Here is a 71,262-nt window from a genome sequence, read left to right as displayed (position 1 = left end):
GTTGATAGGCCAAAGACTGTGAGTGGCGGCTGGGACCCGCCATATGCTAGCGTGACACTTTCGTGGTGGCACTGGAAGTCCAGGCCCAAGATTACATTAACACAGAGTTCTGGCATCACGAGGAGTTTAAAATCCTTGTAGTCCGTGCCTTTTACAGTCAGTGTTACCACACAGTAGCCCAAAATGTCAGAAGTGTGGGGCTTAGCAGCCATAGCAATTCTGCTACGTGTAGGGGTTACCGTTAATGAGTGCCGCCGTACCAGGCTAGGGTGGATAAAACTCTCGGTACTCCCACAGTCAATTGAAGTACAAAGGGACCTGGGGGTCCTGGTGCACGAAACTCAAAAGGTTAGTATGCAGGTGCAGCAAGTGATTAAGAAGGCCAATGGAATGTTGGCTTTCATTGCTAGGGGGATAGAATATAAAAATAGAGAGGTATTGCTTCAGTTGTACAAGGTATTGGTGAGACCGCACCTGGAATACTGCGTACAGTTTTGGTGTCCATACTTAAGAAAGGACATACTTGCTCTTGAGTCAGTACAAAGAAGGTTCACTCGGTTAATCCCGGGGATGAGGGGATGGACATATGAGGAGAGGTTGAGTAGATTGGGACTCTACTCATTGGAGTTCAGAAGAATGAGAGGCGATCTTATTGAAACATATAAGATTGTGAAGGGGTTGGATCGGGTGGATGCGGGGAAGATGTTCCCGATGATGGGTGAAACTAGAGCTAGGGGGCATAGTCTTAGAATAAGGGGCTGCTCTTTCAAAACTGAGATGAGGAGGAATTACTTCACTCAGAGGGTGGTAGGTCCATGGAATATGCTGCCCCAAAAGGCTGTAGAAGCTACATCATTACATAAATTTAAAACAGAAATAGACAGTTTCCTAGAAGTAAAGGGAATTAAGGGTTATGGGGAGCAGGCAGGAATTTGGACATGAGTCTAGGTTCGGATCGGTCATGGCCCTGTGGATAGCGGAGCGGGCCCAGGGGCCGTGTAGCCTGATCCTGCTCCTATTTCATGTGTCTAATTCTGTTAGATTCAGGAGATGGTTCTGTGATAGTGGATTGGCGGTTAGGATCAGATCAGCCATGATCTTATTGAATGGCGGAGCAGGCTCGAGGGGCCGATTGGCCTACTCCTGCTCCTATTTCTTATGTTCTTAAATTCCCGTTTACCTGTATGTCCATCATGGATTTTGTCAACGGGTGTGGCCTGGATTGATCCACCATGATCGAAGCCACTGTTGGGCCCTGGGCGGCCGTTGAGTCGGGAAAAGATGACGGATCCCAAGATGGCGGCCCGCACAGCATGCACGAGGCGGTGACGGAGTTGGAAATCGGATTCCCCCTGCAGACTTTGCTAAAATGCCCCTTTTTCTTACATTTGAAGCATGTAGCGTCCTTCGCTGGGCATCATTGTCTGGGGTGCTTGGTCTGGCCGCAGAAGTAGCATTTCGGGCCTCGAGACATTGCCGCTGTAGTAGGACTCCTGGGTGAACTTCTTTGTGGGGACTCCGGCGGCGTAGAGCTGGTCTGAGACCTGGATGGGGAAGATGGCTGATTCCAAGATGGTGGCCACCTCGGCGCGCACGAGGCGGTGAGGGCCGCATGGTCGGAAGAATAAGAGTCAGAGTTTCACTGGGCCACGTCCAGCGATCGCGCAGTGGCCACTGCCTTTTTTAAGTCCAGGACCTCCTTCTCCAGCAGTCTCTGCCGGATATAATTCGATTTGAGGCCCGTGATGAAGGAATCGCGGACCAATTCATCAGAGTACGCGTTGGCCATCATGGCCTTGCAGTTACAGTCCCGGACCAGGTCCTTTAGGCCCTGTAAGAAATCGTCCATTGATCCCTCTGGTCGCTGCCTGCGTGTAGCCAGCATATGTCTGGCGTACACTTCGTTTACCGACCTCTGGTATTGGGCCTTCAGGATAGTGATGGCCTCCGTGTAAGAGGTGGCGTCCCGGATGAACGAATAAATCCGATGACTTATGCGAGTAGTCAGTAGACTCAGTTTATCTACCTCGCTAGCGGATGAGGCCCCCGCGAAGAGTTCGAAGCATTTGAGCCAGTGCCCAAATTGATTTGATGCTTCAGCAGAATGTGGATCCAAGTCCAGACGCTCTGGTTTTAGGAGTCAATCCATCCTAGTATTCTTTAGTGATTAAAATTGATGGGCCTTCAATAACCACAAAACTAGAAGTTATAGACTTAAACAAGTTGGCTTTTAATCACTAAGATCAGAGCTAACATCGCAACACGCCGGCTGGTTCACAGGAATGAGTCATACAGATCCTGGGATCTTTATGTAAGAGAAGTCAGGGGCGGAGCCAAGAGCCAAAACCTGGAACCTCCCAGGTTAGTCGGGAAAGAGGAAGTGAAACTATACACAGTGGGGGAGGGTAATATACATGAGTGCAAAACGAATACAGGATCAAGACAAACAGATTTCATTACAACAATAAAATAGCCTGGGTTGGAGAGGGGTCATAACAATGAAACCCCTCGTTATATATACTTGATACTGTAACCTATCCTCATGTGCAGTTCTCCTATCTTTTGGAAAGCCGATTAATTTCCCCTCCCACACCATCAACAGCATGGGGTGGGAGGGTCACCATTGAGCAGAAGCTTTACTGGACCAGCCATATGAACAATGTGGTTGCAAGACAAGGACAGAGACTGCATATTCTGTGATGATTAGCTCACGTCTTGACTCCTCAAAGCTCCTCCGCCATCTATCTGCAAGGCTCATGTCAGGAGAGTAATGGAATACTTGTCACTAGCCTGGATGGGCGCAGCTGCAACAACACCAAGGAACTCAAAACTGTATGGAAAAGGACAATTCTGCTTGATCAGTGCCCCTGTCACTGATTCAGTATCTGCACCAGGGCACTTTGGCTGTGATTTGTACTATCGACAGGATGCAAATCATCAACGCACCAAGCTTATTTCAACAGCAACTCCCATCCCCGTGACCTATCAGAGGATAAAGCAGTAATATTATGGGAACATCATCACCTCCCTCTTCACTTTGAAGTCACACAACATCCTGACTCGGACATATACCATCGTTACTTCATCATCACTGGTCCAAAGTCATGGAATTCCATAACCAATACCATCAAGGGAACAACATCACCACAAGGACTGCTGTAGTTCAAGGAGAAGGTTCATCGCCACAACTTCGGGGTAACTAGGGATGGGCAATAAAATGTGGCTTTGCTGGCATCACCCTCATTCTGAGAAAATAAAAAATAATGTTGTGGAAGCCAAACCTGGAAGTAACAAGAAAGAAAGAACTTGCATTTATATAGCCTCTTTCAGAACATTCCACAGCCAATTAATTGAAGTGTAGTCACTGCCATTTCGCAGGCAAGTACGACAGCCAATCTGCACACAGTAGGGTCCTACAAACAATAATATGATAAACTGATTTACTGATGTTAGCTGAGGGAGAAATGTTGGCCAGGGCACCAGGAGAACTCCTCTGCTCTTCTTCAGATAGTGCCGTGGGATCTTTTGCATTCACCTGAACAATTAATTTTATTCTCAGGATGCAGGCGTCATCGGCAAGGCCAGCATTTATTGCCCATCCCTAATTGCCCTCGAGAAGGTGGTGGTGAGCCGCCTTCTTGAATACAATGGAGTGGCTTGCTAGGCCATTTCAGAGGGCAGTTAAGAGTCAACCACATTGCTGTGCGTCTGGAGTCACATGTAGGCCAGACCGGGTAATGATGGTAGATTTCCTTCCCTGAAGGACATTAGTGAATCAGATGGGTTTTTACAACAATCTGGTAGTTTCATGGTCACCGTTACTGATACTAGCTTTTTATTCCAGATTTTTATTTAATTTTACTGTATTTAAATTTCCCAGCTGCCGTGGTGGGATTTCAACTCATGTCTCCAGATTATTAGTCCTCAGTTAAACATCTCACCTGTAATACAGCACCTCCAACAGTGCAGCGCTCCCTCAGTACTACACAGAAGCCTTGGTCTAGATTGTATGCTTATGTCCCGGGAGTGTAGCTTGAACCTTTTGATTCAGAGGTGAGGGTGCGACCAATGAGCCAAGTTGGTCAAAGTGTGGATGAGAGTTTCAACAGCAGTAGTGCAAAGGAAGAAACTGAAACAGATGATGTTGTGGAGGTGGAATTAGATACTCCGGGTGATGCATATAAAATGGGGTTTGAAGTACAGCTCAGGGTCAAACATAGCATCATATTTAGGCTGGATAAACAACCCAGGGTGGGGATGGTATGGGCGCTAAGGAACAGTTCTTAATGGGAGCCAAACAGAATTGGATTTGGTGCTAAGCTGTAGAAAGTTCTACTTTATTCATGACTTAATGTCGAGCAAGCAGTCAAAACAGCACAGTGGTGGTTGAAGAGCTAAAGGTGGTACAGCTTACTGTCACGAACATACACATGGAAGTTGACCCACACGTCGAAGGATGATGACACTGAGAAGAAGCATGCGGTCACGAACCTTGAGTTAGCCACGCCGGCCAGAAGATATCTGGCTATGTGCTGGGACAGATTGGACTGCAGTGGAACCAAGTGAGGGTGGACCAGACAGGAGATGGTAAAGGAGGAGGGAGTGATTAATCGTGTGGTGCCTTGCAAGAGGTCAAGGAGGGGTTGCGCGCCACAGTCACAGTTAGAAGGAACGTCATTGGTAACCTTGTCCAGGGACATCACTGCTGTGAGGACTGAAAGCACTTAAGTAAGAAATAACCATGGAGTTGGGCAGTGACAATACATTTGAAGACCTTGGAGATGAAAAGAAAGGTAGCGAAGAATCAGATCTTCAAAGTTTTAACCGTTATAGACAACCTCAGGATATGGAGCAAAAGGACTAATACTAAATATATTTATTTATACTACATTTTCAAGGGAGAAGACAATCCCGCCAAAAGTCTAATAATATAAAGGTGCATTGTTGAAAAATGGTTTTTCAGAAATTACATATTACATAGGATATCCACTTTGCAGACGACACAAAGCTGGGTGGGCGTGTGTGCTGTGAGGAGGGTGCTGAGAAACTCCAGTATGATTTGAACAGGTTGGGTGATTGGGCAGATGCATGGCAGATGCAGTATAATGTGGATAAATGCGAGGTTATCCACTTTGGTGGCAAAAACAGGAATGCAGATTGTTACCTGAACGGCAATAGATTGGGAGAAGGGGAAGTGCAACGAGACCTGGGTGTCCTTGTGCACCAGTCGCTGAAGGTAAGCATGCAGGTGCAGCAGGCGGTTAAGAAGGCAAATGGTATGATGGCCTTCATAACGAGAGGGTTCGAGTACAGGAACAAGGATGTCTTGCTGCAGTTGTACAGGGCCTGGGTGAGACCACATCTTGAGTGTTGTGTGCAGTTTTGGTCGCCTTATCTGAGGAAGGATGTTCTTGCCATGGAGGGAGTGCAGCGAAGATTCACCAGACTGATACCTGATGGCAGGAATGATGTATGAGGAGAGATTGGGTCGATTGGGCTTATACTCGCTGGAATTTAGAAGAATGAGAAGAGATCTCATTGAAACTTATAAAATTCTAACAGGACTAGACAGACTAGATGCAGGAAGGATGTTCCCGATGGCGGGGGAGTCCAGAACCAGGAGTCACAGTCTAAGGATAAGGGGTAAGCCATTTATGACAGAGATGAGGAGGAATTTCTTCACCCAGTGAGTGGTGAACCTGTGGAATTCTCTACCACAGAAGGCAGTTGAGACCAATTCATTAAATATATTCAAGAAAGAGATAGATATATTTCTTAAGGCTAAAGGGATCGAGGGGTATGGGGAGAAAGCAGGGACAGGGTACTGAATTTGGATGATCAGCCATGATCTCATTGAATGGCGGAGCAGGCTCGAGGGGCCGAATAGCCTACTCCTGTTCCTATCTTCTATGTTTCTATATACAGCACAGAAACAGGCCATAATAAACAGGTTTGGGGGAATAATATGAGCATAATTTGAGGCCATTGTGATTAATGAGCACTTTTGACGGTTGAACTCGTTCCCGCGGCCAGTTTTTGAAAATTCAAATCTCCCAACGGCAAACCGTTTGTGATGCAACAGGGAACCTCATTTGCATAAGCGGATTGAAAATATCGCCAAAAAACTGCCCGGCCACATCCAATCAGAAATCAGCATAAGGGTGACCGCCTTTTAACCAATGGCGTCAAAGCACGCCTGACTGAGGCATGTGTCGTAGTTTCAACCGGGCCAGCGATTTCACAAACTTGAGTCACATTAAAGAAATCAGCGGGGAAATCACTGGGAGATAGGCCAGGATATCGCAAAAAACACGGAGGAATAAACAATAGAACGAAACATGTTTTTTTTTTCAATTCTCCTGATCACATTTGAATTTATTGCCAGGCGCCTTTCTTGCCCTTGTAACGTGCGGTCCCGTTAGCGTGGCATTCCTTTTTTTGAAATTACGAAACTCGATGCCAACATTGCAGTCCACGTTTCCCAAACGGTTTTATTGTGTCACTGCTGGATTTATTAAAATAAACATCCCAGATGGAGTAGCAGTGCCCGTAGTGCGATTTCAGTTTAAAAGGTCTTTATTTTCTGATCACCAATTTCCGAACAGCCTAAAGTGCCCTTCGGGGAATGAATTCCGCGATGTTGCAGAAAAATCTGTCGGATCCTACAGGATTGGTCTGGGGAAAACCTTTCACTGGGGAGCTTAGCTTTATTGATCGTTTCAAAGACCAAAAACGTTGGCAACTCCGAGGAATTCTTATTCCACGCTCAGTAAAGGAAACCTACTCGTCCCGTGGCGAGGTTAATCTAATTTCGCCAGACACTGACTAAACTATCCCGAAACTGTTGGGAGAATTTGAGACCATGGTCTCGAATCACAGCAACATCCACTGTTATAATGCTGCCCTGGCGGTCTTTTTCTTTTGCAATGAGGAGAAACTGAACATCAACTTTAAGGTCAGGCACTTGGCACTTCCATTCTTAACCAAATAAGCATTGTACTAAAACACTTTGGATGCATTAAATTAAGTTCAGGTACATGGACTAATATTTCCTTTCCAATCTCAGTCAAATAACAGTTGGTTTAAATGTGTCCGCGTTCTCATTTATTTGTTGGAGGCATCTAGTGACAACAGTGTTGTTAATAGCTGTTTCTAACCCAAACCCTAATCCCAACCATTAACCCCTATCCTTAACTCTAATCCTAACACCCTATAACCCCAAGCACTAACACTTACCCTAACACCTAAGCCTTAGCACCCTAGCCCCAATTCCTAACCTTAAGCACTAACCTCTAACACTTACCCTAACCCCTAATCATTCACCCTAACACTAATTCCTAAATCCCACTGCGTCAATAGTGCAATGCAGGACCAGCTGTGGTAACACTTACACTTGTATTTTGTCTTTTCTTTCACAGCTATGTATATGTCAAATCGAGCATCTTTATCTTTTAAGCATACAAGTGCGCACATTTAAAACTTTCTTGCCGATTCCTTGATGTTTCTAACTGACCTAAGATCCACGTCCATAGGTCCCTGGATGTTCGCTTTATGTGTAATCTGGGCAAAGAGCCAAGTCCCAGAGCAGCACGGTTGAAGAGATGAGGTGACACCAAGTTGGAGATTTAAGAGTCTGTAGAATATAAGAGGAAAGAAAGGCTGCAGAGTACGAAATTCCACAAAGTCTAGGTCCTGCATAAGAACTCGAGGAACAGCACCTCATCTTCCGATTAGGCACTTTGCAGCCTTCCAGACTCAATATCGAGTTCAACAATTTCAGATCATAACCTCGGCCCCTATTAATTTTTTACCTGTAATTTTTCCACTCCTTCCCCCCCCCCCCACTTTCCTTTTGTTTCACTCTCCCACCTGGCAGCTATCTCTTGCCCTGCCAGTACACTTCACACCTAATCTCAGCCTATTACCATTTCGTCTGGCTTCAAACACCTTTTATTGTCTCTTCTACTTCTTTTGTCTCTTTCACTTCTTTTGTCCGATCGCAGCCCTGCCTTCGATCTATTTTCTTTTCTTTCCAGTTTTGAAGAAGGGTTCGACCCGAAATGTCAACTCAAATTTCTCTCCATGGATGTTGCCTGACCTGCTGAGTTTTTCCACCATTTTCTGTTGTTATTTATGTGTAAGACTGTGATGGTTCATGTGGCTAATAATGTTTTTATTGTCTCAGGAATGTAGATGCAGTTGGACCCAGTTAAATGTAGTTCTGCTCCCAAGTTTCCAATTCAGCTGTGACTAGGTGAGTTTCAAAGTTCATCCAAGGTTACTTACCAATGGTGTCAGATTCACTGTTAAATCAATGCTACATTTACATTGGAGTTATTGATCTGAGAATGGTAGCTGTGGTTCGGCTTCCAGCCAAGCATTGCTCAGCTCTGGCTTGGATGCAAGTATGGCTGATTTAGAAAGAAAAAAGAAAGGACTTGCATTTATATAGTGCCTTTCACCACCACCGGATGTCTCAAAGCACTTTACAGTCAATGAAGCACTTTTTTGAAGTGGAGTCACTGTTGTAATGTGGGAAATTTGCGCACAGCAAGGTCCCACGAACAGCAATGTGATAATGACCAGATAATCTGTTTTTTGTTATGTTCATTGAGAGCTAAATATTGGCCTGGACACCGGGAATAACTGCCGTAATCTTCTTCGAAATAGTGCCATGGGATCTTTTACGTCCACCTGAGAGAGCAGTCGGGGCCTCGGTTTACCATCTCATCCAAAAGATGGCACCTCCGACAATGCGGCACTCCCTCAGTACCACACTGGAGTGTCAGCCTAGCTTTAGGACAGAGATCTGTGCATGTCTAGACACAGATGGGCAGAACAGTATCCCAAAAATTAGAAATGTAAAAAATTGGGAGAGGACAAAATCTCTGCTCTCCAAATATCTAAATTGAGCCAGATATGTTTAGAAAAGTACTTGAAATAACTTGATAGTTCAACAGAAACGATTTTTTGTTTTAATTAATTCATAAATTAATTGCAGAAACAACATATAAGCACAAAGGAACATGTTTCCCTTTTTCGAACCCAGTTTTGCCTTACATTTTAATTAACATTCGGATGGGTTGGTTTGAAATAGATGGTGGAAATGAAGTCACGTGATGAACGCCGGCGACGCCCCTTCCGTCGTTCTTCACCCAGGTCCGCTCACACTGTATATAAATGGGCAGCGGGCGGGTATCTTTGGTTATTTGAGCAGTGATTCTCAACCATGTCAGGCAGAGGAAAGGGTGGTAAAGGACTGGGCAAAGGCGGAGCCAAGCGGCACCGTAAAGTGCTCCGCGATAACATCCAAGGTATAACTAAACCAGCTATTCGTCGTCTAGCTCGTCGTGGGGGTGTCAAACGAATCTCGGGTTTGATCTATGAGGAGGTCCGCGGAGTTTTGAAGGTCTTTCTCGAGAATGTTATCAGGGACTCGGTCACCTACACGGAACACGCCAAGCGCAAGACGGTGACGGCCATGGACGTGGTGTACGCGCTGAAACGCCAGGGTCGCACCCTCTATGGGTTCGGTGGTTGAAGATAGTTGAGAAATAACCGTGATTTACAAACCAAAGGTTCTTTTAAGAGCCACCAAAATATTTGAAAGGTGTATAACTGGTTATTTACGAGTAGGGGGTGCGATACATAATGTATAATATCGTAACATTTGGAATAGCCCATTGTGGGTGGCTTTGAGAAGTTTGATTTCTTTAGATTTACCTTCAATGAGTTTTCGCCCATTAACGTTAATGGGCAGAAGAACCCCAGCTGGCCTGAAGCAGGTTTTAACTGGTTCTCTTCCTGCAGTATCAGCACCACATCGTCTCCAGCAACATCAAGGGGGGCAGGGTTACACTTGAGTGTAATCTGATAAAATAGTACCAAAGCTTTTGACACTAGAGTCATGATCGGAGATGTTTGTCTTCTGCAGGTCTTTAATTAATTAGATTATTTGAACGTTTTTTTTTAATAAGGACCTTCTGTCTCGTGTGAACGCAGAAGGTCCCATGGCCCTGTTCGAAAAAGAGCAGGAGTTTTCTGGTGTCCTGGCAAACTCGATTCTTCAAACAGCAGTTTCAAAACCCGATTAACTACTCCATTATCTCATTGTTGTCTGTGAGACCTTTGATGTGACGTTGGCTGCTGTGTTTACACGACTGCATTTCAAAATAGGCACTTTGGGACATCCTGAGAAAGTGAAAGGTGTGTGTATAACAACTCGCATTTACATAAACAAAAGCAAAATATGAAATAAAAACAGAAAATGCTGGAAATAATCAGTAGATCAGGCAGCATCTGTAGAGAAAAACAGTTAACATTTCAGATCGGTGACCCTTCATAAGAACTGGAAAAGTTAGAGATGTAACAGGATTTTAAGCAAGTGGGGCAGGGAAGGAGGGGAGGAAAGAAAAAAAGGGAATGTTTGTGATAGGCTGTAAGGCAAGAGAGATTAAAAGACAAAAGTGGATGGTAATGGGACAAGTTAAGAAACAAAAGATGAGTCTAGTTGAGGTGTAAATGGCAATGGCAGAATCATCAACAGCTGTCTTGTGAGAGAATTATTTTAGACACTTTACAGCCATCTGGACTCTACATTGAGTTGAACAATTTCTGACCATAACCTCTACCCCTATTTTTTCACATGGCAACTGTCGATCATTCTGCCATTGCCATTCTCACCTCATCTAGAGTCATCTTTGGTTCCTTTACTTGTCCCATTACCATCTCCTTTTGTCTTGCACCATCATATCTTTTGCCATTTAATCTCTACAACTTTCCATCCTATCACAGACCTTCCCTTTTGTTATTTCCTCCCCTCCTCCCTTTCCCCTCTTAAAAATCTGTTTTAGTGATGTTGATTGAGGGATAAATATTGGCCCAGGACACTGGGGAGAACACCCCCTGCTCTTCTTGGAAATAGTGCCATGTGATCGCTTACATCCACCTGAGAGAGCAGACGGGGCCTCACTTTAATGTCTCATCTGAAAGACAACACCTCTGACAGTGCAGCACTCCCTCAGTACTGCACTGCAGCATCAGCCTAGATTTATGTGTTCAAGTTTCATGGAATGGGACTTGAATCACTACCTTCATGACTCAGAGGCAAGTGTGCTACCCACTGAGCTACAGCTGACATAAGAACAGCTTGCATTTATATAAGGACATAAGATGTAAGAGCAGGAGTAGGGCATATGGCCCCTCGAGCCTGCTCTGCCATTCAATATTACCATGGCTGATCATCGACCTCCAGTGCCTTTAACTTAGAGAAACATCCCAGGCCCTTCAGATGCCAGATTATTGCTACTTTGAAAAAGAAAGTGACTGTTTAACCCTGTTTTCTCTCAGGCACTAGCAGAACCGCTGAATAAGCCCAGTATTTTCTACCTAAGGTGTTTTCCTCTCCCTGTTACACATAATGTCCCTTCAACCTTCTTGAATAAACCTTGTTATTCTTCACCAAAGGTCACCGAACCACTGCCCCTTGATCTACCTCACCCTTGTGTGTGTCAGCTGTGGCTCAGTAGGTAGCACTTTTGCCTCAGAGTCAGAAGGTTGTGGGTTCAAGTCCCACTCCACGAGACTTGAGAACAAAAATCCAGGCTGACACCCTAGTGCAGTACTGAGGGAGCACGGCACTGTCAGAGATGCCATCTTTAGGATGAGATGTTAAACCGAGGCCCTGTCTGCTCTCTCGGGCGGGTGTTAAAGATCACATGGCCACTATTTTGAAGAAGAGCAGGTGAGTCCTGGCCAATATTGAGCCTTCAATCAACATCGCTAAAACAGATTATCTGGTCATTATCACATTGCTGTTTGCGGGAGCTTGCTGTGCGCAAATTGGTTGCCGCGTTTCCTACATTTCAACAGTGACTCCACTTCAAAAGTACTTCATTGGCTGTAAAGTGCTTTGGGATGTCCTGAGAATGTGAAAGGTGCTATATAAATGCAAGTCACCTTAACATTTGGCTAGTGAACAAATGTTGAGACATTAGTCTACCTACTCTCGGTTTTCAGGAATCTTGAAATTTCAAACAAGCGATTCAGAAAAATGACGAAGAAAAACAATGCAGCATAACTGTAGGTTCCAGTTATACTTTCATGAACTAAACATATGATGGAGAAAATTATCTCAATGGGTTGATTTAATAAGAACATAAGAACATAAGAAATAGGAGCAGGAGTAGGCCAATCGGCCCCTCGAGCCTGCTCCGCCATTCAATAAGATCATGGCTGATCTGATCCTAACCGCCAATCTACTATCACAGAACCATCTCCTGAATCTAACAGAATTAGACACACGAAATATGAGCAGGATCAGGCAACACGGCCCCTGGGCCCGCTCCGCTACACATAGGGCCATGACCGATCCGAACCTAGACTCATGTCCAAATTCCTGCCCGCTCCCCATAACCCTTTATTCCCTTTACTTCTAGGAAACTGTCTATTTCTGTTTTAAATGTATGTAATGATGTAGCTTCTACAGCTTTTTGGGGCAGCATATTCCATGGACCTACCACCCTCTGAGTGAAGTAGTTCCTCATCTCAGTTTTGAAAGAGCAGCCACTTATTCTAAGACTATGCCCCCTAGTTCTAGTTTCACCCATCATCGGGAACATCCTCCCCGCATCCACCCGATCCAACCCCTTCACAATCTTATATGTTTCAATAAGATCGCCTCTCATTCTTCTGAACTCCAATGAGTAGAGTCCCAATCTACTCAACCTCTCCTCATATGTCCATCCCCTCATCCCCGGGATTAACCGAGCGAACCTTCTTTGTACTGACTCGAGAGCAAGTATGTCTTTTCTTAAGTATGGACACCAAAACTGTATGCAGTATTCCAGGTGCGGTCTCACCAATACCTTGTACAACTGAAGCAATACCTCCCTATTTTTATATTCTATCCCCCTAGCAATGAAAGCCAACATTCCATTGGCCTTCTTAATCACTTGCTGCACCTGCATACTAACCTTTTGAGTTTCGTGCACCAGGACCCCCAGATCCCTTTGTACTTCAGTACTTTCCAGTTTCTTGCCATTAAGATAATAACTTGCTCTACGATTTTTCCTGCCAAAGTGCATAACCTCACACTTTCCAGTATTTTATTCCATCTGCCAAATCTCTGCCCACTTACTTAGCCTGTCTATGTCCCCTTGTAGGTTTTTTATGTCCTCCTCACTCACTACTTTCCCTCCCATCTTAGTATCATCTGCAAACTTTGATATGTTACACACGGTCCCCTCCTCCAAATCGTTAATATAGATTGGAAAGAGTTGGGGACCCAGCACTGACCCCTGTGGAACACCACTAGTTACTGATTGCCAGTCCGAGAATGAACCATTTATCCCAACTCTCTGCCTTCTGTTAGATAGCCAACCCTCTATCCATGCCAGAATATTACCCCCAATCCCGTGATTTTTTATCTTAAGCAATAATCTTTTGTGTGGCACCTTGTCAAATGCCTTTTGGAAGTATAAATACACTACGTCCACTGGTTCCCCTTTATCCACCCTATATGTTACTTCCTCAAAGAACTCCAGCAAATTTGTCAAACATGACTTCCCCTTTATAAAACCATGCCGACTTTGTCCTATTAAATTATGATGATCCAAATGTCCTGTTACTGTCTCCTTAATAATGGACTCCAATATTTTACCTACCACAGATGTTAGGCTAACCGGTCTATAGTTTCCAGCCTTCTGTCTACTGCCCTTTTTAAATAAGGGTGTTATATTAGCAGTTTTCCAGTCTGCTGGGACCTTTGCTGAGTCCAGGGAGTTTTGGAAAATTATTACCAATGCATCCACAATCTCTACCGCCACTTCCCTCAAGACCCTAGGATGTAAGCCATCAGGTCCAGGTGACTTATCTGCCTTGAGTCCCATTATTTTACCGAGTACCACTTCCTTCGTGATTTTGATCGTGTTTAGCTCCTCCCCCCCTACAGCCCCCTGTTTGTCCAGTGTTGGGATATTCTTAGTGTCTTCTACTGTAAAGACTGATACAAAATATTCATTCAGTGTTTTTGCCATCTCCATATTTCCCACCATTAATTTCCCGGTCTCATCCTCTAAGGGACCAACATTTACTTTAGCCACCCTTTTTCTTTTTATATAACTATAAAAACTCTTACTATCTGTTTTTATATTTTTTGCTAATTTACTTTCATAATCTATCTTCCCTTTCTTAATCAATCTTTTTGTTATTTTTTGCTGTCTTTTAAAGTTTTCCCAATCCTCTATCCTCCCACTAGATTTGGCGACCTTATACGCCCTTGTTTTTAGTCGAATACTATCCTTAATTTCTTTACTTAGCCACGGATGGCTGTCTTTTCTTTTACACCCTTTCTTCTCAGTGGAATATTTTTTTTTTGGAAGTTGTAAAATAACTCCTTAAATGTACACCACTGATCATGTATCATCTTACCCTTTAATCTATTTTCCCAATCCACTCTACTCAATTCCGCTCTCATACCTTCATAGTCTCCTTTATTCAAGCTTAGCATGCTTGTTTGAGATCCAACCTTCTCACCCTCTAATTGAATATGGAATTCAACCATATTATGGTCACTCATTCCAAGGGGATCCTTTACTAGGACATTTTTAATTAATCCTGTCTCATTACACAGGACCAGATCTAAGGTTCACAGAATCACAGAAACCTCACAGTGCAGATAGAGGCCATTTCAGCCCATCGAGCCTGCACCGACACATAGCCCACCCGATCCCTGTAACCCCTACACCAACACATATCCCACCCGAACCCCGTAACCCCACGTGTTTAATCCCCCTAACACTAAGGATCAATTTTATCATAGCCAATTAACCTAACCCACACAGGTTGCTTGCCCCCTGGTCGGTTCAGTTACATACTGCTCAAGAAACCCATCCCTAATACACTCAATGAACTCATCCTCAAGGCAGCCCTGCCCAATTTGATTTCTCCAATTAATATGATAGTTAAAATCCCTCATAATTATAGATGCTCCCTTATTACAAGCCTCAACTATTTCCTGATTGATACTCCGTCCAACAGAGTTGCCACTGTTCGAAGGCCTATAGACTACGCCCACTAGTGTTTTTTTCCCCCTTATTATTCATTACCTCCACCCAAACTGTTTCATTATCCTGATCTTTTGACCCAATATCATTTCTCTGTATTACAGTGATTCCTTCCTTTATTAACATAGCCACCCCACCTCCCCTTCCTTCCTGCCTGTCCTTCCTGATCGTTAAATAACCTGGCATGTTTAATTCCCAGGCATTGTCACCCTGCAGCCATGTTTCTGTAATGGCCAAAAGATCATACCCATATGTACTTATTTGTGCCATTAACTCATCTATTTTGTTACGAATGCTACGTGCATTCAGATAGAGAACTTTCAAATATGTTTTGTGACACTTAGTTCCTGCTTTTGCACTTTTAATTACTTTACCTTTTACTCCATACCTTCTGCCCCTTCCTGACATGCTCTGGTTTTTAATTTCCCCACTGCTACCTAAGTCTATGACCTTCTCTGTTGTCATTTTTATTTTTTGCTCTCTAGGAACCTCCCCCCCGACTAGTTAGTTTAAAGCCCTCTCTACAGCCCTAGTTATATGATCCGCCAGGACTCTAGTCCCAGCACTGGCCAAGTGAAGCACGTCCCAACGGAACAGCTCTCTCCTGCCCCTATACTGGTGCCAGTGTCCCAGGAAGCAAAACCCATTCCCCCCACACCAGTCTTTGAGCCACGCATTTAACTCTCTAATTTTATTTGTCCTAGCCAAATTAGCTTGTGGCTCAGGTAATAATCCAGAGATTATTACTCTTGAGGTTCTGTTTTTTAATTTGACCCCTAGCTGCTCATACTCCTTTAGCAGAACCGGCTTCCTAGTCCTATCTACGTCATTTGTACCAACATGGACCACGACAACTGGATCCACCGCCTCCCACTGCAAGTTTCTTTCCAGCCCAGAGGAGATGTCCTTAACCCTGGCACCGGGTAGGCAACACAGCCTTCGGGACTCTCGCTCTTGGCTGCAGAGAACTCTATCTATCCCCCTAATAATACTACCCCCTACCACTACAACATTTCTATTTATTCCCCCTCTTGAATGGCCCCCTGTTCCATAGTGCTGTGGCCAGGTTGCTCATCCTCCCTGCAGTCCCTGCTCCTATCCCCACAGGGAGTAAGAACCTCGAACCTGTTGGTCAAGCGCAAGGGCTGCGGCTCCTCCAGCTCTACCTCCTGGATCCCCGTACCTGCCTCACTCGTAGTCACACCGTCCTGTCCCTGACCATGGGCTACATCTGAATTACTTAACTTCATAGGTGTGACCACCTCCTGATACACAGAGTCCAGGTACTTCTCCCCCTCCCTGATGTGTCGCAGTGTCTGAAGCACAGACTCCAGCTCAGCAACACGGAGCTGGAGTTCCTGTAGCAGCAGACACTTGTCACAGACGTAATCACCGTGAGCCTCAATGGGGTTCACCGGCTCCCACATCTCGCAACAGTAACACATCACCTGCTCTATTATATGTAATTAATTAAATTTTTTATTGTTAGTTATGGACGCCCTCTGCCCGATTTGAGATGCTAGTATCCCCTTTAATTAATTGGATTTAAATTAAATCAATCCCTCTAGTTAAACCAGTTTAATGGTTTACCAACAGTCACTCTGCACCAGAAAGGCCTTGGTACACCACAGCAACCTTAAAAATTATAAAACACAGACTTAAAGTTTTAAAACGAGAGAAATACTCCAACCAATCACCTACCTGTTTTGTGGTGACGTCACACCTTGAATACTTTTTACCTCTCTCCTTGCCTGAGATTGGAGATTGGTGAGGCCTACTTGAGCCTCTGGGGCCTCTTGTAGTCACTCTGCCGCGCTGCTCCGCCTCCACCCGCTGCCGATGCCACACTGAGGCCTACCTGAGCCTCTGGGACCTCTTGTAGTCACTCTGCTGCGCTGCTCCGCCTCCACCCGCTGCCGATGCCGTACTGAGGCCTACCTGAGCCTCTGGGGCCTCTTGTAGTCGCTCTGCCGCGCTGCTCCTCCTCCACCCGCTGCCGATGCCGCGCTGAGGCCTACCTGAGCCTCTGGGGCCTCTTGTAGTCGCTCTGCCACGCTGCTCCGCCTCCACCCGCTGCCGATGCCGCACTGAGGCCTACCTGAGCCTTTGGGGCCTCTTGTAGTCGCTCTGCCGCGCTGCTCTGCCTCCACCCGCTGCCGATGCCGCACTGAGGCCTACCTGAGCCTCTGGGGCCTCTTGTAGTTGCTCTGCCACGCTGCTCTGCCTCCACCCGCTGCCGATGCCGCACTGAGGCCTACCTGAGCCTCTGGGGCCTCTTGTAGTTGCTCTGCCACGCTGCTCCGCATCCACCCGCTGCCGATGCCGCTTTGTAAAATAAAAAAGCGCATTTTAAGAATGGACCCATTTCATGCTGGAGGATGTTTGAAAATTTGAACAAAAAGGGTTATTTTCCCGTGATTATAAGTCAATAATCTTGCAGCAGTGCCCAATATTCCAAACTCACTTTTTAAAAGAATATTCCCACATTAAGATTATATTGTCCCTGTAAAGTTTCATAGAGTAGTAGGTTAAAGATGATTCACTGGAAGAAATCAGTACCAGATTTGGAACCAAGTACCATAAATTATGATTTATTTTAGTTATAATTTAATTATTAGACATTGGGAAGTTCTCTGACAACATCCCGGCTGTCGTGCTGAAGACTTGTGCTCTAGAACTAGTCACGCCTCTAGCTATGCTGTTCCAGTACAGCTAAAACACTGGCATCTATCTGACAATGTGGAAAACTGCCCAGGTGTGTCCTGTCCACAAAACGCAGGACAAATACAACCCGGCCAATTAGTGCCCCATCAGTCTACTCTCAATCATCAGCAAAGTGATGGAAGGTGTAATCGACAGTGCTATCAAGCGGCACTCACCAATAACGTGCTCACTGATGCCCAGTTTGGAATCCACCAAGACCACTCGGCCGGTGACCAGAGTCGGGGACCTGCTCGATGGCGGAGGAGCTGACGCAGTGCCTGTCCTGGGCCAACATCTGGCTCGTGGCCAAAGCCATCGAGTCGCTGAAAGTGGCACTGGACCCCGACTCCATTAGGCGTATCGAGGAGGCTCAAGCATGAGGGGCGATCCCGTCTGAACTGACCCCCATTCGGACGGAATTCCTCATCGGTGCCCGGCCCCAAAACCTCTCTCGGGAGCCGGCGCCTCACAACTTGAGCCATCTCGGGGAAATGCTCTCCGTGCCTTTTAGCTCCGCACGGAGGGGTTTCCTGTACGGGCTGCTCCTGCACACTCTCCACTTTGCCATCTTCGTCTGCCATCCGGACATGCCTTGGCGTGCCAGCTTGCCATCCGGCGGAGGCGGAGGTCCCCAATGGGGGGCTCTCTAAGGGGGAAGTCCTCCCTTTTTCTATTGGGGACTTGGCCTGGAGGGTGTTGCATGGATCAGTCCCATACAATAAGCTTTTAAACAGGTTCACGGACTCCCAGGCCGCCTGCCTTTTCTGCGGCTGAGAGGAGTCCATGTTCCACGTTTATACCGAATGTGAGAGGTTGCAGCCTCTGTTCTACAATTTGAAGGGGCTGCTCCTCGATTTCTGGCTGCACTCCAGTCTCGCGCTCCTGATCTTTGGTCACCCTTTTGCAGGAGGGAGCGGGCGGATCAGAGGACCTCGTAGGACTGCTCCTGTGCCTGACGAAGGTAACCATAAACAGGTCCAGGCAGCGGGTGGTCGAGGGGGTCGGGCGCTGGAGATGGAGCACGCAGTGTCCGCCGGCACGCTCAAGGCCTTCTGCGACTGGTGGGCGCCGCGGGAACTGGAGTGCTTCATCACTCCCGGCCAATGCAATTTTAATTTAATTTGTTAAGATTTATTTAAATTTTTATTAATTTACATTTAATTTGTTCAATCAAAAAGAGCAAGACCACTCGGCTGCCGACCTCATTACAGCCTTGGTCCAAACATGGACAAAGGAGCTGAATTCCAGAGGTGAGGTGAGAGTGACTGCCCTTGACATCAAGGTAGTATTTGACCGAGTGTGGCATCAAGGAGCCCTCGTAAAACTGAAGTCAATGGGAACCAGGGGGGAAAACTCTCCACCGGCTGGAGTCATACCTAGCACAAAGGAAGATGGTTGTGGTGATTTAAGGTCAATCATCACAGCCCCAGTACATCGCTGCAGGGGTTCCTCAGGGCAGTTTCCTAGGCCCAACCATCTTCAGCTGCTTCATCGATGACCTTTCCTCCAACATAAGGTCAGAAGTGGGGATGTTCGCTGAAGATTGCAGTGCTCAGCGCCATTCACAACCCCTCAGATAATGAAGCAGTCCATGCCCACGTGCAACAAGGCCTGAACGACGTTCAAGCATGGGTTGATAAGTGGCAGGTAACATTCGAGCCACAGAACTGCTAGGCAATGACTATCTCCAAAAAGCGAGCGTCTAAACACCACTCCTTGACATTCAATGGCATTACCATTCCCGAATCCCCCAACATCAGCATCCTGGGGGTCACCATTGACCAGAAACTTAACTGGACCAGCCACATAAATACTGTGGCAACAAGAGCAGGAGTGTGATGGAATACTCTCCACTTGCCTGGATGAGTGCAGCTCCAACAACACTCAAGAAGCTCGACACCATCCAGGACAAAGCAGCCGCTTGATTGGCACCCCATCCACCACCTTAAACATCCACTCCCTCTGCCACCAGCACACCGTGGCTGCAGTGTGTACCATCTACAAGATGCACTGCAGCAACTCGCCAAGGCTTCATCTGCAGCACCTCCCAAACCCGTGACCTCTACCGTCTAGAAGGACAAGGGCAGCAGGCGCATGGGAACACCAACACCTGCAAGTTCCCCTCCAAGTCACACATCATCCTGACTTAGAAGTATATCGTCGTTCCTTCATCGTCGCTGGGTCAAAATCCTGAAACTCCCTCCCTAACAGCACTGTGGGAGTACCTTCACCACTCTGACTGCAGCGGTTCAAGAAGGCAGCTCACCACCACCTTCGCAAGAGCAATTAGGGATGGGCAATAACTGCTGGCCTTGCCAGTGACGACTACATCCCGAGAATTTTTTTAAAATACCAAATAAATTGCCTCAGGTTCAGCATTTGTGTACTATGCCATAAGGGTTTTAATAAATAGCTAATATTGCAGTGGCCTTAAGCAGAAGCGATTAAGCGCATATTTTTTCTCTTAGACAATTCTCTTTTGTAGTTTCTGGGACCCGTCTAATTTGTATATTATGGGGAGTTCCAGAATTGTTGCGGCTTGAATGAATTTATTTTGCATAAGACATTTACTTATGGCCTGTGGATGTGTCACATGAGAGTATGAGATTATATATATACTAGCTGGGGGTGCCCGGCGGTGCCGAGGCTTTTTTGAGGGCATGTTGTTGTTGGAAGAGAGAGCGAGAGCGAGTGGGGGGAAGAGAGAGAGCGAGTTGGGGGGAAGAGAGAGAGCGAGTTGGGGGGAAGAGAGAGAGCGAGTGGGGGGAAGAGAGAGAGCGAGTGGGGGGGAAGAGAGAGAGCGAGTGGGGGGGAAGAGAGAGAGCGAGTGGGGGGGAAGAGAGAGAGCGAGTGGGGGGGAAGAGAGAAAGCGAGTGGGGGGATGAGAGAGAGCGAGTGGGGGGAAGAGAGAGAGCGAGTGGGGGAAGAGAGAGCGAGTGGGGGGAAGAGAGCGAGTGGGGGGAAGAGAGCGAGTGGGGGGAAGAGAGAGAGCGAGTGGGGGGAAGAGAGAGAGCGAGTGGGGGGAAGAGAGAGAGCGAGTGGGGGGAAGAGAGAGAGCGAGTGGGGGGAAGAGAGAGAGCGAGTGGGGGGGAGAGAGAGAGCGAGTGGGGGGAAGAGAGAGAGCGAGTGGGGGGAGGAGAAAGAGCGAGTGGGGGGAAGAGAGAGAGCGAGTGGGGGAAGAGAGAGCGAGTGGGGGGAAGAGAGCGAGTGGGGGGAAGAGAGCGAGTGGGGGGAAGAGAGAGAGCGAGTGGGGGGAAGAGAGAGAGCGAGTGGGGGGAAGAGAGAGAGCGAGTGGGGGGAAGAGAGAGAGCGAGTGGGGGGAAGAGAGAGAGCGAGTGGGGGGGAGAGAGAGAGCGAGTGGGGGGAAGAGAGAGAGCGAGTGGGGGGAGGAGAAAGAGCAACTGGGGGAAGAGAGAGAGCGACTGGGGGGGAGAGAGAGAGCGAGTGGGGGGAAGAGAAAGAGCGACTGGGGGGAGAGAGAGAGCGACTGGGGGGGGAGAGAGAGAGCGACGGGGGGGAGAGAGAGAGTGACTGAGGGGAGAGAGAGAGAGATGGGGAGAGAGAGAGAGAGAGACTGGGGGGAGAGGGAGAGTGAGACTGCGGGGAGAGAGAGACTGGGGGAGAGAGAGACTGAGGCTTTTTTGTAAAACGGCAGTTTACAGGGCCGCGCGGTTTACGGCCGGCCGCTGCTGCCCCCCCGCTCTGTGTCTCGGGCCGAGCGGTTGTGAGGCCCGGCCCGAGTGACCCCAACTCACCTCCCACTCCGGCGGGCCGGGAGCGGGATACTGTGCCGGAGCCGCACTGTGGGTGTATGTTGTGCTGGTGCTGGTGCTGTCGCTGTCGGTATTTTTCAAATGGCGGCGACGTTTTGGGAGGCTGCAGGATTTGGCCTGCCACACATGGAATGAAATGCCCCCCGTGATGCAAGAGAGAGAGAGAGAGACTGGGGGGAGATGAGAGAGAGAGGGAAGGAGAGAGAGGGAAGGAGAGAGAGAGGGAAGGAGAGAGAGAGGGAAGGGGGGAGAGAGAGAGAGAGAGGGAAGGAGAGAGAGAGAGAGAGAGGGAAGGAGAGAGAGACAGAGAGAGAGGGAAGGAGAGAGAGACAGAGAGAGAGAGGGAAGGAGAGAGAGAGAGAGGGAAGGAGAGAGAGAGAGAGAGAGGGAAGGAGAGAGAGAGAGAGGGAAGGAGAGAGAGAGAGAGAGAGGGAAGGAGAGAGAGAGAGAGGGAAGGAGAGAGAGAGAGAGGGAAGGAGAGAGAGAGAGAGAGAGGGAAGGAGAGAGAGAGAGAGGGAAGGAGAGAGAGAGGGAAGGAGAGAGAGACAGAGAGAGAGAGGGAAGGAGAGAGAGACAGGGAGAGAAAGGGAAGGAGAGAGAGACAGAGGGAGAGAGAGAGGGAAGGAGAGAGAGAGAGAGGGAAGGAGAGAGAGAGAGGGAAGGAGAGAGAGAGAGAGAGAGAGGGAAGGAGAGAGAGAGAGAGAGAGGGAAGGAGAGAGAGACAGGCAGAGACAGAGAGGGAAGGAGAGAGAGACAGAGAGAGCGAGAGAGAGGGAAGGAGAGAGAGAGAGAGGGAAGGAGAGTGAGAGAGAGGGAAGGAGAGAGAGAGAGAGAGGGTAGGAGAGAGAGAGAGAGAGAGGGAAGGAGAGAGAGACAGGCAGAGACAGAGAGGGAAGGAGCGAGAGACAGAGAGAGAGAGGGAAGGAGAGAGAGACAGAGAGAGAGGGAAGGAGAGAGAGAGAGAGAGGGAAGGAGAGAGAGAAAGATTAGAGAGACGGGGGGAGAGAAAGAGTAGAGAGACTGGGGGGAGAGAGGGAGAGAGAGAAAGATTAGAGAGACGGGGAGAGAAAGAGTAGAGAGACTGGGGGGAGAGAGGGAGAGAGAGAGAGATGAGGAGATAGAGAGAGACTGAGGGGGGAGAGAGAGAACGACTGAGGGGGAGAGAGAGAGACTGGGGTAGAGAGAAAACATGAGGAAAAAACTTAGAAAAATATCAAACCAAAAACACAGACATCCAGAAAACGAGGAATTACGCCTTACTTATTGTCAGACACTAACACAATACAGAAACACACTCAGAACCAAAAAAGAGCAATATATTAAGAATACACTCAGCTCCATTGAGGAATCCATTGATTCCAATTGTTTCTGGGACAACTGGAATACATTGCACAAAAAACAACACGACAAATTGGCCATTCAAAATGGAGACACATGGGAAAACCACTTTGAAAAATTATACCAGAAAAACACACTAAGGCCAGAGCAACACCAAAAATGCAAAAAACTGGAAAAGCTCGAAATGGCCATAAAAGATAACCAAAACCCGCTAGACTCCATAATAACAGAAAAATAACTTTTTGAAAAACTCAAGGACCTGCGACCAGGAAAAGCTTGCAGGGCAGATGGCATACTAAGTGAGATGATTAAACACACAGACGATAAAATGAAACTGGCTATCCTAAAACTCTTCAACTTGGTTCTGAGTGTCGGTTACTTCCCTGATATCTGGAACAAAGGACTCATAACGCCCATATACAAAAGTGGGGACAAAGTCGACCCAAATAATTATCGAGGCATCTGTGCAAACAGTAACCTGGGGAAGGTATTCTGTAGTATCATAAACAAAAGACTTATAAACTTCCTTGAGGAGCACAATGTCTTGAGTAAAAGCCAAATTGGATTCCTGCCAAACTATAGAACATCAGATCATATCTTCACCCTACAGACACTAATTGACAAACACGTTCATCAAAACAAAAGCAAAATCTACGCATGCTTTATAGATTTCCAGAAGGCTTTCGATTCCATCTGGCATGACGGTTTATTCCTGAAACTTATCGAAAGCGGGGTAGGGGGAAAAACATATGATGTAATTAAATCAATGTATACAAACAACAAATGTGCAGTTAAAATTGGAGACAAACAAACAAAATACTTCCCACAGGGGCGGGGGGTGACGCAGGGCTCGCCAATCTCACCGACACTCTTTAATATTTACATAAATGAATTGGCAAAACTACTTGAACAATCTACAGCACCCGGCCTCACCCTATATGAATCCAAGGTTAAATTCCTCCTCTATGCAGATGACCTGGTTCTGCTGTCACCAACTAAGGAGGGTCTACAGCAGAACCTGGATCTGCTGGAGTCATACTGCCAGACTTGGGCCCTGACAATAAATCCCCAAAAAACCAAAGTCCTTGTGTTCCAGCAAAGATCCAGACATCAGGGTCCCAAAATAAATTTCACACTAGGAACAACCAAAATTGAACAAACCACTAACTACACATACTTGGGCTTAAAAATCAGTTCTACGGGAAATTTCAAACTGGCTGTGAATGAACTGAAAGAGAAAGCAAGAAGGGCTTTCTATGCCATTAAAAAATCAATCCAAATAGAAATCCCAATTAGCATTTGGCTCAAAATTTTCAAATCAGTAATTGAACCAATTGCACTCTATGGCAGTGAAGTGTGGGGACCGCTAACACAACAAGAATTTGCAAAATGGGACAAACACCCAATTGAGATCCTACATGCAGAATTCTGTAAAAGTATCCTCCAGACTCAAAGGAAAACCGTAAACAATGCATGCAGGGCAGAACTAGGCCAATATCCATTAATAATCACTATCCAAAAAAGAGCCACCAAATTTTGGAAACACCTAGAAATGAGCAACCCCCAATGCTATCATTACGAAGCCCTGAAATGCCAAGAGAGGACCATAAAGAAGAATACCCTCAGTCAACTAGTCCTGGGACTCAGTGAAGTAACTACTAACACTACTAACAATAACCAGCCCCAGGACAGTGACAGCATAACACAAAGAATTCGACCCAAAACAATCGTCGCTAAGCAAAAGGAAAAATATCTGTCATATTGGGCAGAAACAACAAAGACCCAAAACAAACTCAATTGCTACTTGGCCCTAAACAGACAATACAACATGGCTGATTACCTGACCATGGTAAAGGATAGCAAACTGAGAAAAACCTTGACAATGTACAGACTTAGTGAACATAGCCTGGTGATCGAAAAAGGTAGACACAGGCAGACCAGGCTGCCAAGAGAGGACAGGATATGCTCTCACTGCAGTCAGGGAATGGTGGAGACAGAGATGCACTTCCTCACAGCTTGTAGAAAATATCAGGGCATAAGGGAGAATTTCTACCCAAAATTCACAAAAATATGCCCGGAATTCAGAAATTTGAATGACGACCAAAAACTCCCATACCTACTAGGGGAAGAGAGAAATTGTGTAACACTAGCGGCACACTATGTTACAGCTTGCCATAAACAGAGGGACAACCACTAAATATAAGAAAAGAGTATATATAAATTATATGAAAGTATATTTATACACTCAGGGATATATCTGTTTATACACTGTATGGATAGATCTGTATTTTTGTGTACAAACATGAATGTTTTTCGATGCTTTGGCAACATAAGATGTAACTTGTCATGCCAATAAAGCGATTTGAATTGAATTGAGAAAGAGACAGGGGAGAGAGAGAGTAGAGAGACTGGGGGGAGAGAGAAGAGAGAGACTGGGGAGAGAGAGAATGGGGAGAGACTGAGGGGGAGAGAGAGAGCGACTGAGGGGGGAGAGAGGGAGAGACTGGGGGAGAGAGAGAGACTGGGGAGATAGAGAGAGAGCGACTGAGGGGGAGAGAGAGAGAGCGACTGAGGGGGAGAGAGAGAGAGGCTGGGGGAGAGAGAGAGAGTAGAGAGACTGGTGGGAGAGAGGAGAGAGACTGGGGAGAGAGAGAATGGGGAGATAGAGAGAGAGAGAGAGACTGAGGGGGAGAGAGAGAGAGACTGGGGGAGAGAGATGGGGAGAGAGAGAGAGAGAGACTGGGAGAGAGAGAGAGAGAGAGACGGGGGAAGGGAGAGAGAGACTGGGGAGAGAGAGAGAGAGACTGGGGAGATAGAGAGTGAGAGAGAGAGAGAGAGAGCGAGAGAGAGACTGGGGGGGAGAGAGACCGGGGAGGTGGGGGGGGAGAGAGAGAGAGAGACTGAGGGGGCCGAGAGAGAGAGAGAGATGGGGGGAGAGAGAGAGAGAGAGACTTGGGGGGAGAGGGAGAGAGAAAGAGAGACTGGGGGGAGAGGGAGAGAGTGGGGGGGGAGAGAGTGGGGGAGAGGGAGAGAGTGGGGGAGAGAGAGAGACAGACTGGGGGGAGAGAGAGACTGGGGGAGAGAGACTGGAGGGGAGGGAGAGAGAGACGGGGAGAGAGACTGGGGGAGAGAGAGAGAGAGAGAGACTGGCGGGGGGGGAACTTGATACGCGACTGTGATTTGTGCAGATTGAACATGTGGTGTGTCAAGGATCAGCCAATTGGAATAGACAATTTGGCATCCTTCATTAGCATGGAGCTGCCTATATAAAGTAGGAGTTGCGGGCTCCACTTCTATGTTGCTTTGTGTTTTTATTAACTAGCAGACGTGGAGAAGGAATTGAAGGGCTTGCCATGCCGACTGCTCCTACTGTTTCCAACAGTTCCACCACAGCTGGTGCCAAGGGCGCCGTCTCCAAGAAGGGTTCGAAGAAAACCGCCATGAAAATGACCAGGAAAGGGGACCGGAAGCACAGGAGGGGCAGGAAGGAGAGTTACAGCATCTACATCTACAAGGTGCTGAAGCAGGTCCACCCCGACACCGGCATCTCCTCCAAGGCCATGAGTGTCATCAACTCGTTAGTCACCGACATTTTCGAGCGCATCGCCTGCGAGGCCTCCCGCCTGATCCATTACACCAAACGCCAGACCATCTCCTCCCGGGAGATCCAGAGCGCCGTCCGCCTCCTGCTGCCGGGGGAACTGGCCAAGCACGCCGTCTCGGAGGGGACGAAGGCTGTTACCAAATACACCAGCTCCAAGTAGAGTCCCCCTCCCAAAATAAAACCTGCAATTAAATCACCAAACGGCTCTTTTAAGAGCCACTTCACAAAGTCTTAAGACAAAACCGAGACCCCTGAACAAATACTTTTGTTAGGCTGCATGTTAATGCAATGAATTGCCAAATTAATCGTCCGGTTAATGCACCTACATGTGTTCAATTTATGAAAGCTGTTTTAATTCGCATTTCTTACTTTTGATTCTAAGAGCCCCTGAAGGGATTGGGGAATTCACGGGGAAGGGGGCAATCGGCGCTCAATAAACAACTCCGAGAACAAGGATTTCGGTTGAAACCAAAGCTCTTCCCTGCCAGTTGAAGAATTTACTCTTGATATTGTAACCCAGGTGTACAGCGAAGATCAATGTTGCCGGACCGCCAATATTGTGGAAAAAAGCGGGGTAAAATAGGAGGTAGCTCAAGCATTAATGTTAAGTGACGCCACGTTTCGGTCTAGGAAGACCTTTGTTTTGTAGAGGGAAGGGGAGAACGTGGAGACAAGAAGTCATCGAGACCGCGACTTGGAGTAGGAAATAAGACGGACACGTCTTCCCAGATCAAGAAATCTGCACAACTTGCGTTTACAAATAACATTTAAGGTCGAAACACGTCCCAAGACGCTTCACGGAGGAAAGAGATGAAGAGACGCTCAAGTCTTTACAGAGAGTTGAGCAGAAGTTTAATGAAAAAACAAAATATTCGGAAGAACTTCGAAGGGAAAGAGAGAGAGAGAATGTCTCTGGGGATATATAATCGCTCTGAGGTGATACACGCTTTGGAAAGAAGGCGACTTTGTTTTGTGTTTTGTTAGCGGGCATTTTTCAGGAGGTGAGACCTTTGGATCTGCAGCGTCCGGTTCGCCTGGTTAAATAGCGCCGGCTGCTGGAAACTCTTTATTCCCCAACACACAGATAGAGAGAGAGAGAAAAGGTCCCAGCCGAAGCCATGGCCGACACTCTCCCTGCTAGGAGCACCAGGAGGAAGACCAGGGCTGCGCCCCCGGCCAGGAGACCCGGCGCCACCGTGTCACAGAATCACAGAAACCCCACAGTGCAGATAGAGGCCATTTCGGCCCATCGAGCCTGCACCGACACATATCCCACCCGATCCCCGTAACCCCTACACCAACACATATCCCACCCTATCCCTGTAACCCCACGTATTTAATCCCCCTAACACTGGAGGAGGATGAGGATGAAGCAACGTGCGGTCAGGAAGGCGGCGCCCAGGAGCAGAGGCTCGCCCAGGAAGACCAAGAAACACGGCGCCGCCAGGAAGGGGGCGAGGAGGGTCACCGCCCGCAAACCCAAGGGGAGGAAGGCGGCCAGGGCCGAAGGGAAAGGGAAACGCCAGCGTGCAAAGCCGACCAAACAACCGGAGCAGGAAGCGGACCAAACCCCCGCTCAGGAGGAGACTTCCCTCTCGGAGAAAGAAAGCCAAGTTTGCTCGGAGCAACAGGACAGCTCCTAAAGGGGAGACCAATCAAATTATGAATACCTTAAATATCAAACGGCTCTTTTCAGAGCCACAAAAAACATTCACAAAGAGCCGGACCGGAGGGTTGGATGCCTAAAAAAAGGAAAATTGCAATTGACCCGATGGTAAATTATCCTTATTGAAAAACAGAAAACGAATTATTTCCCCATTACGATACTGGACATTATCAAAAATTCGATGGAGTTTTTTTTCCTGAAGTATACTTTCCAGGAATAATATAATATACGAACCAATATTGGTTTTTAACTCCTATTTTAAAGGTGGTTAAATTGACAGCAGCAGAGCTGCGATAAATTGTGCGGCGGGAGAATCGGAAGACCGGGAGTCCTCAACCTGGGCGCCACTTTCAACAGTCCTCAGCCAGGTCCGCAACTGCAGCTTTTGCGTCAAATTGTTAATTTTGTTATATTTCTCGTTTCAGCAATGAGACTATATCTGAAAATTATAAATGGTTGAAATCAAATCCTGTCGTGCAGCTCATGATTGTTACTGCAAGTATTTATTGCAATGTGCATATCGTGAAACTATAAACGTCTTTAAGAACTCCTGCGGTTGCGGCGATGCCTTGTAGATAGCATTTAAATTCTGTTAGTTATTGACACGATTTCGGTAGGTAAGTCGTCTTCGCCACTTAAATGTGTAAGAATCAACGTTGAAACAAAAATAATGAGCTATTTTCGCTTCCATTGTGTGCTTCCGATACACTTTTAATAGCCTAGCTGAGATTGTCTTTGTCAAGACCACCAATTTACATTTTTAACGTAAAAAATGGATGGTATCGCAGAATACAACCTCCAAAACGCTGGCGAAATTCCTACAAAACCTTGCAGTCTCGTGGTTCTAAAATTCAGTCACCATAAACCAGGTGGCCCCACTTATAAACACATGGAATTTTAGAATGTGGTCTCCAACGTACTGGTGAAATTTTGGGGAATTCCCAACATCCCAGGTAATAGGATTTGGTCACCAAGAACCATTGTGTGATTGTGCGGACCCAGATCTATGAGTAGCCCCACAACCTATCAGCAAAATTCAACAGAACGCTTCAGAATGGAAGTGGCAGGCGATCCTTTCAAATGTTTATTTTCAAAAGTACAGCTCAGCGACCATGGCCGAAATTAATTAAGAATTACGCAACCTCTGGGGTAAAGGCCACAAAATAGCATCGACATCTAAACGACATGACCTGCTGCATCAACGCATTGAAATGAAGATGCTGCTTATTGCCTGTTGGATCTTCTTGTGCACGGTGGCCGCAGATCTAATGTGCATAATCTCTGTCCAAACTTGCGGTAGGCAGCCCTCTGATTATCGCTATTTATAGGACGTGGACTTCTCAAACACCCGCGCTCCTGTGAATTCAAAAACCCTCGGGTATTTACAAGTTCTCCCTTGCCTCGACTTGAATTTATATAGTGCCTTTCAAATCCTCTGGTTATCCCAAAACACCTAACAGCCTTAGATTACTCTTCAATGAACGAAGAGCCAGACAATCTGTTTTAGGTGGTGTTGGCTGAGTAGTGAAATGTTGGTGACATAGGAACAGGAGTCGGCCATTCAGCCCTTCCAGTCTGCTCTGCCATTCAATTAGATCATGGCTGATCTGTACCTGAACTCCATGTACCCACCTTAGCTCCGTATCCCTTGATATCCTTACGAAGCTGGGTGGGACATGGAGACACCTTTTTCTTCTTCAATTACTGCTACAGGACTTCTTATATCCACCCGAACTGAAGATTTCACCTGAATGACTGTGTAAGGGTAAACCGGGAGAGCTTCTTCTCCCCTCTGATATAAAGGGTCGACGTCCGCCTTATTCCCAATCAATCACTCGGAGTCCGGAGGTTCATTCAGTAAATCAACATTATTTACAAGTTGACAGGGGAGTCACTCATCTGGGACGAATGCTCTCCGATCGCTAAGATGCCCTGCCTTATATACAGTTTTTTGTTCTAAGTCATGGCTTATTCTTGCGACCCGTGTGCACATTTTGACCGTTTACATATCCCGTGACCCCATACGTTATCTTTACCACATTCCTCAATTAGTAACTAATGGTTTGTGCACTTTATTCAATTAGCAACTGACGGTTTGACCATTTGACCACATTTCACCATGTTTCCCTATGGGACATGTACACAACAACTGCTTATATGGTTGAATGTATGCTCGGTTCCTCAATTCCCTTATTTTAGCCCTTTTAACTCTTTCAGACAGTGTATCGCTCAGCATTATTCTGAGATGATGTGCTCCAGTCAGCAGTGCAGCTTTTGTCTACAACATTCTGGCTGAGAAACGAAAAGTGCAACAAAATCAAAGCAATGATTACATAGAAACAGGCCAATAGGCCCATGTCGGTGTTTATATAGAGCCGCCTCTCATCTCATCCTATCACCATATCCGTCTATTCCTTTCTCCATCATGTGCTTATCTAGCTTCTCCTTAATGCATCTATGCCATTCTCTTCAACCACTCCCTGTGGTAGCGAACTCCACATTCTCTGAGTAAAGAAGTTTCTTCTGAAATCTTTATTGGATTTATTAGTGACTATCTTATATTTATGGCCCCTGGTTTTGGATTCCCCAACACCACAAGTGGAAACATCTTCTCTTCTTCTACCCTATCGAAACCCTTCGTAATTTTAAAGACCTCTATCCGGGCACATTTCAAAAGAAAGAAACCCAGCCTATTCAGCCTTACCCGATAGTTATCCCTTCTCAGTTCTGGTATCATCCTCGTAAATCTTTTATTGTTATTGGCTTTCCCCAGCGGCTTCTTTGATTTGTGAGGTGATGCGGAATTTATTTTCCGCCAGACGCAAATTGTGAGTGTTTTTTTTGTGTTCGAATGCTACACAAGAATTGTACTAATAGAATCATTAGTACTATTACTACAGGAAGTGTCGAACCTCCCCCCAGAAAATCAAATGTATGAGGACGGGCCAGGAAGCTGGATTTTGGAAATGATGAGTCGCTTTTTGCATTCAGTAGAGGCATATATATATATATATATATATATATATATTGCAAAAATATAATAGCAAAATACTGCGGATGCTGGAAATCTGAAATAACAACAGAAAATGCTGGAAAACTCAGCAGGCCAGTTAGCATCGGTGGAGAGAGAAAAAGAGTTAACGTTTCAGATCTGGGACCCGTCATCTGAAACGTTAACTCTGTTTCTCTCTGCACGGATGCTGCCTGTCCTGCTGAGTATTTCCAGTATTTTCTGTTTTTTTTGCAACATGTGGAGCCCGCGGTGTCTCTATTGCATCCGTCTAGATTCTGTAAATAGCAAAGCGGTGACAGCGGCTCTACTCGCTTCCAGTGGGAGGAATCAGCTTGGCCGCAGCCGCAGCCATGCCCAAGGTGCCCCGCCGGCCACGGCCACGCCCCGCCAAAGAAGGCGGCCCACCAGCTCCGGCGCCCGCGCAACAAGCAAGAGCTGCGGGTCTCGCAGCTGATCCTGCAGGCGCTGTCGGCCCGCAAGCAGAACGGCGGCCTCTCGCTGGCCTCGCTCTGAAAGGCGCTGCTGGCCAACGGCTACGACGTGGAGAAGAACCAGGCCCGTGTCCAGCTGGCCATCAAGAGCCTGGTGAGCAACGGCTCGCTGGTGCAAACCAAGGCCACCGGCTCCTTCAAGCTGGGCGAGCAGCAGCCCCAGCTCCAGCAGTCGAAGGGGGCCGGGGACAAGCTCCAGCCCGCGGAGGAAGCCGCCGGCAGCACCGGCGAGGACAAGAGTGCCGCGAAGAAGCCCAGGAAAAGACCGACTGAGAAGAAAGCCAATTCGAGAAGACCTAGGAAGTAAATTGAGAGGGACGATGGATTTATAACTCTAAACGCAAAAGGCTCTTTTGAGAGCCACAAATGTCTCCACAAAGCGCCGAACCCATTCTAATTGAAGATAAACAGGGAAGTTGAGGTTTAACTAGTTAATACAGAGAGGGCGATAAATTTATCGACATCTTCAAAGCGTGTGGCACCAGGCAATCAAGATCATATGGTCTAGAAGGAAACATAGACTGTTCTGATAAGAGTACATAAGGAGAAACCGTTTCCACTGGCAGGAGGTTCGGTAACAGAGGACACAGGTTTAAGATAATTGGCAAAAGAGCCGGAGGGAAGATTAGATTTTTTTTGACGCAGCGAGTTGTTATGATCTGGAATGTCCTGCCTGAAAGGGCGATGGAAACAGATCCAATAATAAAGTTTCAAAAGGGAATTGGATAAATGCTTGAAAGGGAAAATTTAGCAGGGCTATGGGGAAAGAGCAGTGGGATTGGGATTAATTGTTTTGCTCTTTCAAAGAGCCGGCACAGGCACGATGGGCCAAATGACCACCTTCTGTGCTGTATCATTCTTTGATTCTGACTGTACCAAAGCTATTTTCATAGCTATCTGACAAAGGGTCACAGACCCGAAGCATTAACTCTTTCTCTCTCCACAGATGCTGCCTGACCTGCTGAGTGTTTCCAGCATTTTCTGCTATTTCCGATTTCCAGCATGCGCAGTATTTGGCTATTGTTCATAGCTATCTAGTTTCTTCTCAAATCATTATCTGCTGTATGTGAGCATTCATCTTCTGACTGCCACACACTTAGTTGCCCGTGACACTAGCAATCTCCTTCACTTATAGTCATAAACATATTCATCCCTTCTCACTTTATGTTCAGCAACATTTCTTCACACTTTCCCCATTTCCCCTGTGATGTAATGTCAGGAATCGCGCGACATTTGTATCTCTTGCTACACCCTCTGATGTGGAAATGAGAATCGACCTTTCAGTTCAGAGAACACTTTCTTCACGTCTCTCACAAGTTTAATTGATCTGGATCATCATCTTTTACACGGTGCCCCGAGGGCTGGGGGGGTGGGCGGCGGTCACTCTGCTTTTGAAGATGTCCGAGGCAGACATGGAAAGCATTTCGTTTCATATCGCCTGCCATGGCAAAATGCTGTGCCGGGAGGGTTAGCCTATCGTTTAGGCATTAATGCAGAATCACAAGTTCCGAGGCACAGAAAGTGAATCCCGCCCTGTTTGTCAATAACTGTTGTATAATTTGTCCAGAAATACAAGGCTTTGCACTGCATCGGTTTGAAAATGCTTGCCCAGACACACTGTTCACACAATTCAACATAATCCTTCAACTATTGACATTCTTGGCCTGACAGTCTGCTCTGATCTCAAATACCCAACATCTGAATTGTTAAAGCCACCTACCTCTCAGATGCTTGGTCAGTCATCACAGCCCCAGACGTTATTGCAGGAAGAAAGCTCGCCCTCCGCCCACCCCCGCCCCCAAGCATCTTCAGCAGCCTGTATCAATGCCCTTCCCTCCATTATAAAGTCAGGGCATTTCAGGGTTCCAGTCCATGAGCAAGTCAAGTCCTACGATGATGAAGCAACCCGTGCAGACCTTCGGATAACACCCAGACAGTTTCACCTTCAGGAAATGGATATCCCCGCATAACAAGAGCAAAATACAGCGGACGCTGGATATAAAAAAAAAGGAAAATGCTGGAAACACTCAGCAGGTCAGGCAGCATCTGTGGAGAGAGAGAGAGAAACTAGAGTTAACGTTTCAGGTCGATGAGCTTACATGAAAATCCCGTGTGTAAGCAAAACATCTCCAATTCAGTTTCAATGCTAGGTCCACTGGATTAAAAATTCCGAAATCATAATCAGTTGGTCATTATGAAACAATGAAGGAAAGTCAGCGAGAAGCATCTGGCGATTAATCACTATGTCAACCAGTGGCTCAGTTGGCAGCACTCTGGCCATCAACCTCCAGGAAGTTGTAGGTTCAAGTCCCACTCCAGACCGGCAAATATTTTAGGCGTTAATAGTTGAATGGCGATTAAACTCAGTTCCGCTCAGGTCTGGTGGCTCTGAAAAGAGCCGTTGTAGAATCAGTTTCTGCAAGATGATTTCTGCCCTCTCGGGCGGAGACAGCAGGTTGCGCCGACAACCGCTTCAGGCTGACTTTCCACTGGCGCCCCACCGGCCTCTTGGGCTTGGCGGCCGCCGCCTTCCTGCCGCGGGCGGGCTTGCACTTGCGGTGGACCCGCGCCGTCCCGGTGCCCGCCGCCGCCCGGCCCCTGACCGCCTTGGTCCTGAAGCGGGTGGTGGTGGCGGCGGCCCCGCCTCCTCCTCGCCGGCCTCCGCCGCCGACCCTGGGCTTGCGGCGGCCCCGCAGCACCGCCGGCCGCCGGGGCTTGGCCGCCTTGCGCTTGGCGGACCGGCGCCGCCGGGGCTGGGGCGGCCGCTTGGAGGCGCCCGGGGCCGGTCTGCGGGCGGCGGCGATCCTCTTCCTGGCCGACTCTCTCCTCCCCTTTCTGGCCCCCGGATGAGGAGCCGCCGCCCCGGCCCCGGGAGAAGGAACAGCCGCCGTCGCCGCTGTCCCGGAGCGGTTGAACCTGAAGGAGCCCGAGGCGCCGGTGCCGGCGGTCTGCACCAGCGAGCCCTCCTTCACCAGGTACTTGACCTTGTGATTGACGCGGGTGTTGTTGCGGCTCACGTCGCAGCCCCGGGCCGACAGCGCCTGCTTGAGGGCGGCCAGCGAGATGCCGCGCCGCTCCTTGGTGGCCGCCGCCACCTGCAGGATCTGCTCGGCCGCTGATTTTGCTGTTGCTGATTTTGTGGCTGATTTTGCTGCGACTGTTGTTTCTTCTTCTTCGCCGTCTTGTCGGGAGCCGTTCGAGTCTGGGGCGGGGTACCGCCACCACCCGAATCTCCCGCCTTCTGGTTGTTGTCAGCCATGCTCAGGGGCTGGTCTGATACTGGGACTGGGGTTGGGTTAAGAGCCGCTCTTTCCTCTCTTTCTTTCTCCCTGTCCCAACCTCGCACCAAACGCGGCTGAAACTAAAGTCGCTGCAAGCCGAAGCGATCGCTTTTATAGAGGGAAGGCGGACGGAGTGGAGTTAGCTCTCTCTCTGTCCCACCGCTTCCTTTTTTGCGTTTCTCCCTTTTTACTAAATTCCTCGATTCCTGCAACAACCCTCGCCGTTCCAACGCGCCGGCTGCAAATTTGCCTTTTCGCACAAGACATCCTTTAAAAACACAGGCCAAGCCAAATCAACATGCTCTTCTTTTGGTCTTTCATCCCTTCCTTTTTGTTGTTGTTGAAAGAAACCAGCAATTTTGAGGCTTGTCGAAAATGAAGTTTCCTCCAAAGCAGAGTTGCTCAATGTAAAAGTTTCCGAAAGAAAGACTTATCTTACGGTTCGCGTAGCTTTTAAATGCCTTCATAAATCTGGCCACAGTAACCCAGGCCAGCCAGAAATCGGGACACACAACTTAAGTTCGCTGAAACCAATTGGCTTGGTTTAATAAACATCTGCGTTAGGGATTTTGATCCTAAGAATGGGATATACTATTTTGAAATGTAGTGTGTTTCTGATTTTCCTGATAGAGTACTGGGCACACAGAAAATACATAACTTTTTATTTCGTTTAAAATACTCTTCCATAACGAATCGTTGTGAAGGGGAGAAGGAAACTTGAAACTGAATTTCTTATTCAGAATTGATGTAAATCATTTCCGTTGTGGATACAAACGTCAGCTATTGTTTACACAAACCTTCCAATCAATAGGCCATCGTAGGTTATGTTAATACATGGGCTGCTTGGGCAGTGGTAACATCTTTGCCTACGGACCATTTGCACCTTTCGACAGTCAGCTCGCACCTTTAGCTATACATATCAGTCTGGAGTGACAGACGAACCCAGATGAAGAGATCTGGTAAACCTACCATCGGTGAATACGGAAGAAAGGTCGTTGTCAAGCCCATGATATTACAGTGGCGGATCCAACAGGTGGAATTGCCTCTTCTTACTTTGGCAGCAGTGACGCTATTGTAGCGAGGTGTTGCAGAGCACACAAGGCACCTACTCAAGCACATATCATGCCGGTGATTATCTATTGCAGCCAAACATGCTTCTAGTCATCCTGGCTCCAGCTCATTACCGGAATTTGACATATGACAACAACGTGGATTCTTCCACTTGCCTTTCTCGCTACTAATCCCCTGCAGGTCTTGGATTGAGCTGGATCTTGCGAGTCCTGTTTCACAGTTTCAGAGCCTCAAAGCCAAGCTATTCGGAAATCTAGAATTCTGTCTTTAAGACCAAGTCGTACGCTGGTGGCCTTTAACTGTCAGCCCTGTAGCGTGGAGGTAATGGGATCTCAGTGAAGGACAATTTTAGGCTAACCCGCCCGTCGGGGAAACTGACGGGATCGGGTGTAACGCTGGTTTCACACCCCGCCCCGATTCCACTCTCCATTGAAGTAAATGAAAGCACAACTTTAACTATGGGGTTCTTAATTAGACTGTAGCAGACCTGCAAGGCTGACCTGAAAGCAAAATGTTAGCACATTGCAAAATACCTGGACGTGCACTGCAATCAACCTTAGGGCTACATCTTCCGGGCATATTATATCATGGTGTGGAGATGCCGGTGTTGGACTGGGGGACAAATGTAAGAAGTCACACAACACCAGGTTATAGTCCAACAGTTTTATTTCAAATCACAAGCTTTCAGAGCGCTGCTCCTTCGTCAGGTCAAATCACCTCGCCTACGAGGATCAGGCTGCAGTCGGAAGGAGGGGCCAGGCCAGTCTTTTCGCTTACGAGGACCTACAATCAATGCTGGACTGATCATCTGTGGGTGGTGGCATCTCTCCACTTCACCTGACGAAGGAGCAGCGCTCCGAAAGCTTGTGATTTCAAATAAAACTGTTGGACTATAACCTGGTGTTGTGTGACTTCTTACATATTATATCATGGTGCAGGTGTAAAAGAAACACATCAACTGATGCATATCGACACAGAGCCATGCTGCACAGGTTTTGATAGCCTAAGATATTCCTGGAGTACTTTGATATCGACTTTGATTATACCAAATTATACCTAGCATTCTTGTGCATGAGTATTTGAGACTCAAGCTTTTATAACAGAATTCACGTTCTTAGGCTCAATTTTCAGGATATTTGCCTGGCCACATTAGTATCCATCTCCCATCGCTATGTTTTCTTTAGTGTTAAAAACATTTTCTGAACGGTTAAACTGTTTTTTTGTCAATTGAATGGAATTTCTGTTAGCGAAATTTTGACGAAACTGGTAGTGTTTTTATTAATATTTTTAAAATCTCAAATGAGCTCATTAGTATTATCAATCATAGTTCCAATCATGACTTGCATCCAATAATGAGCCGGGGCATTGAATTCGAAACAAACCAGATTTAACAACGTCTGCCACTTTAAGCGAGGTTGTCCTCTCGGAAATAAGAAACAACGGATTCATGGTGCTAATTCTACAGAAAGAAACGGGGAAAACAAATTGTCAAATGAACTGTTGATATTTCCGACATTACAACAACGACTTCAAAAAGTACTTCATTGGCTGTAAAGCGCTTTTGGACATCCGGAAGTCCTGAAAGGCGCTATATAAATGCACGTCTTCCTTTTAGAAATGTAAAGCAAAAACAAACCCACACTGATGCTAGAACATTAGGTAGAATTTATATTGTTAAATTAGGCGGATGATTTAAATGGGTTTAGCAGTTCACCAAACATTAGAAGAAGCATCACAGTATAGAATTTAACATAGTGTTACAGGGAATAAATAGATCGATACAACATGCCCAAGGGAGAGATCTAGATATCTCATGAAACATCAAAAAGAACATAGTCCGAGTTCCCGATCGTATCATACGAGTGGCTCACTAATTGTCGGAACTCACAACAGCAATGTTTCAAGACAACAGCATGGAGTAGATGGGTGGATTGTGTTCATTGGATTGAACAAACGTTCCTTCCCCTTAAGTGTTCCAAACAGAAGACAAACATTTAATCTGAAAGTGAAGGAGTTCGCTGTGACTAACTGTGGTAAACCACTTTTATCGTTACACTATAGTTATCACTGTTGTATTGTTATCACCGTTATCACTGTTGTATCACGATACGAGGTCGCCTCTTGTCGCGCTGTTATACCTGGGCTGACCACCTCCGACTCCGCCCATGGCTCCACCTACCTGCCCAGGTATAAAGGTAGTCGACTGGCTGGTATTCCTCCTTGTTGGACCCGATCACCCACGAGGGTGGGCTCTGTTATTTAGTCAATAAAAACTTTTAGTTACGTTCCTAACTCGTCGCTTTTTATTGGACGAATTGATAGGTATATCAATTTTATTGACTAAATTTTAAAGATGTCTACTACTGGCCAGCCAGAAGCCCTCCCAGAAGCACAGCCACACCAGCCGGCTTGGCTGCAAGCCCTCAAACCACCGTACCTGGATCTAAACCCACAGGCAGCAAACGCAGCCCTCAACTTCAAACACTGGCTGGACTGCTTCGAATCCTACCTGGAAGAATCCGGCGCCCCGCAGAGATCCAAACTAAGACTTCTGAACGCCCAAGCGAGCCCGAGAGTATACGCACTCATCCAGGACACGACTACGTACGAGGCCGCTATCAACCTACTGAAACAGCAGTACCGCAGCCCAGTAAATTACATGTACACCAGGCACCTCCTAAGATCCCGCCCGCAACAGCCAGGAGAGTCTGTAGCTGAATTTTTACGGGCGCTAAGAGCACTCGGCAGGAACTGTGACTTTAAAGCGGTGACGGCTGTTGAAAATACGGAAGATAATATCCGCGATGCCTTTGTGAAAGGCCTACGGTCCGACTACTCACGGCAAAGACTGCTTGAAGCTAAAGACCTCGACCTGGACAAAGCTGAAGCCCTCGCTCTCTCCCTGGAGGTGGCCCATCAGGACCAGGAGGCGTTTTCCAGGTACTGCTCGCGACCCTGGGACTCGGGCCCGACCCCTACCGCAATACCCTTCGCAGCGCCGCCCCCGGGACCTACCTCAGCGTCGGTGTCCCGGGCCCGCCACCCCCGGTACCGGCTCCGACATCAGGCACCCGCGATCGGGCCGCCGGCTGCTTCTTTTGCGGCCAGGAGAAGCACCCGAGGTCGCGCTGCCCAGCCAGGAACTCTACCTGCGCAACCTGCAGGAAGAAAGGCCACTTCTCTAAGGCCTGCAGGAGCGGATCTTCAGAGGCCAGCAGTGCCTCATGCGAACTGTGGGGGCGGCCATCTTCTTTCACGGCAACTGAGGCCAGTATCCCCACACGTGAGTCATGGGGGCGGCCATCTTTGATCAAGGCAACTGACCCCAATAGTGCCTCATGTGAGTTATGGGGGCAGCCATCTTCTCCGCCATTTTGTCCTACCTCGTGGGAGACGCCATTTTACCCACCACGCCCGACTGCCACCGGGCCCCCGGACCCGACGACCGCCTCGCCCGCAGACGAAAACGACTCGCTTACCTACACGCTAGCCTCCGTCACTCTGGATCAAGCCCGCCCACACCACCTGTCCAAGTCGATGATGGACATCAAAGTAAACGGCCACGCCACGACCTGCCTGTTCGACAGCGGAAGCACGGAGAGCTTCATCCACCCAGACACGGTGAGCCACTACTCCCTCCCTGTCCTGCCAACGCGCAACCGAATCTCGATGGCATCGAGGTCCCACGCCACGGACATTAGCGGCTACTGTGCTGTGACCTTGTCGGTTAAGGGTACAGAGTATAAAAACTTTAAACTCCTCGTCCTCCCCCAGCTCTGCGCTGCCGTCCTACTAGGGCTGGACTTCCAATCCCACCTCCAAAGTGTAACCCTAGCATACGGTGGACCCCTCCCCCCACTCACAGTCGACAACCAGCGAAGGTTAAACCGCCCACCGCGTAACACCTGCAGCCTATCCACCCTCAAGGTGCCGCCACCTTCCCTGTTCGCTAACCTCACCCCCGACTGCAAACCCGTCGCTACCAAGAGCAGGCGGTACAGCGCTGGGGACAGAGCTTTCATTAGCTCTGAGGTGCAGCGTCTCCTGAAGGAGGGCATCATCGAGGGGAGCAACAGCCCCTGGCGTGCCCAGGTCGTGGTCGTTAAGACCGGCGATAAAAATCGCCTGGTCATCGACTACAGCCAGACCATAAACAGATACACCCAGCTGGACGCATACCCCCTTCCCCGCATATCTGACATGGTCAATCAGATTGCACAATACCGCGTATTCTCGACCATCGACCTTAAGTCGGCCTACCACCAACTCCCTATCCACCCCGAGGACCGCCAGTACACCGCCTTCGAGGCGAATGGGCGCCTATACCACTTCCTTAGGGTCCCCTTCGGTGTCACCAACGGGGTCTCGGTCTTCCAAAGGGAGATGGACCGGATGGTTGACCAGAACGGACTGCAGGCCACATTCCCCTACCTAGATAACGTCACCATCTGCGGCCGCGACCGGCAGGACCACGACGTGAATCTGGAGAAATTCCTCCGTACAGCCCAACGGCTGAACCTCACCTACATTAAGGAGAAATGTGTGTTTAACACCTCGCGCCTTGCCATCCTTGGCTGTGTAGTAGAGAACGGACTCATCGGCCCCGACCCCGAAAGAATGCGCCCCCTCATGGAGCTACCCCTCCCCCACTGCCCTAAGGCACTTAAGAGAACCCTGGGGCTCTTCGCCTACTATGCCCAATGGGTGCCCAATTATGCGGACAAAGCCAGACCCCTCATGAAGTCCACATCCTTCCCCCTTACGGAGGAAGCGTGCGCAGCCTTCTCCCTCATTAAGGGAGACATTGCCAAGGCCACTATGCACGCAGTGGATGAGTCCATCCCCTTCCAAGTCGAGAGCGATGCATCCGACTTCGCCCTAGCCGCCACCCTTAACCAGGAGGGGAGACCGGTGGCCTTCTTCTCAAGGACCCTACAGGGCCCTGAGATCCGACACTCGTCGGTCGAGAAGAAGGCCCAGGCGATTGTGGAGGCGGTACGACGCTGGAGGCACTACCTGGCAGGCAAACGATTTACCCTCCTTACTGACCAACGTTCGGTCGCTTTTAAGTGATAGACTTCAGACCCTCCACAACGACCTCTGCCACCCCGGGGTCACCAGACTTTACCACTTCATTAAGGCCCGCAACCTGCCCTACTCCATCGAGGAGGTCAGGACCATAACCAGGAACTGCCAGACCTGTGCCGAGTGCAAACCGCACTTCTTTAGGCCGTACAGAGCAAGCCTGATCAAGGCCACCCGCCCCTTCGAGCGCCTGAGCATCGACTTTAAGGGGCCCCTCCCGTCCTCTGACCGTAACGTGTACTTCCTCAACATTGTTGATGAGTACTCCCGTTTCCCCTTTGCCTTCCCCTGCCCAGACATGACCAGTACCACGGTCATTAAATGCCTGAACGACCTCTTCGCCTTGTTCGGGTTCCCAAACTATATACATAGTGACCGGGGCTCCTCTTTCATGAGCGAGGAACTCCGTCAGTTCCTACTAGCGAGAGGTATTGCAGCAAATAGGACCACCAGCTACAACCCCCGAGGGAATGGCCAGGTGGAAAGAGAGAACGCGACGGTATGGAAGGCCGTCCTCTTAGCCTTAAAGTCTAAGGGCCTCCCAACCTCCCGCTGGCAGGAAGTCCTCCCGACAGCGCTGCACTCCATCCGGTCACTACTTTGCACTGCCGTTAACGCCACCCCCCATGAACGAATGTTTGTTTTCCCCAGGAAGTCGACTACGGGAACCACTCTACCAACCTGGCTGACCTCTCCGGGGCCCGTCTTGCTGCGAAAGCACGTGAGGGCCCATAAAACAGACCCCCTGGTCGAGAGGGTGAACCTCCTGCACGCCAACCCCCAGTACGCCTACGTGGCTTACCCAGACGGGCGGGAGGACACTGTCTCCTTACGAGACCTCGCACCCTCGGGCACTCCGGAGACACCACCTTTACCCCCCCCCCACCACCCCCCCAATTCCAGCCCAGGTAGACGGCATGCCGGAACCCCACGAGCCTTCGCCGACCACGCAGACACCAGCACTAACACCGGATAATGCAGCACCGCCGCTGCGACGATTGGAGAGGCTTACGAGGCCTCCGGACAGACTGACATACCAGAACTGGTAGTACACTTCACCCCGCCAGACTCAAATCTAAACAAGGGGTGAATGTGGTAAACCACTTTTATCGTTACACTATAGTTATCACTGTTGTATTGTTATCACCGTTATCACTGTTGTATCACGATACGAGGTCGCCTCTTGTCGCGCTGTTATACCTGGGCTGACCACCTCCGACTCCGCCCATGGCTCCACCTACCTGCCCAGGTATAAAGGTAGTCGACTGGCTGGTATTCCTCCTTGTTGGACCCGATCACCCACGAGGGTGGGCTCTGTTATTTAGTCAATAAAAACCTTTAGTTACGTTCCTAACTCGTCGCTTTTTATTGGACGAATTGATAGGTATATCACTAACTGAGACGGTGGGAAATTTTCAAAAGTTTTCATATACATGTATTTAGTGACATTGCTCACCTCGGTCTTGTAGACAGGGTTTCTGTTCTAGACGATAGCTATTATTAATGAAAGAACTTGCCTTTATATAGCGCCTTTCACGACCTCAGGACGTCCCAAAGCGCTTCACAGCCAAGGAAGTACTTTTTTTTGAAGTGTGGTCACTGTTTGTAATGTGGGGAAACGCGGCAGCCAATTCGCCAAAACAAGCTCCCAAAAGCAGCAATGTGATAATGACCTGACAATCTGTTTTAGTGATGTTGATTGAGGGATAAATATTGGCCCAGCACACTGGGGATAACTCCCCCTGCTCTTCTTCGCAATAGTGGCCACTTTTTTTAAGCACATCACAATCTGTAAAATGATCAAAAACAGGTGATACGAGAGTCTAAAATGCCGTATCCAAGAAATAAACATGCTAAAGTTGAGGTTTTTGTTGTATTTAAGTTGGAGAAGAACAATGCCATTACTTCCGAGAACTATGCATATTTGGTTAGAGACACTACGAGGGGAGTTGATGAAGAACAGTGAACGCGGCCCATTGTCTAACTGACCCGATTTCAATACTATAATGAGGAGTTTATCTTACAAAGTTGAAAATATCACAGAATATCACAGAAATATCACAGAAACCCCACAGTGCAGATAGAGGCCATTTCGGCCCATCGAGCCTGCACCGACACATATCCCACCCGATCCCCGTAACCCCTACACCAACACATATCCCACCCTATTCCCGTAACCCCACGTATTTAATCCCCCTAACACTAAGGGTCAATTTATCATAGCCAATCATCCTAACCCGCACATCTTTGGACTGTGGGAGGAAACCGGAGCACCCGGAGGAAACCCACGCAAACACGGGGAGAATGTGCAAACTCCACACAGACAGTCACCCGAGGCCGGATTCGAACCCGGGTCCCTGGCGCTGTGAGGCAACAGTGCTAACCACTATGCCGAAATAGTGAAGTTTCAGGCAGAAAACCATTGGATCCTGCCGCCTACCCTTCCAACAACTACTTGCATGTATACCGCGCCTTTAACGTAGTAAAACGACTCAGAGAGCTTCCAAACTTTCTAACGACCAAGTGCTGGAAAGTGAGATTAGGCTGGATAGCTCTTTGTCGGCCGTCACGGACAGGATGGGCCGAATGGCCTCCTTCTATAAATTTCTATGGTTCTATGATAAGTTTCCTTACCGTCATTTTGCAGCTAACAGTCCTGTATCCCTCTTTGTATCGGCATTGTCCGTTCTCAAATCTTCTGATTTCAATATTAAGTGGGGTTACCTTCAATCTATGAACTGCGAGGCTGAATTGTTCTACTGTGCCAACAGTTAGCAAGGCATCTAAACGTGCATCATTCCAATGAAAAACGTATTTCGGATACTTTAGCCATTTAAGATTTGCAGCAGCCAATTGCACGCTTAATATTTCAGCCCACTATTATATCTGACAAATGCAGGAATACCGTTTCAAAGCAATGGTTACTTTACGAGGTGGGTGAGATTGCGGAGCCATTTACCAAATTTACCTTTAGCTCAATTTGGGTCTAATTAGTTTGACCTGAACAGCAACTTTGCCATTCGAAATGGCAAATAGTTGAGGCAAATAGTATAGAGGCGTTTAAGGGGAGGCTAGGCAAGCCTGTGAGGGAGAAGGGAATAGAGGGTGATGTTGATAGATTTAGATGAGGAAATACGGCGGAGGCTCGAGTGGCGCATAAGCGCCGGCATGGACTGGTTGGATTGAATGGCCTGTTTTTGTGCCTTATATCCTACGAAATCCCGTGTAACAGATAGAGGCGCATATAATTCCAGGATAAGTGATGCGAAGGGATTAAGAAATACAAACAAAAAAAGACTCAGCCGGTCAGGCAGCATCTGTGGGGGAGAGGGAGAGAGAAAGAGTCAACGCTTCAGATCGATGACCTTTCATCAGAACTGGAAAAAGTTAGAGAGGTAACAGGTTTTAAGCAAATGCAAGGGGGGCAGGGAAAGGGGGGGAGCAGGGGAGGAAAGATCAAAAGGAAAGGTCTGTGATAGGGTGGAAGGCAGGAGAGATTAAATGACTGAAGGGATGAACATAGAATCATAGAAATTCACAGCACAGAAGGAGGCCATTCGGCCCATCGTGTCGGCGCCTGCCGACAAAGAGCTATCCACCCTAATCCCACTTTCCAGCTCTTGGTCCGTAGCCTTGTAGGTTTTGGCACTTCAAATGAATATCCAAGTACTTTTTAAATGTGCTGAGGGTCTCTGCGTCTCCCACCCTTTCAGGCAGTGAGTTCCAGACCCCCACCACCCTCTCCGTGAAAACATTTCTCCTTAAAACCCCTCTAAATCTCCGACCCCACTGGTTATTGACCTCTCTGCTAAGGGAAATAAGTTCTTCCTATCCACTCTATCGAGGCCCCTCATAATTTTATACACATCAATTAAGTCTCCCCTCAGCCTCCTCTGTTCCAAAGAAAACAACCCCAGCCTATCCAATTTTGCCTCATAGCTAATATTCCCTTTGAGGATGATGGTGCCAGGCAAGAGGAGTTGGTAATGGGACAAGGAGGTTCGACCTGTTTCTGTAAGAGTGACAGGCACAAAGCCGCGGGGAGTGGGCGGGGCCAAGCAGGTTGCCTCGGCCTCGTCCGCCTTGAGCCTTTATATAAAAGGTCGCCGCCGCCACTCGCCACTCCGCTCGGTGATCGAGCAAGCGCAACGATGGCAGACATAGATGCTGTCAAAGCCGATGGCTCCGCTCCTGCTGTTCTGCTCCCCGCCACCAGTGCCACCTCCTTGCCCACGGCCGCCAAGAAGAAGGCCGCCTACCGGCCGCAGAAAGGAGGCGCCGCCGCCGCAGTGGCTGAGCAGATCCTGGAGGCGGTGGCCGCCACCAAGGAGCGCCAGGCGGCCCCCAAGATGGGCACCCTGAAGAAAACCATCTCGGCCGCCGGCTACGAGCCGGAGAAAGGCGGCGCCGTCCGGCCCAACCAGTCGGCCAGCACATTGGCCAACAAGGGCTCGCCGGTGGAGAGCGGCGCCGGCACCTTCTCGGCCTCCCTGCACCCGGACCGAAAGGAGGAGGGCGAGGAAGGAGAGGCCGAGGATGGGGCCGAAGGAGGCGCCAAGAGGAAACCGGCCGCCAAGAAACCGGTCCGCAAGAGGGCGGCGGCCAAACCTGCTGCCCACAAACGCGCCAAGAAGGCGGCGGCCAAGAGCCCCCGGAAGGCCAAGCCCAGAAAAGCCCCCAAGCGGCCCGCAGCCTCCCGGACTGTGGGGCGTAAGCGACGGGCCCCGAAGAGGAGGTAGACGGGGCAGGAGCGGCGAACCGGCTCAACACTAAATAAAAGGCTCTTTTCAGAGCCACTCACAGTTTCACAAAATATGGAGCTAAAGACCATTGTTGACCAATAGGACTTTGTGCAATGTTGTAGAACGGGCGATAGCGGATCCGCAGCCCAATTTAATTCTCCCGAATGTAATTTGTATTAGAAGTTAAAATAGTAGGACCACACCCAGCTGACCAAAGTAAAAATCTTCCTCCAATAAAGGAAGCAAATTTTATTATTATCAATATAAACCGAACCTGCTGGAAGTACCCGCTGATTATTTCCAGCATTTTCTGTTTATATTTCAGATTTCCAGCATCCGCAGTATTTTGGCCGTTTGCAGCAAAATGAATCAATTTGCATTGGCCGGGAGTTTTATTTGGCGCGGATTCACACTCCAATTCCAGGCATATTAAAATTTAACACCGAGCCACATAAGGAGATATTAGGGCAGGTGACCAAAAGCTTGGGCAAAGGTTTTATGGAGCGTCTTCAAGGAGGAAAGAGAGGTAGAGAGGCGGAGAGGTTTAGGGAGGGAATTCCAGAGCTCAGGGCCCTTGGCAGCTGAAGGCACGGTCACCAGTGGTGGAGCGATTAAAATCAGGGATGCTCAAGAGGCCAGAATTAGAGGAGCGCAGGTATCTCGAGAGTTGTGGGGCTGGAGATTACAGAGATAGGGAGGGGCGAGGCCATGGAGGGATTTGAAAACAAGGATGAGAATTTTGAAATCGAGGCGCTGCTTAACCGGGAGCCAATGTAGGTCAGCGAGCACAGGGGAGATGAGTGAACGGGACTTGGTGCGAGTTAGGACATGGGCAGCAGAGCTTTGCCTTATGTTTACGCAGGGTAGAATGTGGGACGCCAGCCAGGAGTGCGTTGGATTAGTCCAGTCTAGAGGTAACAATGAAATGGACGAGGGTTTCAGCAGCGGATGAGCTGAGGCAAGGGCGGAGACGGGCGATGTTACGGAAGTGGAAATAGGCGGTCTTAGTGATGGCGCGGATATGTGACTGGAGAATTTCCACTTTTTTAACCCTTGAAACCAGGCAACAATGGCAGTTAAAACCTTTAAAAACGTTAAAGGCGTCGAATAAAGGCAAATTGTTTTTTTTATTTTAAATTTGAACATTTTACAGTAAATCACATTTACAGAGCTCAAGTCTCAGCTCTTTGTACAAAGTCACAAGCCCACATGCCTACAAGGCAGGGGTCCCAGTCAAATTGTTGTTGAAACCAAGTAGCAAAGTCAATGGCCATGGTCACAGCTTGTAGTACTGGAGGGCTACAATAATATGCTAATGAAGGATGGAGAAGGCGTCGATTCCTATTCGCTGAATCAAGCGTTTGGAATGTTTCTTGTTGCCTTGTGAAATTAAGACCAATTAGAAACAAAGGCAACAGATTAACCAATCAAAAACTAGGGCATTCTGATCCTTCTAAAGGGTTTAAAAGGAGCAGGGAGCGGCGACGTACGCCTCATTCAATCGTTGAGCTTTGTGAAGTGAAGGAAATGTCGGGCCGTGGTAAAACCGGAGGAAAAGGACGCGCCAAGTCGAAGACCCGCTCCTCCCGAGCTGGTCTTCAGTTCCCGGTCGGCCGCATCCACCGCCTGTTGCGCAAGGGCCATTACTCGGAGCGGGTGGGGGCCGGAGCTCCGGTCTACCTGGCCGCCGTCCTCGAGTACCTGACCGCTGAGATCTTGGAGCTGGCCGGCAACGCGGCCCGTGACAACAAGAAGGCCCGCATCATCCCCCGCCACCTACAGCTCGCCATCCGCAACGACGAGGAGCTTAACAAGCTGCTGGGCGGGGTCACCATAGCCCAGGGCGGGGTCCTGCCCAACATCCAGGCCGTGCTGCTGCCCAAGAAAACCGGCCACCCCAGCAAGATTTACACCTAAAGGACAAACATCAATAAATCGATTCAACAAACCACAAAGGCTCTTTTCAGAGCCACCCACCTCTTTCTAAAGAACTTCAGCCAGATTATCTCTTAACTTAGTTTGGGGGGGTGATGCTCCAGAGAAAATTTACTTTAAATCTTGTATCTCGTAGAGTAACATCTGCCAGCGGACTTTTGTTTTGGGAGACTTGTTCCAGATAAAATTATTTGACTGGCTTTTTTCGTTCTATACTTTAATAAAAATGTGTTGAGAAAACAATGTTACTGGGGTATGGATGTAAGTCATTGTTTCCAATGTATAAATCGGCTGTAAATTGAAAATCTGACTTCACGGCCAACAGTAAAAACCACATTTAACTGGTGTGCACCGCAAGGGACCTACTGACACTTAGCTTTGTAATCAAAAAAATATTAAAAGATTTTGTTCCTTCAACGAGTTGTTTCAGTTCTTTAGAGCGGGGGGGAATTAATTTGTGAATTAATTTTTGACCAGACGATATGCGGTTTTTTTACGCGTTAAACTGAAAGAACTTGAGAATTTTGAACAGAAATGCTGTATTTTTTATTCATGGGAGATCCAGTTACACGAGGTTTGCGGTGAGCGCGGTGTCGCTGAAGCTCCTCCGGCCCGGACTCTGGGCAAAAACCATCGGCCGATGCGCCAAAGGGTGGGGGGGACGGTGAGGAATTGACGGCTCTGTGACACCGAGAGAGTAAATCAATCAATAAATAAACACAGGGAGGAAACCAAGATTGCAACCAGCAATGTTAAAAGAAAAGAAAGATCTTTACACACAGCGCCTTTTCACCACCTCCGGACATCCCAAAGCGCTTTACAACCAATAAAGTGCTAATTTTGAAGTGTTGTAATGTCGGAAATGTGGCAGCCAATTTGCGCACAGCAAGCTCCCACAGACAATGTGATAATGACCAGATCATCTAGGTTTTTTTTTTAGTGATGCTGGTTGAGGGATAAATATTGGCCAGGACACCGGGGAGAACTCCCCCGCTCTTGAAATAGTGGCCCTGGGATCTTTTAAGTCCACCTGAGAGTCTGAGACTCCGTCAGGTCGGAGACTTTAACGAAAATTCTCACCTTGTTAAATGATCTGTGAAGCTGTTTTAAAAAATATGAGAATCCAGCCAAGATCACTAGTTCAGACTAGCCGCGTGTATAGTCCAGTCCGTTCATCTTGTGTTGGTGATTATTGTATACACGCTGAACAATGTCAAGTGAACATTAATTCATCATTCAATGGGGGTAAATTGAATTTATAGCGATTGTGTACAACAGACGATATAGAATTGATCGTCTAGAGTTCACTAGAGTATAGAAGAATGAGAGGGGATCTCATTGAAAAGTATAAAATTCTGACAGGGCTAGACAGGCTGGATGCGGGGAGGATGTTTCCCCTGGCTGGGGCTCTAGAACGAGGGGTCACAATCTCAAGATACGGGGTAGGACATTTAGGAATGAGATGAGGAGAAATGTCTTCACTCAGAGGGTGGTGAACCTGTGGAATTCCCTACCACAGAAGGCTGTGGAGGCCAAGTCACTGAATATATTTAAGAAGGAGATAGATAGATTTCTAGACACAAAATGCATCAAGGGGTATGGGGAGAGAGCGGGAATATCGTATTGAGATAGAGGATCAGCCATGATCACATTGAATGGCGGAGCAGGCTCGAATGGCCGACTCCTGCCCCTATGTTTCTATGTTTTTCTATGTTTCTATGTCCATTGTAGACCCGGCACGATATTCCCTTCCATTGGCTAGTTGACATGGTTAGGAATCGATTTAATAAAGGTTTTTTAAAAAATCATGTAGGGTATTGCTAGGGTAAATGGGAAAATACTTTCCGTCGGTTGTGGTTTCAGTGGCGAGGGCTCGTCAATTTAAAATTGTCACCAAGAGAGGTTGGGAGAAATGTTCTGGTGCAGAAGATTGTTGGAGAGTGGAGTGCATTGCCACAGGGAGCAATAGATGCAGATACCATTACTCGCTGAAATTGTGAATGGAACTTTAGTCGGTGCAGTCATTGTTCAAAGGGGTGCTGGTGCTATTCCCGATGTACAACTGACTGTAGGTTTGAGCAGGATTCAACCTCTGAAGTTCATTGTAAGCAACCTGATCTCCCAGCATCGAATCCTTTAAAAACAGGAAGAAATTTTCATTCATTTAACTTTTCGATCAACTTATTTTAAGTTATTGCAAGATAGCCCGATAACGTATAATTTAACATTTAGATAAAATCTACGTCACGCCGATTGTCAGCTTCGTTCGATGAGACAGCTGTTTGTAACTAGAGGTCAAAGAGCAAGTAACACTTAAAATCATGTATTGTGTACTTGTAACAATAACCTTTACAATTTTGCAAGGGCAGCCTAGTGTTCGTGATCAGAATGATGTGAAATATCTATTTATGAGGTAGATTTTCAACTTGCCTCCCGAGTATTGTAAAGCATAACCCAGCGCGGGTATAAGGGGCGGCTGATCCACCGCCGCCTGTTTATCAGCCCCGCCCAAGTTCAATTTCACCTCCTGTCACTGGCCTGCTGTGTGTTTGCAAAAATGTTTTGGTTCTGTTTCAGAGTTCATTTTTATTCTTTTTACTGATGCAGTTATTTATAACTTGGGCTCAGTACACATATGCGCTGATTAAATTTCCAAGCAGTTGTCCTTTTGAAACCCTGCTGACGGCCAATAGCGAATTAATTTGTCCCATTTAACACTATAAACTGGCCAGCATATTAACCTGCTGTTGTTTATTAATATTATCCTATAAATCATTCAGAAAAACACAAAGCCACAGAATATTAATCTGATATTGATGCATTGTGACGTTCGTGCTACCGACTAAAATCTAGCTATTTTCTACTTTAAATTTTTTTCAGTGATGTTGGTTGGTTGAGGGATAAATATTGGCCCAGGACACTGAGATCTCCCCTGCTCTTCTTTGAAATAATGCCATGGGATCTTCTACGTCCACCCGAGAGAGCAGACAGGGTCTTAGTTTAATGTCTTGTCCGAAAAACGGCAGCTCTGACAGGGCAGCGCTCCCTCAGCACCGCGCTGGGAGTGTCAGCCTGGATTTTGGTGCTCAAGTCCCTGGAGTGGGTTTTTAACCCACAACCTTCTGACTCAGAGCCGAGTGTGAATGTCAACTGAGCCACTGGCTGACAGAGATTAATGGCTGAGTTTATTCAACTCTTCCCATGGATTTCCCTCAGAAAAAAAACAAGAGGCAGTTTAACATAGATGAGATTGTATAAATATCTCGTGGGCTCCGATTCCCAGCTTCACTTTTAATAAAGGCAAAATATCCCCTTATAGAACCGTGGGATATTCTGTATGTAATGGTTTGCTGTCTCTTAAAGTCTGTTAATCTAAAATATAAGGGTCTATTGTTGGCAAATTTCTCTTATCTGGAGTTACACGATTATAAAGAAGATATCAGGATGATTGGAGGATATTCGGGTATCTGACGGTTTAAAACCGTTAGCTCGTACTGATAGATTTGAAAATTCAAATGTCGCCGCCTAACCCTACGGTCATTGTGACGTTTAGACGAATCGCTGTCGTTTGCATAAAATGCCTCAGAACCGACTCAGCGGCAACCAATCAGAAAGTGGCGTTTCGACAAATCAGAAGATGGCGTTTGGAAGGATGAGCTGGGTTCAGCCACAACCAATCAGAAGGTGGCGTTTGGACCAATGGCGGAGACTCAGCGACAACCAATGAACACGACGCGACGCCGGGAGCGGGTGATAAAGGCGGGAAAGGGGGCGGGACCAGAGAAGGTCAACAGAGTTCACAGTTTAACAGAAACACAAAATTTATCCCTATTGATGAGTAAGCAAACTGCAACAATTTACAAATGGGATAAAGGGGTTCAAACTACCTTAAATATAAGATAATCACTCATAAATCCGATAAGGAATTCAGGAGAAACCTATTTACCCAGATATTTAAAAAATGCAAGGGATTGAGCGATAAAAGATTGAGCAAATTTTTCATCAATGGATGTTTGTGATCACACAAGTCTTCTGACCATATTCGAGTATCTGGAACCGGCTCTTTGCTGCCCAGCGTTCCAGAGCCGTTAATTTCCGTTTATTTTTAAATCCGGGGAGAGTTCGAATTCCCCGGCCGGATTCCAGCGCGAGGTGCCATTCATTGCCTGCACCATCGCCAATTTTAATATTACATTATTTGCAAACCACCCCAGTTAAAGTGCATTTTGTGCTGTTGCACATTTCACCCAGATACCAGGCCAGGCTGACTGAGGAAACTCCTAAACTGAAAAGAGGGCTTTAACACACCCGTATAAGAGAATTGCTATAACACCTATTGTTATAATGATAGCCTGATGGATTTTGTTAAATATATATTTATATATTGGAACGTCAACGAAGAGAAATCAAACATTGGTTTTAACGGGCAAACACTTGGCACTTTCAATTATTCCCCAAACAAACACTGTACTGAAGCATTTAATCCACCGCATATCTCACAGCGCAGAAGGAGGCCATTCGGCCCATCGTGCCTGTGCCGGCTCTTTGGTCGATCGATTCAGTCAGTCCCACTGCCCCCTGCTCTTTTCCCACAGCCCTGCAAAGTTTTCCCCTTCAAGTATTTATCCATTTCCCTTTTTGAAAGTTATTATTGAATCTGCCTTTCAGGCAGTGCATTCCAGATCATTACAACTCGCTGCAAAAATATTTTTTTCCTCACGTCGCCTCTGGTTCTGTCGCCAATTACCTTAAAATATTTGAATATTTAAGTTAGGTGGAACACGTACACACACACACAGGCACTTCCTCGTAACTCCATTCTCAGTAGCTTGAGTAATTTTATAAATAAATAAGAGTTAATTTACTGCATCCACATCCGTTTTCCTTTATATCATTGAATGACGCATTATAGCTGAACTTGTGTTGTTGAGAAACCCTCACACGTTATTGCTTAAATCACATTCTTGCTCTATTATATGTATATACAGGTTTGTACACACTAGAGTCAAGCATCTTTTAATGATTCATACATTGCGCTTATGCACACATTTTAAGTTTTGCTATACTTCTTTCTGTGTAACCTCATGATCCAAACTTATTCCACAGCTTTGAAATCGCAAGGAAGAATTACATAGAATTTACAACACGGAAACAGGCCATTTGGCCCAACAGGTCTGTGCTGCTGTTTATGCTCCACACAAGCCTCCTCCCACCCTACTTCATCTCACCCTATCAGCACATCCTTCTTTTCTCCCCCATGTACTTATCTAGCTTCCTTTTAAATGAATCTGTGCAATTTACCTCGCCCACTCCATGTGGTAGCGAGTTCTACATTCTCACCACTCTCTGGGTAAAGAAGTTTCTCCTGAATTCCTTACTGGATTTATAGGTGACTGCATTATATTTATGTTCCTTAGTTTTGGCCTCATTAAACATATTAATGATTTGGAATAGAAAATATAACTACAACACTGAGAATGCAACGAAGTTGTAGGCCACATAGAAAGCTGAGATGTACCATTAAAGGAAATAGCAGAGGCGTAATAACCATAGTTGGTTCTATAAAGTAGAGAAAGGCATGAGATTTGAGGTGATAGATGAAATGCCTAACAGGTGGCAAGATATGTGTTTTGTATCTTTTTTGAAGACTGTGAGAAATGTGGTATAAGATATTCATCAGATGTATTCAAGCCTCGGATGGACTTAGGTTTTGTAGAGTTAAGAGCTTGTTCAGGGAAAGAACTGCTTGGCTGAAATAAAGAAGTCAAGCTTCTTATTTTTGTTAGGTAAGGGCATTAAGGGATACGGAAACAAGGTGGGTAGATGGAGTTAAGATACAGATCAGCCATGATCTCATTGAATGGTGGAACAGGCTCGAGGGGCTGAATGGCCTCCTCCTGTTCCTATGTTCTTGGAGCCATCTTTAGCTGAAGGATATGGGATTTCTATACTCGATCAGGGGGCACAATAAGGTCAAGAATAACAAATGAATCAGTAAAGAGCAGGGTCCCACTGCTGAGTAATATATGTGACAAAATTACCAGTAAAATAAAAAAAGACTTGCATTTATATAGCGCCTTTCACAATCAGCGGATAACCCAAAGCACATTACAGCCAATGAAATGCATTTTGACGTGTAGCTACTGTTGTGGGAAAAGCAGCAGCCAATTTGTGCACAGCAAGCTCCCACAAACAGCAATGTGATAATGACCAGATAATCTGTTTTAGTGATGTTGATTGAGGGATAAATATTAGCCTGGACACAGGGATAACTCTCCTGCTCTTCATTGAAATAGGTACCATGGGATCTTTTACATCCATCTGAGAGAACAGACAGGGGCCTCGATCTAACGTCTCATCCGAAAGGCAGCACCTCCGACAGTGCAGCACTCCCTCAGTACCGCACTGGAGTATCAGCCTAGATTTATGTGCTCAAGTTTCTGGTGTGGGATTTGAAGCCACAACCATTTTGACTCAGAGGTAAGTGTGCTACCCACTGAGCCACAGCTGATACCTTCAATGGCTCTTTCAAAATCATATTGACAATTATGGAATAGCCTGGTACTTTCAGGTTGCTGGATAATTTGACAGTTAACAGCTTTTATCTTTCGAAAGTAGATGTAAGAGCAATAGGATGATTGTTGGAATGGCTGAGAGAATCACCCATCTTAGGAATAGAGTGAATACAAGAAGGAGAGATGGACACATTACTGTCTTATATTCTGATTTCACTTTCTGTTTTCGACATGATTAGGGTGCATTCCATCAAAAATATTATGTTCAATTGAAAAGAAAAGGAATAAAGAACTTGCATTTATATAGCGCATTTCAGAACCTCAGGCTTTACAACCAATGAAGTGTAGTCACTGTTGTAATGTAGGAAACCCAGCCGACAATTTGTGTACAGCAAGCTCCCACAAACAGCAATGTGATACTAGCCAGATAATCTGTTTTTAGTGATGTTGGGTGAGTGATAAATATTGGCCAGGACATTGGGGACAAATCCCCTGCTCTTTCCAGAATAGTGCCATGGGATTGTGGCTTCGATTTAGCGTCTCATTCAAAAGATGGCACCTCGGACAGTGCTGCACTCCCTCGGTACTGTGTTCAAGTCCCTGGAGTGCAGCGTGAACCCACAACCTACCCACTCAGCCAAGATGTGATGATGTAAGGCCACTTGAAAGTAAAAGATGTATTGATATTCCTCCATAGCAGCATTATAATCAGATTACGCATAAGGGTATGTGTAAGACTGTGATGGTTCATGTGGCTAATAATGTTTTTATTGTCTCAGGAATGTGGATGCAGTTGGATCCAGTTAAATGTAGTTCTGCTCCCAAGTTTCCAATTCAGCTGTGACTAGGTGAGTTTCAAAGTTCATCCAAGGTTACTTAACAATGGTTTCAGATTCACTGTTAAATCAATGCTGCATTTACATTGAAGTTATTGATCTGAGAATGGTAGCTTTGGTTCGGCTTCCAGCCAAGCATTGCTCAGCTCTGGCTTGGATGCAAGTATGGCTGATTTAGAAAGAAAAAAGACTTGCATTTATATAGCGCCTTTCACAACCACCGGATGTCTCAAAGCGCTCAAAGTCAATGAAGCACTTTTTTGAAGTGGAGTCACTGTTGTAATGTGGGAAATTTGCGCACAGCAAGGTCCCACAAACAGCAATGTGATAATGACCAGATAATCTGTTTTTGTTATGTTCATTGAGGGCTAAATATTGGCCTGGACACCGGGAATAACTCCCGTAATCTTCTTCGAAATAGCGCCATGGGATCTTTTATGTCCACCTGAGAGAGCAGTCGGGGCCTCGGTTTAACATCTCATCCAAACGATGGCACCTCCGACAATGCGGCACTCCCTCAGTACCACACTGGAGTGTCAGCCTAGCTAGGACAGAGATCCTGTCTAGACACAGATGGGCAGAACAGTATCCCAAAAATTAGAAATGTAAAAAATTGGGAGAGGACAAAATCTCTGCTCTCCAAATATCTAAATTGAGCCAGATATGTTTAGAAAAGTATGCAAAGCATCCAATAGAGCCCGCAGTACATTACAAGCCAGCTTTGATGCTGCGCTGGATTTGCAGCCCATGCAATGTTAAGTCAAAGCAAGTTAAGATCCCCCTCCAGGCAGTCCGAGTCTGCTTTCCTCTGGAGTCAGGTCCTGATTACATTTTTATACATCTTTTGAATGAGGCATTGAGCCAAGGTCCAGTCTCTGTAAACGTAAAAGACCCCATGGCACTATTTTGAAGAAGAGCAACCCCTAACCATCCTCAACAAAGACAGATTAACTGTTCATTTATTTCATTGCTGTCTGTTGGAGCCTGCTGTGGGCAAATTGGTTGCTAAAATTGCAACAGTCCAAAAGTACTTCATCGGCTATGAAGCCTCTGGGACATCCCAGGGTCATGAAAGGTGCTATAAAAATGCAAACCCTTTCTTTACACCAGACAGTTTAGCAAAGCGATTTCAGATAAATTTGTGGTGTAAATTCAGTGGTTTAGTATCATGGGGAGATTTTTGCAGTGAGTTTGGTCCCAGTGTTAGTGCGATTCAATCGAAATTAAATTAATTTTAATTGATAAAGTAAATATACTTGGTTCCCAAGAATGATTCGTTTTTCTCCCATGTAATTGAAGGTTTCTTGAAATAACTTATGATAGTTCAACAGAAATGATGTTTTGTTTTAATTAATTCATAAATTAATTGCAGAAACAACATATAAGCACAAACGAACATGTTTCCCTTTTTCGTACCCAGTTTTGCCTTACATTTTAATTTACATTCGGATAGATTGGTTTGAAATGGATGGGTGGCGGAAATGAAGTCACGTGATGAACGCCGGCGACGCCCCTTCTGCGGTTCTTCACCCAGGTCCGCTTACACTGTATATAAATGGGCAGCGGACGGGCGTCTGGTTATTTGAGCAGTGAGTCAGGACTTTGTCAGGCGGAGGGAAGGGTGGTAAGGGACTGGGCAAAGGCGGAGCCAAGCGCCACCGTAAAGTGCTCCGCGATAACATCCAGGGTATCACTAAACCAGCTATTCGTCGCCTGGCTCGCCGTGGGGGTGTTAAACGAATCTCGGGTTTGATCTATGAGGAGGTCCGCGGAGTTTTGAAGGTCTTTCTCGAGAATGTTATCAGGGACTCGGTCACCTACACGGAACACGCCAAGCGCAAGACGGTGACGGCCATGGACGTGGTGTACGCGCTGAAACGCCAGGGACGCACCCTCTACGGGTTCGGTGGTTGAAGATAGTTGAGAAATAAACGTGATTTACAAACCAAAGGTTCTTTTAAGAGCCACCAAAATATTTGAAAGGTGTATAACTGGTTATTTACGAGTAGGGGATGCGATACATAATGTATAATATCGTAACATTTGGAATAGCCCATTGTGGGTGGCTTTGAGAAGTTTGATTTCTTTAGATTTCCTTTCAATGATTTTTCGCCCATTAACGTTAATGGGCAGAAAAACCCCAGCTGGCTTGAAGCAGGTTTTAACTGGTTCTCTTCCTGCAGTATCAGCACCACATCGTCTCCAGCAACATCAAGGGCAGGGTTACACTTGAGTGCGATCTGATAAAATTGTACCAAAGCTTTGACAATAATACAATACAATACAAATCGCTTTATTGGCATGATAAGGTACATCTTATGTTGCCAAAGCATCAAAATACATTTATGGTTGAACACATAAACGCGGTTCCATTCATAGTGTATAAACAGGTATATCCCTGAGTTTATAAATATATTTTCGCCTTGTTTATATATACTCTTGTCTTAGTTTACTGGTTGTCCCTCTGTTCATGGCAAGCTGTAACATAGTGTGCCGCCAGTGTTACACAGCTTCTCTCCTCCCCCAGTAGGAATGGGAGTTTTTGGTTGTCAGTCAGATTTCTGAATTCAGGGCATATTTGTGAGAATTTTTGATAGAAATTCTCTCTGATGCCCTGATATTTTCCACAGGCTGTGAGGAAGTGCATCTCTGTCTCAACTACTCCCTGACTGCAGTGAGAGCATATCCTGTCTTCTCTTGGCAGCCTGGTCTGCCTGTGTCTGCCTTTTTCGATCGCTAGGCTATGTTCGCTAAGTCTGTACCTTGTCAAGGTCCTTCTCAGTTTGTTATCCTTTACCATGGTCAGGTAATCAGCTATGTTGTATTGTCTGTTTAGGGCCAAGTAGCAATTGAGTTTGCTTTGGGTTTTTGTTGTTTCTGCCCAATATGACAGATATTTTTCCTTTTGCTTAGCGACGATTGTGTTGGGTCGAATTCTTTGTGTTACCCTGTCACTGTCCTGGGGCTGGTTATTGTTAGTATTGTTATTAGTTACTTTATTGAGTCCCAGGACTAGTTGACTGAGGGTATTCTTCTTTATGGTCAGCTCTTGGCATTTCAGGGCGTCGTAGTGATAGCATTGGGGGTTGCTCATTTGTAGGTGATTCCAAAATTTGGTGGCTCTTTTTTGGATAGTGATTATTAATGGGTATTGGCCTAGTTCCGCCCTGCATGTGTTGTTTACTGTTTTCCTTTGAGTCCGGAGGATACTTTTACAGAATTCCGCATGTAGGATCTCAATTGGGTGTTTGTCCCATTTTGCAAAATCTTGTTGTGTTAGTGGTCCCCAGACCTCACTGCCATAGAGTGCAATTGGTTCAATTACTGATTTGAAAATTTTGAGCCAAATGCTAATTGGGATTTCTATTTGGATTGATTTTTTGATGGCATAGAAAGCCCTTCTTGCTTTCTCTTTCAGTTCATTCACAGCCAGTTTGAAGTTTCCCGTAGAACTGATTTTTAAGCCCAAGTATGTGTAGTGAGTGGTTTGTTCAATTTTGGTTGTTCCTACTGTGAAATTTATTGTGGGTCCATGTTGTTTGGATCTTTGCTGGAACACAAGGACTTTGGTTTTTTGGGGATTTATTGTCAGGGCCCAAGTCTGGCAGTACGACTCCAGCAGGTCCAGGTTCTGCTGTAGACCCTCCTTAGTTGGTGACAGAACCAGGTCGTCGGCATAGAGGAGGAATTTAACCTTGGATTCATATAGGGTGAGGCCGGGTGCTGTAGATTGTTCAAGTAGTTTTGCCAATCCATTAATGTAAATATTAAAGAGTGTCGGTGAGATTGGCGAGCCCTGCGTCACCCCCCGCCCCTGTGGGAAGTATTTTGTTTGTTTGTCTCCAATTTTAACTGCACATTTATTGTTTGTATACATTGATTTAATTACATCATATGTTTTACCTCCTACCCCGCTTTCGATAAGTTTCAGGAATAAACCGTCATGCCAGATGGAGTCGAAAGCCTTCTGGAAATCTACAAAGCATGCGTAGATTTTGCTTTTGTTATGGTGAACGTGTTTGTCAATTAGGGTCTGTAGGGTGAAGATATGATCGGATGTTCTATAGTTTGGCAGGAATCCAATTTGGCTTTTACTCAAGACATTGTGCTCTTCAAGGAAGTTTATAAGTCTTTTGTTTATGATGCTACAGAATACCTTCCCCAGGTTACTGTTTACACAGATGCCTCGATAGTTGTTTGGGTCGATTTTGTCCCCACTTTTGTATATGGGTGTTATGAGTCCTTTGTTCCAGATGTCAGGGAAATAACCGACACTCAGAACCAAGTTGAAGAGTTTTAGGATAGCCAGTTTCAGTTTGTCGTCTGCGTGTTTAATCATCTCGTTTAGTATGCCGTCTGTCCCGCAAGCTTTTCCTGGTCGCAGGTCCTTGAGTTTTTCAAGAAGTTCTTTTTCTGTTATTATGGCGTCTAGCGGGTTTTGGTTGTCTTTTATGGCCATTTCAAGCTTTTCAAGTTTTTTGCGTATTTGGTGTTGCTCTGGTCCTAGTGTGTTTTTCTGGTATAATTTTTCAAAGTGGTTTACCCATGTGTCCCCATTTTGAATGGACAAATCGTCGTGTTGTTTTTTGTGTAGTGTTTTCAAGTTGTCCCAGAAACAATTCGACTCAATGGATTCCTCCATGGAGCTGAGTGTATTCTTAATAAATTGCTCTTTTTTGGTCCTGAGTGTGTTTCTGTATTGTGTTAGCGTCTGACAATAAGTAAGGCGTAATTCCTCGTTTTCTGGATGTCTGTGTTTTTGGTTTGATAGTTTTCTAAGTTTTTTCCTCATGTTATGGCAATCATGGTCAAACCATTTTTCATAGTTTTTTGTTTTGGGTTTGTTCTTGCGAGCTTTCAAGTTTGCATTTGTTGCCAAATTATCAAAAATATTGTTTAGTTTACTAACTGCCCGGTTTACGCCTTCTTTATTGTGAGTGTATATGTTATCCAGAAAGGTGTCTAAGAGAGCTTGAGTTGATGCATTGCTAATTGTTTTCTGGTATTTTTCCGTGTCGTTTTTGGCCCATCTGTACGATTTTTTGGTGTTGTACAGTTTACTGGGTTGTGTTTCTATGTTGTTTGTTTCTGTCTTTTTGAGAAACATAGTAATTTGGCTGTGATCTGACAGTGTTGTTTGTGGTTTGACTGTGAATGCTCTGAAAGAGGATGGGTCCAAGTCTGTAATCATATAGTCTACTGTGCTGCAGCCAAGAGGTGAGCAATAGGTCGATCTTCCTAGGAGGTCTCCTATGAACCTACCATTGACAATGTACAGACCCAGGTTTCGACAGAGCTGTAGTAGCTGTTTACCGTTGGTATTTGACTGTTTGTCGCAGTTATGCCTGTATGGAAGGGAAGGGATGTCAAAGTGGTTATTCCCGAATACATAATTGTTTCCCTGATTATTGGTGAAGTCTGGTTCTTCGCCCGTTCTTGAATTGAGGTCCCCACAGATCAACACGTTCCCCTGGGCCTGGTATTGGATAATTTCCCCCTCCATGTTGGAGAAGGTGTCCTCTTTGTAGTACGGGGAATCGATTGGAGGGATATAAAGTGCGCAAATGTAAACATCTTGGGTGTTTGAGATAATCTCCCTCTCAAGTTTGAGCCACATATGGTTTTCGCCCTTTTTTATAAATTTGATGTAATTCTTAAGTTCTGTTTTAAACCAGATCAGTATGCCTCCGGAGTCTCTGCCTTGGGTTACACTTGGTAATTTATTGGAGGGGACCACTAGCTCAGTGTACCCTTGGGGACAGCCGGTGTGTCCTTTTCCTTTATACCAAGTTTCCTGTAAAATGATAATATCTAGATCTTTAGTTTCCTCTATGAACTCTGGGGTCCTACTCTTCACTTCTCGCACTGAAGAGCGTAGACCTTGGATATTCCAGGTCGAAATATATAAGGATTTCATGTTAAGTTTTATCTTTTTCTATGATGGGTTAAAGAGTGGTACGTGTTTGTCGTGTCTAAGTGTGGGGAAAAAAAAGATCACCCCAGTTGTCTACAAAAGTTAATACAATTTGGTTACAGTTCTTTCTATTAATTAGTCCTTGATCCATAAGGCGGAAGTAGATGCTGCTGCACATCTGCTTATTGTCTCTTAATGGATTGTCTCTGTCTGAGGTATTGCGTACGTCCTGTGCATCTCTCCCTCTGTCTGGCTGGTAGCGGTCCTATTCCCCTGTGGGACAGGAGTGGTGCAGGTCTGATAATGTTGTTTTGCATGGGGATCCTCTCCGGTCTCGGTTGGTGTGGTGGTGGTCTTTGTCGTGTTCCTGATATGTACCCCGCTGATCTCTGGTGGTCGGGGGGGGGTCCTCTTGGAGTCTGGGTATGGACCCGGTTAAAAGCGACGTCCTTCAGGGCTTTAGCAAAGATCGATATTTTTTGCCTTTGGATGTGGACGTGGTCGTAAAGACATTCTTCATCGAGGGTGGGGTGTTGGGCCAGGTGTACGTTGTGGTTTGATTCGCATTCTGTTGCTATGCTGGCATTTATCTCATGAATTGTGTTGTTGTTGAAGTCTGTTCTCGGCAATATTGTGGAAACAGTGATTCTAGTGTTTGGAAATGTACTGCTTGCCTTCCTAATCATTGCTCTGAGCGATGTTGCTACCTCTTTCTGTTTGGCCTTTAGGTCATTTGTGCCCGTGTGTATTATTATGTGTTGGGGGGAGCCTAATCTGGCTTTGGTCAGCCATCCCATGGCTCTGTCTGTTGTTGGGCACCAAATCTTTTCTACTTTACTTCTAGGGAAGAGCTTTTTCTCCCATAGAAATTTCCCATTTGAGTCTATGAGTATTACGACGTCAGCCTTGTTTGTGTTTACTGTCTGGTGGCTTTCGCCTGGACTCATAGTGTGTGTGCTGGGCTGGGGTGTCTGGTGTGTGCGTACCTCTTGTGAGCGGCTCGCTTGTGGTTCCATGGTGGTGGGGGAAGATTGCGAGTCAGCATGCTGGTCGGTCTGTGTGGCACCCCTTGTCTTGTGTGTCTGTTGCTTTTGTTCCGTGTGGGAGTGCAGCCGTTCCGTCCGGCTCTGTCTTGTCTTATCTCTAGTCTCTGGTTGCTGGTCTAATGGTGTTTTCTCTCCTCTATGGCTCTCTTCTTTTTCCTGCAGCTCTTTCACCTGATTCTTAAGTAGATTCACCTGGTTATCAAGTCTATTCAGCTCTCTCTTGTGTCTCTCCCTCTCCTGCTTTTGTTTGTCATTCAATTTGAGGACCTCCTCTCTAAGTTTAACCATCTCTATCTCTAATTGATAAAATTTATCTTTTGGTTGTATCTGGCTGTGTGATCCCGGGGTATGTGTCTGGTCGGCCCTGGAAGGCTCACTCACTTCCTGGCTAAGCTGGTCGGATGATCGGAGATGTGTTTGTCTTCTGCAGGTCTTTAATTAATTAGATTATTTCAACGTTTTTTTTTAATAAGGACCTTCTCGCGTGAACGCAGAAGGTCCCATGGCCCCGTTCGACAAAGAGCAGGAGTTTTCTGGTGTCCTGGCAAACTCGATTCTTCAAACAGCACCTTCAAAAACCGATTAACTACTCCATTATCTCATTGTTGTCTGTGAGACCTTTGATGTGACTTTGGCTGCTGTGTTTATAAGACTGCATTTCAAAATTGGCACTTTGGGACATCCTGAGAAAGTGAAAGGTGTGTGTCTAACAACTCACATTTACATAAACAAAAGCAAAATCTGACAAATACAGAAAATGCTGGAAATAATCAGTAGATCAGGCAGCATCTGTAGAGCGAAACAGTTAACATTTCAGATCGGTGACCCTTCATAAGAACTGGAAAAAGTTAGAGATGTAACAGGATTTTAAGCAAGTGTGGGGCAGGGAAGGAGGGGAGGAAAGAAAAAAAAAAGGGAATGTTTGTGATAGGCTGGAAAGCAAGAGAGATTAAAAGACAAAAGGGCATGGTAATGGGACAAGTTAAGAAACAAAAGATGAGTCTAGATGAGGTATAAATGGCAATGGCAGAATCATCAACAGCTGTCTTGAGAGAGAATTATTTTAGACACTTTACAGCCTTCTGGACTCAACATTGAGTTCAACAATTTCAAATCAAATCAAATCAAATCAACTTTTAGTGTCATTGTTAGTGCACAAGTGCAGTACAACGAAATGTAGGCTTGCGGCTCCCGAGAGTGTACAATTTGGATTAGGACACTTAAACATTTCAACATACATTTGTACATATATATTAGCATAAATATGACCATAATAAAGTGCATTGGCAGATGTGCAGGCTTTAGTGTTTATTTGTGGAGTTCAGTAGGATGACAGCCCTGGGAAAGAAGCTGTTCCTAAATCTGGTCGTACGGGTGCGAATGCATCTGTAGCGTCTTCCAGATGGTAGGAGGGCGAACAGACTGTGGCTGGGGTGGGTAGGGTCTTTGATGATGGACCGTGCCCTCCGTAGGCAGCGTTTCTGATATATATGTTCTATGGTCAGTAGCCGGGTGCCGGTAATGCGTTGGGCAGTTTTGACTACCCGCTGCAGGGCTTTCCGGTCATGGGAGCTACAGCTGCCGTACCATACCGTGATACAGTTTGTCAGGATGCTCTCTATAGTGCAGCGGTAGAAGTTAGAGAGGATCGGGGGTGACAGATTACATCCCTTCAGCCTCCTCAAGAAATATAGGCGCTGCTGGGCCTTCTTCACCAGAGAGGAGGTGTTGAGGGACCAGGAGAGGTCTTCCGTGATGTGGACTCCGAGGAACTTAAAGCTGGCCACCCTTTCCACCTCCGCCCCATTGATGTGGATGGGGGTGTGACTTCCGCCTTTGGACTTCCTGAAGTCCACGATTATTTCCTTTGTTTTCTTGGTGTTAAGTTCCAGGTTGTTGTCGGCGCACCACTTCACGAGATGCTGGACAACCTCTGCCCCTATTTTTCACATGGCAGCTGCCGATCATTCTGCCATTGCCATTCACACCTCATCTAGAGTCATCTTTGGTTCCTTTACTTATCCCATTACCATCTCCTTTTGCCTTGCACCATCATATCTTTTGCCATTTAATCTCTCCTACTTTCCATCCTATCACAGACCTTCCCTTTTGTTATTTCCTCCCCTCCTCCCTTTCCTCTCTTAAAATCTGTTTTAGTGATGTTGATTGAGGGATAAATATTGGCCTAGGACACTGGGGAGAACTCCCCTGCTCTTCTTGGAAATAGTGCCATGTGATCTTTTACATCCACCTGAGAGAGCAGACGGGGCCTCACTTTAATGTCTCATCTGAAAGACAACACCTCTGACAGTGCAGCACTCCCTCAGTACTGCACTGCAGCATCAGCCTAGATTTATGTGCTCAAGTTTCTGGAGTGGGACTTGAATCACTACCTTCATGAACTCAGAGGCAAGTGTGCTACCCACTGAGCTACAGCTGACATAAGAACAGCTTGCATTTATATAAGGACATAAGACGTAAGAGCAGGAGTAGGCCATATGGCCCCTCGAGCCTGCTCTGCATTCAATAATACCATGGCTGATCATCGACCTCCAGTGCCTTTAACTTAGAGAAACATCCCAGGCCCTTCAGATGCCAGATTATTGCTACTTTGAAAAAGAAAGTGACTGCTTAACCCTGTCTTCTCTCTCCAGGCACTAGCAGAACTGCTGAATAAGCCCAGTATTTTCTACCTAAGGTGTTTTCCTCTCCCTGTTGCACATAATGTCCCTTCAGCCTTCTTGAAAAAACCTTGTTAGTCTTCACCAAAGGTCACCTAACCCCTGCCCCTTGATCTACCTCAACCTTGTGTGTGTCAGCTGTGGCTCAGTGGATAGCCCTCTTGTTTCAGAGTCAGAAGGTTGTGGGTTCAACTTCACCAGGCTTGAGCATAAAAATCCAGGCTGACACTCTAGTGCAGTACTGAGTGAAAGCTGCACTGTCAGAGATGCCATCTTTAGGATGAGACGTTAAACCGAGGCCCTGTCTGCTCTCTCGGATGGGTGTAAAAGATCCCATGGTCACTATTTTGAAGAAGAGCAGGTGAGTCCTGGCCAATATTGAGCCTTTAATCAACATCGCTAAAACAGATTATCTGGTCATTATCACATTGCTGTTTGCGGGAGCTTGCTGTGCGCAAATTGGTTGCCGCGTTTCCTACATTACAACAGTGACTCCACTTCAAAAGTACTTCATTGGCTGTAAAGTGCTTTGGGACGTCCTGAGGATGTGAAAGGTGCTATATAAATGCAAGTCTTTCATCTTAACATTTGACTAGCGAGCAAATGTTGAGACATTAGTCTACCTACTCTCGGTTTTCAGGAATCTTGAAATTTCAAACAAGTGATTCAGAAAAATGACGAAGAAAAACAATGCAGCATAACTGTAGGTTCCAATTGTACTTTCATGAACTAAACATATGATGGAGAAAATTATCTCAATGGGTTGATTTGTAAAATAAAAAAGCACATTTTAAGAATGGACCCATTTCATGCTGGAGGATGTTTGAAAATTTGAACAAAAAAGGTTATTTTCCCGTGATTATAAGTCAATAATCTTGCAGCAGTGCCCAATATTCCAAACTCACTTTTTAAAGGAATATTCCCACATTAAGATTATATTGTCCCTGTAAAGTTTCATAGAGTAGTAGGTTAAAGATGATTCACTGGAAGAAATCAGTACCAGATTTGGAACCAAGTACCATAAATTATGATTTATTTTAGTTATGATTTTAATTATTAGACATTGGGAAGTTCTCTGACAACATCCCGGCTGTCGTGCTGAAGACTTGTGCTCTAGAACTAGTCACGCCTCTAGCCATGCTGTTCCAGTACAGCTAAAACACTGGCATCTATCCAACAATGTGGAAAACTGCCCAGGTGTGTCCTGTCCACAAAACGCAGGACAAATACAACCCGGACAATTAGTGCCCCATCAGTCTACTCTCAATCATCAGCAAAGTGATGGAAGGTGTAATCGACAGTGCTATCAAGTGGCACTCACCAATAATGTGCTCACTGATGCCCAGTTTGGATTCCACCAAGACCACTCGGCCGGTGACCAGAGTCGGGGACCTGCTCGATGGCGGAGGAGCTGCCGCAGCACCTGTCTTGGGCCAACATCTGGCTCGTGGCCAAAGCCATCGAGTCGCTGAAAGTGGCACTGGGCCCCGACTCCACTAGACGTATCGAAGAGGCTCAAGCATGAGGGGCAATCCCGTCCGAACTGACCCCCGTTCAGACGGAATTCCTCATCGGCGCCCGGCCCCAAAACCCCTCTCGGGAGCCGGCGCCTCACAACTTGAGCCATCTCGGGGAAATGGCCTTTCTGCCTTTTAGCTCCGCGCGGAGGGGTTTCTTGTACGGGCTGCTCCTGCACACTCTCCACTTTGCCATCTTCGTCTGCCATCTGGACACGCCTTGGCGTGCCATCTAGCCATCCAGCGGAGGCGGAGGTACCCAATGGGGGGCTCTCTAAGGGGGAAGTCCTCCCTTTATCTATTGGGGACTTGGCCTGGAGGGTGTTACATGGAGCAGACCCGTGTAATAAGCTTTTAAACAGCTTCACGGACTCCCAGGCTGCCTGCCTTTTCTGCGGCCGAGAAGAGTCCGTGTTCCACATTTATACCGAATGTGAGAGGTTGCAGCCTCTGTTCTACTATTTGAAGGGGCTGCTCCTCGATTTCTGGCTGCACTTCAGTCTCACGCTCCTGATCTTTGGTCACCCTTTGGCAGGAGGAGCGGGCAGATCGGAGGACCTCGTAGGACTGCTCCTGTGCCTGACGAAGGTAACCATAAACAGGTCCAGGCAGCGGGTGGTCGAGGGGGTCGGGCGCTGGAGATGGGGCATGCAGTGTCCGCCGGCACGCTCAAGGCCTTCTGCGACTGGTGGGTGCCGCGGGAACTGGAGTGCATCATCACTCCCGGCCAATGCAATTTTAATTTAATTTGTTAAGATTTATTTAAATTTTTATTAATTTACAGTTAATTTGTTCAATCAGAAAGAGCAAGACCACTCGGCTGCCGACCTCATTACAGCCTTGGTCCAAACATGGACAAAAGGAGCTGAATTCCAGAGGTGAGGTGAGAGTGACTGCCCTAGACATCAAGGCAGCATTTGACCGAGTGTGGCATCAAGGAGCCCAAGTAAAACTGAAGTCAACGGGAACCGGGGGGGAGGGGGAAACTCTCCACCGGCTGGAGTCATACCTAGCACAAAGGAAGATGGTTGTGGTGATTTAAGGTCAATCATCACAGCCCCAGGACATCGCTGCAGGAGTTCTTCAGGGCAGTGTCCTAGGCCCAGCCATCTTCAGCTGCTTCATCAATGACCTTCCCTCCAACATAAGGTCAGAAGTGGGGATGTTCGCTGATGATTGCACAGTGTTCAGTGCCATTCACAACCCCTCAGATAATGAAGCAGTCCATGCCCACGTGCAACAAGAGCTGAACGACGTTCAAGCATGGGTTGATAAGTGGCAGGTAACATTCGAGCCACAGAACTGCTGGGCAATGACTATCTCCAAAAAGCGAGCGTCTAAACACCACCCCTTGACATTCAATGGCATTACCATTACCGAATCCCCCACCATCAACATCCTGGGGCCACCATTGACCAGAAACTTAACTGGACCAGTCACATAAATACTGTGGCAACAAGAGCAGGAGTGTGATGGAATACTCTCCACTTGCCTGGATGAGTTCAGCTCCAACAACACTCAAGAAGCTCGACACCATCCAGGACAAAGCAGCCGCTTGATTGGCAACCCCTCTACCACCTTAAACATCCGCTCCCTCCGCCACCGGCACACCGTGGCTGCAGTGTGTACCATCTACAAGATGCGCTGCAGCAACTCGCCAAGGCTTCATCTGCAGCACCTCCCAAACCCACGACCTCTACCGCCTAGAAGGACAAGGGCAGCAGGCGCATGGGAACACCACCACCTGCAAGTTCCTCTCCAAGTCACACATCATCCTGACTTAGAAGTATATCGTCGTTCCTTCTTTGTCGCTGGGTTAAAATCCTGGAACTCCCTCCCGAACAGCAGTGTGGGAGTACCTTCACCACACGGGACTGCAGCGTTCAAGAAGGCGGCTCACCACCACCTTCTCAAGGGCAATTAAGGATGGGCAATAAATGCTGGCCTTGCCAACGACGCCCACATCCCATAAAAATGATTAAAAAACAAGGTTGTTAAAGGTGCTATATAAATTCGTAGCGCCTGATATTCAGTCCATTGCAGTCAATCAGTATCAGCGCTGCGTTCAAAGGGCGGCCGATCTGATACCGCCCGAGTTGAATTCCTACCTAAAACAATCTTTTCAAATTATCTTCCCAAGTAAATGCTGAATATATTTGGTCACATCAGTGCAAAATACCGCGGATGCCCGAAATAAAAACAAAATGCTGGAAATACTCAGATCATGCTATTTCCAGCATTTTCTGTTTACATTTGTGGTCATAGAGTTTCATGAATCACTAGACCCAGTCAACAAAATGTGATCCAGTTCAGGTGAGAATCGAGGGGTGGAAATAACTCTCTGCCTTTAGCTCCTTATTCTGAAAATATGAGTGGCTCTGAAAAGGGCCTTTTGTGTTCAGGCGGTTCGCCGCTCCAAATAAAACTCCCGCCCAATGCAAATTGATTGATTTTGCTACGAATGACCAAAATACTGCGGATGTTGGAAATCTCAAATAAAAACAGAAAACGCTATAAATAACCAGCAGGTTCTGTTTATATTTATGGCACATTTTGCTTCGTTTATTTGAGTAAGTTTTTTCTTTTGGTCAGCTGGGTGTGGTCAGACTAGTTGAAATAGAAATTAAATTTGGGAGATGCAAATTGGGCTGCAGATCCGCTATCGCTTCTTCTACAACATTGCACAAAGTCCTATTGGTCAGCAATGGTCTTTAGCTCCTTATTTTGTGAATGTGAGAGTGGCTCTGAAAAGAGCCTTTTATTTAGTGTTGAGCCGGTTCGCCGCTCCTGCCCCGTCTACCTCCTCTTCGGGGCCCGTCGCTTACGCCCTACAGTCCGGGAGGCTGCGGGCCGCTTGGAGGCTTTTCTGGGCTTGGCCTTCCGGGGGCTCTTGGCCGCCGCCGACTTCTTGGCGCGTTTGTGGGCAGCAGGTTTGGCCGCCGCCGCCCTCTTACGGGCTGGTTTCTTGGCGGCCGGTTTCCTCTTGGCGCCTCCTTCGGACCCGTCCTCGGCCTCTCCTTCCTCACCCTCCTTCTCCTCCTCTCGGTCCGGGTGCAGGGAGGCCGAGGAGGTGCCGGCGCCGCTCTCCACCGGGGAGCCCTTGTTGGCCAAGGTGCCGGCCGACTGGTTGGGCCGGACGGCGGCGCCTTTCTCCGCCTCATAGCCGGAGGCCGAGATGGTTTTCTTCAGGGCGCCCAGCTTGGGGGCCGCCTGGCGCTCCTTGGTGGCGGCCACCGCCTCCAGGATCTGCTCAGCCACCACGGTGGCGGCGCCTCCTTTCTGCGGCCGGTAGGCGGCCTTCTTCTTGGCGGCGGCATCGGGAGGAGCGGGTGCGAGGACATCCGCTTTAACAGGGACGCTCTCGGCCATCGAGAAAATCCGCGCTGACGGACGTCGCGCAAACTTGTGGCGGAGCCGCGGCGGCGACTTTGTTTATAAGGGCGGTAGACGGACGAGGTCGAGTCAACCTGCCGCTCGGCCACGCCCCCCGTCCAGGAAGCCCCGCCCCCTCCTCTGTTACAAATGATAGCAACAACAACAAAGCATGCATTTCCACAGCGCCTTTCACGCCCCAAGGCGCTTCACTTCCTTGGGGGCCGGGGGGGGTATGTGATTATCAAACAAAATTGGACATCCGGCCACATAGAACGGTTACACCACAGAAGGAGGCCTTTATAAAAACACTGGTTCGGCCTCACCTGGAGTACTGCGTCCAATTCTGGGCACCGCACTTTCGGAAGGATGTGAAGGCTTTAGCCAGGGTGCAGAAAAGATTTACAAGAATGGTTCCAGGGATTAAGGGACTTCAGTTACGTTGACAGACTGGAGAGGCTGGGGTTCTCTTGCAAGTGTCTTCGGATCGTCCCACTTGCATGTTAGCCAGTGGCTCGGTGGGTGGCGCTCTCTCTCGCCTCTGAGTTTCTGAAGGTTGTGGGTTCATAGTCCCCACTCCAGGGACTTGAGCACAAAAATCTAAGCTGACACGCCCAGTGCAGTGCTGAGGGATGAGGCGTTAAACCGAGGCCCCGTCTGCTCTCTCAGGTGTACGTAAAAGATCCATGGCACTCTTTTCAAAGAAGAGCAGGTGGAGTTATCAAGAGGGAGTCCTGGCCAATAGTTATCCCTCAATCAACATAACAAAAACAGATTATCTGGTCATTACCACAGTGTGGGAGTTTGCTAAGCACAATTTGGCTGCTGCATTTCCTACATTACAACGGTGACTACGCTCATTGGTTGTAAAGTGCTTTGGGATGTCTGGTGGTCATGAAAGGCGCTGTATAATGCAAGTCTTTCTTTCACTCCTCTGCCCTTTCCCTGTGGCCCTGCAAAAACACTTTTCCATTCAGGTACTTATCCAGTTCCCTTTTGAAAGCCATGATTGAATCTGCCTCCACCACCCTCTCAGGCAGTGCATTCCATGTCCTAACCACTCGCTGTGTAAAAATTTTTTTGCTCATGTCACCTTTGGTTCTTTTGCCAATCACCTTAAATCTGTGTCCTCTGGTTCTCGACCCTTCCACCAATGGGAACAGTTTCTCTCTATCTACTCTGTCCAGAACCCTCATGATTTTGAACACCTCTATCATCCCTTTTGTCATTTAATCTATCCTGCCCTTCACCTTATCACAGACCTTCCCCTTTTGTTCTTTCCCTGCCCCCTTTGCACTTGCTTAAAAACCTGTCACATCTCCAACTTTTTTTCCACTTCTGACGGAGGGTCACCGACCTGAAACGTTAACTCTGTTTCTCTTTCCACAGATGCTGCCTGACCAGCTGAGCATTGCCAACATTTTCTGTTGCTATTTCAGATTTCCAGCACCCGCGGTACAGTATTTTGCTATTGTGAAGTTGTTGCTTAGTACAAGGGAGAGACACACAAGAAGATAAAGGTAAGCATGCAGGTGCTGCAGGCGGTTAAGAAGGCAAATGGTATGTTGGCCTTCGTAGCAAGAGGATTCGAGTACAGGAACAAGGATGTCTTGC

General features: G+C 47.0%; 4 protein-coding genes and 1 pseudogene across 4 annotated transcripts; 4 read left to right on the top strand and 1 right to left on the bottom strand.

Moving 5' to 3' along the window:
• Window positions 1–9,188: 9,188 nt before the first annotated feature.
• On the top strand, window positions 9,189–9,612 carry LOC147096607 (histone H4-like). Its single transcript, XM_085974144.1, has one exon. It carries the CDS (start codon window positions 9,230–9,232, stop codon window positions 9,539–9,541), a length of 312 nt encoding a protein of 103 aa, XP_085830270.1. The 5' UTR covers window positions 9,189–9,229; the 3' UTR covers window positions 9,542–9,612.
• A 16,592-nt stretch (window positions 9,613–26,204) lies between these two features.
• LOC147096606 (histone H2B type 1-A-like) lies at window positions 26,205–26,711 on the top strand. The gene has a single exon (XM_085974143.1). The coding sequence runs from the start codon at window positions 26,233–26,235 to the stop codon at window positions 26,641–26,643; it is 411 nt and encodes a 136-aa protein (XP_085830269.1). The 5' UTR covers window positions 26,205–26,232; the 3' UTR covers window positions 26,644–26,711.
• A 7,305-nt stretch (window positions 26,712–34,016) lies between these two features.
• On the bottom strand, window positions 34,017–34,960 carry LOC147096605 (uncharacterized; annotated as a pseudogene).
• Window positions 34,961–47,308: 12,348 nt separating this feature from the next.
• LOC147096604 (histone H2A-like) lies at window positions 47,309–48,184 on the top strand. The gene has a single exon (XM_085975393.1). The coding sequence runs from the start codon at window positions 47,360–47,362 to the stop codon at window positions 47,747–47,749; it is 390 nt and encodes a 129-aa protein (XP_085831519.1). The 5' UTR covers window positions 47,309–47,359; the 3' UTR covers window positions 47,750–48,184.
• A 3,282-nt stretch (window positions 48,185–51,466) lies between these two features.
• Window positions 51,467–57,099, top strand: LOC147096603 (histone H4-like). Its single transcript, XM_085973849.1, has 2 exons — window positions 51,467–51,605; window positions 56,713–57,099. Exons 1-2 carry the CDS (start codon window positions 51,467–51,469, stop codon window positions 57,030–57,032), a joined length of 459 nt encoding a protein of 152 aa, XP_085829975.1. The 3' UTR covers window positions 57,033–57,099.
• The last annotated feature ends 14,163 nt before the right edge of the window (window positions 57,100–71,262 follow it).

The sequence above is a fragment of the Somniosus microcephalus genome, unplaced genomic scaffold, assembly GCF_052327205.1.
Source record: "Somniosus microcephalus isolate GS21.2 unplaced genomic scaffold, FLI_Smic_1.0 unresolved_chr1, whole genome shotgun sequence".
Lineage (NCBI taxonomy): Eukaryota > Metazoa > Chordata > Chondrichthyes > Squaliformes > Somniosidae > Somniosus > Somniosus microcephalus.
The sequence above is the reverse complement of the archived record's forward strand: the minus strand, read 5'-3'. Positions and strand labels throughout refer to the sequence as shown.

Bases quoted from the DNA above. Each gene is read 5' to 3' on its own strand.
- LOC147096607 (XM_085974144.1), top strand. From the start codon at position 9,230: ATGTCAGGCAGAGGAAAGGGTGGTAAAGGACTGGGCAAAGGCGGAGCC.
- LOC147096606 (XM_085974143.1), top strand. From the start codon at position 26,233: ATGCCGACTGCTCCTACTGTTTCCAACAGTTCCACCACAGCTGGTGCC.
- LOC147096604 (XM_085975393.1), top strand. From the start codon at position 47,360: ATGTCGGGCCGTGGTAAAACCGGAGGAAAAGGACGCGCCAAGTCGAAG.
- LOC147096603 (XM_085973849.1), top strand. From the start codon at position 51,467: ATGGCGGAGACTCAGCGACAACCAATGAACACGACGCGACGCCGGGAG. The intron at 51,606-56,712 runs GTAAGCAAACTG...TTGAGCAGTGAG, and splicing joins AAATTTATCCCTATTGATGA to TCAGGACTTTGTCAGGCGGA.